Source organism: Polyodon spathula, chromosome 12, assembly GCF_017654505.1.
Source record: "Polyodon spathula isolate WHYD16114869_AA chromosome 12, ASM1765450v1, whole genome shotgun sequence".
Taxonomy (NCBI): domain Eukaryota; kingdom Metazoa; phylum Chordata; class Actinopteri; order Acipenseriformes; family Polyodontidae; genus Polyodon; species Polyodon spathula.
The window spans coordinates 41,684,080-41,748,161 of NC_054545.1; the positions used below are offsets into that span (position 1 = coordinate 41,684,080).

At 37.1% G+C, this 64,082-nt stretch overlaps 2 protein-coding genes across 2 annotated transcripts in view; both read right to left on the bottom strand.

The window, feature by feature from the left end:
• The window catches only part of si:ch211-198m17.1 (flocculation protein FLO11), a 37,970-nt gene extending 31,353 nt beyond the window's left edge, over positions 1 to 6,617 (bottom strand). The window contains exon 1 of the mRNA XM_041266004.1: positions 6,383 to 6,617. Coding sequence (XP_041121938.1) covers positions 6,383 to 6,461 — 79 coding nt within the window. The 5' untranslated portion in view covers positions 6,462 to 6,617. The remainder of the gene's footprint in view (positions 1 to 6,382) is intronic.
• Positions 6,618 to 35,849: 29,232 nt separating this feature from the next.
• On the bottom strand, positions 35,850 to 60,497 carry LOC121324769 (zinc finger protein 281-like). Its single transcript, XM_041266932.1, has 7 exons — positions 60,377 to 60,497; positions 49,881 to 50,284; positions 47,804 to 47,917; positions 47,206 to 47,329; positions 43,542 to 43,625; positions 38,117 to 38,235; positions 35,850 to 37,741 (listed from the first exon to the last, which is right to left on the bottom strand). The coding sequence occupies exons 2-7, from the start codon at positions 50,241 to 50,243 to the stop codon at positions 36,140 to 36,142; spliced, it is 2,406 nt and encodes an 801-aa protein (XP_041122866.1). The 5' UTR covers positions 50,244 to 50,284; positions 60,377 to 60,497; the 3' UTR covers positions 35,850 to 36,139.
• Positions 60,498 to 64,082: the final 3,585 nt, after the last annotated feature.

The window sequence follows — 64,082 nt, forward strand, 5'->3', positions numbered from 1 at the left end:
GACCACAAGGAAATGGGGCAATTACAAGAAGCTTTTAAATAAAGAGTTAGTGTTGCCCAACTCTAAGCTAGTGCTCCAGTGTTACCATGGAAACAACCCTGGTTGCACAAAAGGATTAGAGAACATTCCTGAAATAGTTTGTTACACATCAAGCACTGTTGTTGCCTGATTAGAAGTTGCCAAATCCATCAGTTACATAGATTGGATTGTTTTTGTGTTAATTTAACCTGAATGCAGAACAGATAATGTTTTCTAGTAAACAACACTGAGAAGCCAGTTTCAGTCAGAAACCTTGTTCCTTTGTTAATACTTGTCACGAGTCAGGGTATTTGCTTGGATTGTTGATTCAACACAAGAGAGAGAAACTATTACTCTTGAGCTGAGGGGCGTGGTTTTGTAAAATCATATTGAAATGGGGCTATTGTTATGTCTTTGTATCCTATTTCAAAAGTACAGTTTAAATACAATGAAATGCTTACTGGCTATAAGGAATAGCATGCCATCAGCACACAATCTTGGTTAGGGAAGCCCACAGTACAAATGTGCAGTTTTCCCCTCAAGTGGAATAACTGAATTGCTAAATGGATGGGTAGTTATTAGCTGGATACATCTCTTTGTCAGGCATTACTTTTCTAATGCATGTTAAACAATATACATTTTAACACCATGCCAAAGACACTCAAGATACAATTACGTGACATGAAATTAACTGGAACTAACAACCAGAACAAAAACAAAAAATTGTTTTTAGGAAATAATGTTAAACTCTCAATATGGTCTATAAAATATCAATAAAATAAAACTTAGACCATGCATATATATATTAAATCAACTCCAGCCTAACCCCTAACCCCTAACCCCAACCTCCTAAAATCACATTCATGTTTGTACAGCTGTGCTTCACAAGCAAACCCTTCTGTTGTGAAACCCCTGAAAACAAAATCTGTTGAGTTACAAGGAGTACAAAGAAGCAGGCTGCAGGTAACTTACATCACAAACAGATACTGTTAACCATACAGTACATATTCTGCTTTAGGGAACAAACGGGACACCAAAACATTTTCAGATATTTACCTTGTGTTTGTGTAGTAATGATAAAAGATCTTGGAAAATCCTTTCACAGAAGTTTTGACTAAAAGCCTTTCTCAGTGTCTTAAAACTGTTTGTCAACTTTAATGTATTACAACATATTAGTGCTGGGGTGAACACAGGACTATTCGGATATTCGCTCATAATTAAAATATCGGGATATTCGTTATTTTTTCAAAAATTAATAAAAGCCATTCTTATTGCTCAGAATGCAGGGAGAGACAGCATAGCAGTCAGTGCTGGGGGTGTGTGGCCCCCGAGTGTGCCTTTATTTTACAGCAAGATGTTACACTTAACGTTAAAGTAGAAGAATATCCCAGGAGTAAAGAATATGATGTTTTGGTTCTCGTTTATTATTCCACATAACAAAAAGTTGCAACTAAAAAATTATAATATTTCAAAAATATGTAAAATATTATTACAATATTTGCAGCTAGTTGGGCACTGTTTAAGTGAGTCATTTCAGAATGACATGCTTGCCTTTTTTCTGTCCCATGAGCAGCATATGTTCGTGTGTTCTATAGAGATCACTGTGCGTGCGCGTGCATAATCTGGTTTATTTATTTTTTGCTGTCTAAAACTTTTAAATAGGCTCAGAGCTGCTGTGAGGTTGTTTTTTTTTTTTTTTTTTTTTGTTTTGTTTTGTTTTGTTTTTTTATATACTAGTCTCACATATCAAAAAGCTATTTTTCATTTGCCATTTTTGAAACTGTTGCACAACTTCTGGTGAGGCGGTATATAAGTGCAAGGTATTTTAGTCATTTCTACCGAATACGAACATCTGGATATTTGTCCTAGCACTACAACATATCGTCTTTCATAGTTATGGATGAACTAACCACGTGTTCAAATATTACATCACAGTATTCCACACTACTGGGTAGCAACATTTAGAAACATCGATTGGGCCAAATACACAAATCTTGCATAATGAAAACGTAAAACTTTCAAAGTACTCCATTTAAAACAAAATGTTTTCTACATCGGGCCATAAACAATGTCCTTCTCTACCAGCTTGTTTTTCTTTCGCAGTTTTACCTTTGGCTTTGTTTCGTCTCCAGTCACGTAGGGAACTTTTTGGGAATTTTTGTGAACCCGTCAAGCCACAAGGCTAGATCCACCCGTGTTAATCACTAATTGATTGATTGTGTTCAGTGTTAAATAAAAGCAAACTCCTGCAAGTTATATTATACTTTTTTTGCGCTATAGGTAGGGGGCAAGCAGATTTTTAAGAAGGACAAGTAGATTTTTCTAGCATTTTTCCTTTGTGCAACAAGTCTTTTTCAAAAATTGAACACCCCTGTGGTGGAGTAAATAAACGGTACACATGGTGTGGTAAGAATGATGAAAATAGGAAAACATTAGACCAATAAGAAATGAATTTACTTCCTGCACTGTGTGCCATAAAATGTATTTAAAGAAGACCTGGCATCAGTCCAAACAAGAAAGTTCAGGGGGAGCAAGGGGCACAATGTTTAATCACTAGAAAGTGAACAGGTAGCACTGCACATCTATTTATTCCTAAGTTCCTTTATTATGTGTTCACAGTGTTTGTGTAAGATTTAAAATACTGTAGAGTGTATATGGTGAAATAACACAATAGCAGTATAAATTACAATAAGCTGCTCCCAAGAAACAAGCCACCCAGAACTTTCTAAAAACACACACACAGCAATCTGGGGGCATTTCCCCCTAACCAATCTATCCGCTGATCTTATAAAAGTTTAAATATGCACGGTAAGTTTGGAGTTTTCCCATGCCTTGCCCTTGCTTATACTTTGCATTCAGCATTGCTTACCATAGTTTACCATCTTTTTTATATGCTTTACTGTACCTCTCTCGGCTTTACAATGGTTACCTATCTACAGTATGCATTACCATGCTTTCACTGTGCTTTATTACATTATGCTATGCTTTTACTACGGTAAACTTTGATAAGGGTACCTTCTGTACTTAGAGAGAAGACATGTTTGAGAACTGAACGGAGACCATGGGATTTTTAAGAAGCCACCAGGATGTGACAGTGAATCTAAACAACTAGATAAATAAGTTAGTTCAGATAACTATAATATTTCATACCCATACTAAGAGTTCCTTTAACAGCCACAAACTTAAATGGCTGAGTAGTTTTGTAACTTGTGTTAATAATAATAATAATAATAATAATAATAATAATAATAATAATAATAATAATAATAATAATAATTTGAGTGAATTGTGCTGATAAGCAAGCCCGCTGATTGTACTAGGTGAATTCTGAAGCTTCTGGTTTCTAACAACATGTCCACCATGTGCAATCAAACAGCGGACAGGTGGTCTCTACAAACTTACTTGTGAAATGTTTTGTGTAGGTGTCTACCCAGCTTAAGGCTTTGGCAAACATCTCCTTGTTTACTATAGATGCATTTATAAATCCATTGAGTTTGTGGAGTCTGGATCATATCCCCCAGTGTCATAATACACGTTTACAGCTTTGTATTAAGCTAGCTGCAATGTCAAGATAATCTCAGTTGTGCTTAATCAACTACTGTTTACACAGCACCATTTACTGTGTAATTACATGTTATAGGTGTTGAGAGCTATAGCGTTAAATAAATGTTCTATTTAGGATTTATTCAAATCCAACAGGTGAATCGCACCATATTGCTAAACAGATGCAGAGATTGACCTAATGGAAGTTGTTAAATGTTGGTTCACTTTATTTTCCATATATTGTTACAGAAACAGTTTATTTCAGAACTACAATACTCCATGAATGTTCATGATGTATCCTCTATATCTCATCATCAATACATTGGTTTTTTTTTGTTTTTTTATCTAGTTTATTATTTATAATATCATAATGGTTCTATACTATGATGAACTAGTTTCCTCTTTGCATCATATGCTCCTACAGACCCAGTGAGGATGATTATTTTCAGAACTGTAGTCTGATTTAATTAGGTTTAATTACAGGTACCAGATGGCATCTGCTGAAATCGATTGTAAAACAGACATGCTGCATAATATCCTAATAAACCTGCTTTTCGCTAGCATGCAGCTCCCAATTACAAAATGAGATTAGAGTTCCTAAACCCCACATTAATCTTGTTGTACTGTACAGAGAGAAGCTGCTACCTTAGCTCTACATTACAGTGAAATTCAGTGAGCAACCATTTACAAAACGACAATACAACTTTGAATAAACATAAAACATCTTCATAAAACATGCAATAGAATAAATGACCACTGCTTGCTAAACAGAGAAGCTGTCATTTAAAGCTGTACTGTAGTGTTCTAACACTAGTTTTTTTTTTTTTTTTTTTTTTTTTTTTTTTTTTTACAAATTTAAGAAGGTTTTCCATTGTAAAACAACAGCTATGTAGTGGGTTCCATTACACATTGTGGAAAAAACAGTGGAACTCTTAATAGTTTTAATGTTATTTTATTACCTCATTCTGATAGTAGTTGCAGGACCTGCCAACAGTATCTGGTTCACCAAGATAGGCAGTGGCAAAGGAAGGGGGAGGGGAGCTTGTGTATGTATTCTGATAATGGCCCTGAATACAGAGTACACTGATTGTGGTACAATACAGCATGTTTCAACAGTTAGTGAAACACCAACCAACAAAACATTTGTCAGACACTGATATCTTTATCCCACAATTAACAGTGACTTTTTTTTTAAACTTGTCTGACTCCAGTATAACGCCAAAACTTTATTTTATGCCCGGTAATTTGTAAGACTTTTAATGAAAGTATTTTACTACAGAAAATATATTAGCACCCTATTAAAGCAAGTACTGAATGTGAATACTAAAGGCATTATGGTATTTTCCATGCTGTCAAAAGCTTTAAACCAGTTTTCAAACACTGAAGCAGACTTGACTGGTGTTTTAAAAAGCCAATTTGATCACATAACCCTATAAGTATTACTCGTATATGAAGACCTCATACCAATAGTGCTGAGATAAATATTTGAATACTCAGATAAACACAGCTTGAGTGTTTGTCTCTCTTTGTTTTGTCAGGTGATTTGATGCCCCCAGGGGGGTTCTATACTCCAGAGATATTTCAGATTGCATACAGTGCTATATTATACTTTTTTTTTCATCTAATATAAAATTCTAGGCTTTCTGAGCACCGCTTTCTCCTGTATGAGATGTTTTATTCATCTGCTAATTTCTGTCCTTACTAAGATTCTTCTCGGATCAGCGTTGTGTGAGTGGAGTGGGGTACTGGCTCCGTGCAATATCTAGTACCGTCAGTTTAAAAACAAAGCGTGCTGGATTACAGCCCACGGTTTTGGAACTTTTAAGAAATACTATAGAATCCCTTTGGGTCATTACATGGCGTTTTATTGATAAAAATGAAAGCAAATGTAACCCTAACTACAGATTCTTTCCCATTGCCAAATACAGCCCTCAGATTTACCACCTGTAATTAACAGTTTCTCACAAAATACTATGCCGCAAGAGAAAGTCCTCGTTTAGAAAGTTAAGTAAACTTGCTGTGTTGGTTTACTTTGACCTTTTGGGTATGCTCAGTTTAGTTAATTTGTCCTTTGATCTGCGGTTTTGCAGACTTTATGTGCCATTTAGTGAATGCGTATCGATTACCTTTTTATATCAAGTGTGGAATGCAGGTATCCCATAACTGAAGTTTCGTTGTGGGTTACGTTCTTCCCACGGTCGCAACCGACTGTATGGTATACTGCAATTTGTGGAATATAGACGCTTATGAATAACATCTTGTTTAACTGAGCATGCGCTAAGAAAAATCCAAGAAAATCCAACAAGATATTCGCGTTCTTTAACTAACTGTACTTGGGTTTGATGGATGATTTATTACTTACCACAGTAAGAAAATTTATATATATAGGGTAGTAAGTGTTATTTCCCATATTGTTATTCCCATATATATATATATATTATATATATATATATATATGATATATATATATAATATATATATTATATATATATATTCGGATAAGTTAGCTCTGGGGGCCTTACTGTAATCATACGGGATGGTGTTAAATTATTTCGTTTCATATAAGCAAAGTATATTTAGTATTTCTGGATATAAAACCTAGAAAAAAAAAAAAAAAAAAAAAATTGTTTGTTAGTTGCAGATGATCTCCATTATGTTGTTATTATTATTATTATTATTTATTATTATTATTATTATTATTATTATTATTATTATTATTATTATAACAAACTCTCAACAGATTTTGTTCACCTGATCGCTATGTTTTTAGCTTTTGTCAAAAACATAACAACACATTAGATTGCACAAAACTTAATCTTACCTTCATCTTGTGTATAAGTTACTCTTAACAAATAGAGGGACATCAAATAGAAGTAGAAAACGTTCCTTAACCCAACCATTTCCAAGGTAAATTAGTGTCCTTTACTCTTAAAACAAGTATTTCAATTGAACAGATCGCCGCTGGTTCAGGCGTGCAGTTATAACTTGTCTTACTGTTCGGTATAGCTAGTTTCACTCCAGGTGAACGAATGCTCCAGTGTTTTTGTTCTGCCAGAACGCTGTCTCAGTCTTAGCGGTTTTAAGTTAAGACCCCACCTCACTGGGCGGGCTTTATTTAAGAGAGGAGTGGCGCTTCTGTAGCCTGTTTAACAGAAGTCATTCCTGATGTAATGCTGTCACTATGTAACACAATTTTTGTTCCTGGGTAGTAAGTGTTATTTCCTAATTGCTTATGCCTCAAAAGTATAGAAAATGGCTATTATTCCCCGCAAACTTTGCTTTTGTGACCAGGACAGTGATATTTCAAAATATCACTATTTCCAATGGGAAAACGGGCAAATGTGTGTCTTTTCGTTCACATAAAGTCAGAAAAAAAACAACATATGAATCCAAATTAACATGTATTTATACTAAAGTAATACAAAAATGACTACAAAAGATTTAGAAGTGAGTAGTTTTTCGAGATTTACGATTATACTGTAAAGAGGTCACCCGTGGATAGTACAATTGATCTCCCAATCTTAGTTCAAAGCTATGCCATTTTTTCCTTTACCAATGATAAAACAATATTTCTCAAGTACAACAGAAAATGTAAAGTTTTCCAGTAATGTAATTTTCACTAGCCCTTTTAAATAATGACAGGCTTCTGAAAATGGTAAGTGATACAACAGCATCTGGCACCCTATCACAATAATGTGCATTTTAATACCATAATTTGAAACACAATGATAAAGAAAGTTATAACTGTTAGCTGTACCTCTATAGACTCAAACACAAGATCTGAAGTTATTAAATTCAAGTTCAAGTACACCCAGACAAGAAAATGTGATTATATTGTTCCAATATTGTGTAAGTAATGGGATTCTGTCTATCTAGGTTGTTCAATAAGAAATACACTGTGATTGTTTTCCATCATGTGATGTAGTAGAAACCACATATGCTGCTGTAGATTGCAAAAACTGAGCAATACTAGATTTCAGTTGGCACATCAAAGGAACACACATAGTCTAACAAATCTTAAAGGGTAGCCAAAAATAACAAAGCTCTCTTAAGTGCTCCGCATTTCCAATAAATGCTTTTTGCTGCACTGATTTGGTCAATAAGTTGGGCATTTAGTGATGATTTCAATTTCTTTGTCAACTTTCTGGGTCAAGTGCCTTTCAGGCAGCGATGTGAAGTCAAGTCGTTGATTTCCCTGATAGGCCAAAGTTGGGCCACACAGCTTCAGTTTTTTGATTGTTTTCGCATATTTGTGTTACTATTATTTTCTGTGCATATATATATATATATATATATATATATATATATATATATTTATATATATATATATATATATATATATAGATACACACACAACTAGAAGGTAAGGGACGTCTTACATGCCTTCCCAGGAGCTGCCTGTGGTGGATGTATCTAATAAACATACAATAGGCCATTAGCCTACACTGTATGAAGGGGGAAAATGTATTGTACCATTGACAAACAGTTGTTATGCAAGTAAGCCTATATTTTTGACAAAATAAAACGATTTGATAATCCTCCCTTGGTTGCAGGTCCCTTCACTTGTCTCTTGATAATTGTGTCAATGTAGACCATTCCCAGTGCGAATGAGTAGGTGTCTGGTTCAGCCTTGCATTTTAAATTTAACATCTTTAAATCATCAGCAAGCAGTTTGTATTGCTGACAACACAGACATTCCTTGTCAGTTTTCTGCAAAGCGCACTTACTGCAAGTGCGCCAAGTATTTGGATCCTTCTTGGTTCGTTTTTCTCAGATTGTGCTGGCTGCAGACTTGTCCTCTATCCTCATAGGAATATTCACTATCTCTGCCTCACAAAATTAAACTGGGGTAGTCCAACCTCAACGGTTCATATAAGTTATTTTCTATTTGACTTTTTTCATCCATAATCGGATAAATACCGTCACAAATTATTTTGTTAGCTGCAGGTATAGACTAGCAATGTTCTGAAATAGGGAAATGAACGACCCAACATCATATCCTATGCGCCAGATGAGAGACCCAATGCATAGAAGCTTAACTGTTTTAATGATATATTGTAAATTGGCTTAGCAGGGACTTTAAATTGTGTCACAAGAACAGATGGAAAAATGCAACTTTATTTTTTGGGAACAAAAAACAAAAAACAAACAAAAAATTATGTTATAAGTTAAAATATTGTGTTGGATGTCTCCAGTTATTATAAACGATCTTGTGAAGTTGGATGAGGGGATTCCATCTGTTCAAACTGTGCAAAATGATTTCTGTTATAATAAGAGGCACACATAAGCCTACTATAAATCACAATTTATTGAGAAATGAAGGTGGTTCTGTTAATATAAGATGGATCTGGACTTGTGCAAGGAAGGATCAGTGTTACTGGAAAAGGGCTATTGCATTAAATATTTCACGACAGGTAATCTGCATAAGATAAATGATCTCATTTCACTACAATGAGGAGGCAATTTTGTGATCAAAGTTACAGTAAGTGGAGTCCAAGTGCAATCACCATGACACTGCTATTGTGTGTTGATTAAAAGAGCAAACATTTCTTTCATAGTCATGCTTTGACCTGTTGCCAGGGAATTTGAATACCACAGATATTCATGGTCCTGCTAGAAAGGACATTACCAACCAGTAGAATGATCTGTTGTGGTTTGGAATAGTCTAGGATCTCGCTGACAGTGGGTGCATTAAGTAACCTAACAGTATTTTCTTCTTCGACTGCGAGTGTCTGTACGTGGGTGGTATCAGCTTTGTACTCATATCGATAGCCCCTTAATACACAGAATTTCACAGTCCTAAATCTATATTAATGTTCAACGCAATCTGCTAGGTAACTGACCGCATAAACTGTTATACCCTATTCACACTGCTTAAATGACATATGATGGTCATGTACTAAAAACGGGTTTGTGAATGGCCAGTTGTAATACTGCTGGTACTCTAAAGAGGTAGAGAAATACATTTTAAAGCCTTGGTCCTTACTTCTATAGTGGGAAAGACAAAAAGTGCCCTTTCCAGTCAGGAACCACATACAATGAAGGAGGGGCTAGTGGGGAGGAAGAGGAAGTGAAAGATGGAAAAGTCATGGTAAACTTTAAAGAGGAGAACATTTTGTGAAATGCAAGCTCTTTTTATTGACTGGTCAAAAGGGAGCCGTAGTCTCGGTCATTGAAATGATTACAAGCATCCAATGAATCTGCAGGCTATATGGTAACACATAATTTAAAATAGCATCTTATCTTTGGCTGATCATGTTCAGTGTGTTACGGACAGAATTAGACATGACTTAATTTCTCTGTATTGCATCAGTTAAAGCTTATAGTTATGACAGGTTTAAGCAGTACTTGATTGTAGGCTTCTGTTTTTGTTTTGAATTGATTCCAGCAGATACATATAACTGAAAAACCTTTGGTTAACAGAACATAGATGTTTATGTTACAATAATCATTTTCTATATATAACAGAAATTAATTAAACCTGGCAGGAAGAGATGGTAACGGAAAGCGTAGGACGTGTTAATATGTTAAGTTAGATATTAGTTTTAAATAATGATCATTGAGAAATGCTTACGATAGTGTTTCATATTAATCAACCCTAAAATTGACAAAAAGCAGAGGTGGTCTTAAAATTGCTTTAACTGGATTTTGTATGAACAATGAAGGCCAGACTTAGTTCAGTCACTATAAAACTATAACATTCTAATATGTTAACAGTGACCTGTATTTTGATATAAATAACTGGACCTTCCATTGAAAGCTTAAATTACTTCATAACAGATCAATGGAGTAAAATAATATTACAATTTCTAGAAGCAACTGTTATACTGAAGTAACTTAATGAGAAATACATCTTATAATGCCATTTAAAGTGAAACTGCTGAAAGAGCATATTCAAAGTTTATTATAACAGGAGCATGGCAGTGACTGTTAATATATTGTTAAGACACATTTGAAATAATGTTAATTTAATTTAATCAATTGAAGAATTAGTTCAGTTTCTCCAACTAAACAAAAAGTGTCTTGTAGACATTACAATATCAATTAAACCAAAGAATATACATGTTTAGTTTATATAAAGGTTTTAATGTAGTAAGAAACAAAGGTATTTAATAACACCGTGTAACAAATTTATTTATTTTTTGTTCCTGGGTAGTAAGTGTTATTTCCTAATTGCTTATGCCTCAAAAGTATAGAAAATGGCTATTATTCCCCGCAAACTTTGCTTTTGTGACCAGGACAATGATATTTCAAAATATCACTATTTCCAATGGGAAAACGGGCAAATGTGTGTCTTTTCGTTCACATAAAGTCAGAAAAAAACAACATATGAATCCAAATTAACATGTATTTATACTAAAGTAATACAAAAATGACTACAAAAGATTTAGAAGTGAGTAGTTTTTCGAGATTTAAGATTATACTGTATTTACGATTATACTGTATTTACAATATAATCTTAAATCTCGAAAAACTACTCACTTCTAAATCTTTTGAGGCATAAGCAATTAGGAAATAACACTTACTACCCAGGAACAAAAATTGTGTTACATAGTGTAATTCAATTTTTGTCTAAGACACACGGTTTAATTCTGGAAGGGCAGTAGACCTTCAAAAGATAAGGCTTGGTCTTTGGAACTTCAAAGCAGGGTTCGGTGTTGGCTCTTAAAAGCGGGATTTGCCAACCTTGAATGATAACCAACGGAAGGTGCTTTAAGAGAGACAGGAGCATGTATCTCATTATATTATAAGAAAATAATGAGAGCTGAGTTATAAAAATTTAGGTTGTAAGCTTTGTTGTATTATCTGAAAAGATACAGACCACTGTATGTTTATTCAAAGGCTTGTGATAAAGCCCTACAGTCTTTTTGTTCTACACTTTGTTAACACACATTTGTAAAAGAAGTTCAACTGACCCAGTGACAACACACTAAAAAGGTAACATAATGGAATGGAATTAAATAGATCTGGTGTTACATATTAAAAACATCTCTCATATATACACATATACTTTTATTGTATTTAGTATCAAGGTCCCTGTAAACTCCAGTTCACCTCATTTTAGGGAAGGGAGGGGTGGAAGATAGTGAACCATGAGCTCACATGAGTTGACTGGATCCTTCTAGCATATATCATCAACTCAAAGACAGGAACTGTCAAGGCAGATTGATGATCAAATTTAATTGGGACTCCTGATGTATTCAATGGAGGGAAAATCCTATAAAAACCAAGGTAAAACCCCAGTCAAGTATTGCTCAAATTGTGACATGTGATCCATGCTCTGAGGATCTCTGAAAAACAGATTGCTGTTTGGTCGAATTTAGAATTCTCAACCTTTTGAAGACAGTTCTTATTTTTCGAATATCCTACACTACACTTCCAGAATTTAGCAGTTGGAGTTTTTTTAGCTTTTTGCATTTTATATGCCTGACGAAAATGTGTTGGTGGCTGGCTAGGATTCATTTCTGTCCCTGCCATATAAATTTGTTTGGGTGTGGCTGTGTTTGCACAGTCACAGGTGTCATTTTTTATAGTTAAATTAATTGATGTCACTTGCCTGTAGCAGATAAGTATTTAAACAGCACCAAAGTGTTTGTTCCCAGTCCTATGACAAGACTGTTATATGTAAAGAGACCTATGTGGTGTCAAGAAAATAAGGAAGTGTTAAAAATCTTCTTGTTTTGTGTGTGTTTGAAAATTGTTTTGTTAAACGGATTAGCCATCCACAGTGAGTTTAGAGTAAAAAAAAGTTTAGTTAGTATTCAATGCAGGAGTTAGATTTGTTTGGTTTTGAATTTAAACTTCAATTCTTGTGTCTGAGTTTTGTCCAAGGGGCAAAACAAACCTGTAAAAATTGAAATCTTTCACTATATATATATATATACACACACATACACACACATACACATACTGTGTGTGTGTGTCTATATCAATCCAGGGCTGGTAATGGAACATGAAACAAGCAATGTTATTGGTCGAACAAGGATCCAGATGTCTGTATATTGAATGGATATGGACAGTTGGAGCCTTGTCGCATATTTTATATCACAGTGCTGCTTCACAGAATTGTAAGTATTGGACAGCAGCCATCTTGCTTTTACAGTTACAGACGTACAGCTGTAACTATGAAACTGAGCGACGAATTACCTTCAAGAAATCCCAAAGTAGTAAGCAGACATGTCGATTCGGATGAAGAACAAGTACATGAACTGAATGATAGCAAAAAACAAACAAACAAAAAAAACCCTGTCTTTATACTCAATCACCCCAACTTTGTCATTTTGCCACCTGTATTGCGACCATTGCTTTCATATTACATAGGTATTGGACAGATCATCGAAGTACAACGCTGTTCAAATCGAATTCAGGTGATTTTTTCTGCCTGCCACTTGGTACCATTGATGAATTAACCAATCACAGCCAAGTGCTAGCCACACGTGCTTGCCAGGAAAAATTAAATTAAACTGTTGTCTACGGAGGTGTTCAAGCAAGCTGAAGTGTTTGGTCCCTCCCATATTTCATAAAAGGACAGGCAAGTCAATATTTTATACATCGCCTGATAAGCATCCTTCCTGCCTTTTTTAAATTATTGCTGTAGTTCACTACTATTTTTACTAAATAACTGGCTGTAAAAAGATGTATTTTCTAACACTAGTAGTAGGCTACTTGATGTCAGCAAAGTATTGTATGTTTCTTTGCTAAGCTCAGATTGCTCATTTCATACACCTGCATATAGATGACAGAAAAACAAAATTGAAAAACAAACATTTTTTTATTTAGATAGATTAAATGGCGGGCATTACAGCTATGGCCAAAAGTTCAGCATCACGCCCTATTGAATTAATAATGTTACGTTGACATATTGAAATTAAATATCGTTTTGTAGTTTCCAAAAATTGAAAAATGTGACATTTATATATGTATATATAATAAAAAATTATGTCTGCATCGTAATATTCTACTAGGTGATGCAAAACTTTTAGCCATATATGCAAATTATATTCGAATACATTGCCTACGGTTTGGTACTGACTCTACTGTACCACGTAGTGGATCTGGGTGCAGGCTAGCGGTACTGCACCATGAAAATGTCCAGCGGTGCCGCGCCGTGCCTGTCTGTCTCAGACTTTACAGGGGAAAGGAATTAGTGGTGCACACCCATAATGGTTACTCAGGCTTGCTTAGAGACAGTCCCAATGGTAAAATTATGCTGATTTCAATAAACACAACTGCAGAAACAGTATCATGGGATTATAAAAAGATTACATATTGTGACAGGGCAAATCCCTGCCTGAAGAAAATGTGTTGGTGGCTGGCAGGGATAGGGTTAATTTCTGTCCCTGCCATACACATGTGTGTGGGTGTGGCTGTGTTTGCACAGTCACAGGTATCATTTTGTTTTGTTAAATTAATTGATGCCACCTGCCTGTAGCAGGTAAGTATTTAATCAGCACCAAAGTGTTTGTTCAGGGAGTTTCCAATACATGTGAAGAGATTGTCACATGCAAAGAGACCTATGTGGTGTCAGCTTTAGATTTTTTTGTTTTGTTTCCATTTCTTTTATTTCTATATAATAAAAATGGCACCAAAGTGCATTTAAACTTCAATTTTTGTGTCTGAGTTTGCACCCAAGGGACAAAACAAACCTTTAAAAAGTGAAATCTTTGACTATATATATATATATATATATATATATATATATATATATATATATATATATATATAGAGAGAGAGAGAGAGAGAGAGAGAGAGAGAGAGAGAGAGAGAGAGAGAGAGAGAGAGAGAGAGAGAGAGAGAGAGAGAGAGAGAGAGAGAGATAGTAGAACCTCGAGTGAAACCTTGGGAATGGAGGTTGTTAGGTTAGGTTGAAGTCTGAAATGTCTGTAACTCTGAAAACTGCATTTTCAATGGTTTTCTGGCCAATAATACACAGATACAGTACAGTAATACAATACTCCTATTGTTATGGTTCTAAAGCCTTTAAAACAGAACTAAAAATGGAAAAAGGCTACATTTAACCACTGAAATCATAATTGTAGCAAAAACAGATTTAAACATCCAGAAAAACTTGTGTTAACGTACTGCTTGTTTGAAACAAAATGTATTCGTGCAGCTTGCCTCCTTTGGCTTGAAAAAAAAAAATGCTTTGTTTGAAACTAAAATGTTCCTAGTAAAATTGCCTGGACTTGCTTTGAAAACTGCCTCACTTTTCTGGATACATTTGTTTGTACAGTAATTTTGCATTTTCTTTGACCGGCACACCACTTGTAGGAGTGCCTGTCTGGTTGCACACATGGTTGAGTGATTGCATACTTCCGGTTGACAGTGGAGTGTTCGGTAGACCTGTCAGTTTGTAACTTTGATGTTCATAACTCTGGGGTTCTACTGTATGTGTGTATGCGTGCGTGTGTATGTCTACATAAATCCAGGGCTGGCAAAGGAAGGTGAAACAAGCAATGTGATTGGTCGAGTGAGGGTCCAGCTGTCTGTATATTGGATGGATATGGACAGCTGGAGCCTTGTCACATATTCTATATCACCGTGCTGCCTCACAGAATTTATAGTATCGAACCGTAGCCATCTTGCTTTTACAGTTACAGATGTACAGCTGTAACTATGAAACTGAGCGACCAATTACCTGCAAAAAAATCAGTGTTTCTTACACCCAGAGTATTGCTGGTGTACGATGCTGGAGAGCTCTATACAGGCACAAGGGTGGTTTTTAATTTATTATTCTTTTATGAGAGTCACAGTAAAGGAACACAGTAAAGGAACAGTCAGAATGCTGGTGATTTATTAATTGTATATAACAGCATTAGCCATTCGTTACACTATGTAACACAATTTTTGTTCCTGGATAGTAAGTGTTATTTCCTAATTGCTTATGCCTCAAAAGTATAGAAAATAGCTATTATTCCCCACAAACTTTGCTTTTGTGACCAGGACAGTGATATTTCAAAATATCACTATTTCCAATGGGAAAACGGGCAAATGTGTGTCTTTTCATTCACTTAAAGTCAGAAAAAAACAACACATGAATCCAAATTAACATATAATCGTAAATCTCAAAAAACTACTCACTTCTAAATCTTTTGTAGTCATTTTTGTATTACTTTAGTATAAATACATGTTAATTTGGATTCATATGTTGTTTTTTTCTGACTTTATGTGAATGAAAATACACACATTTGCCCGTTTTCCCATTGGAAATAGTGATATTTTGAAATATCACTGTCCTGGTCACAAAAGCAAAGTTTGTGGGGAATAATAGCCATTTTCTATACTTTTGAGGCATAAGCAATTAGGAAATAACACTTACTACACAGGAACTAAAAAAAAAAAAAAAAAAAAAAAAAAAAAATTGTTACACGTGTTATTACTGCTGGGTGCTCTTTGCACAATTAAACTTTATTGTCTATATGAGGTTCTTCTGAGTTGCAGTTGTACATAGGCAGTACACTACAAATTGATTAGTTATTTACTCAGTCAACTTATAAAAAAGTAATTGAAAGTAACATGTCATTTGATAAACAGTATATAAATGGTCTAAATCAAAAATGAAAACGTCCTGCCGTAAATGGTCTGTCCTTTTGGATTCCTTTGTGTGTCCAATTACTTTACCCCTATTTTTCTGTCCAATTATGTTGCCTTACGTCAAGTATATCCCACAGTCAAGTATAATTTAGTTGAAGAGGGCAAGGCTGCACAAATTATTGTTGTTTCACTTGGTCTCAAAAGTGACAACTGTAGCCATTCTGTGGAACAGTCTTTGTAGCAGATTTCCACTCGAGCTTCCCTGAGGGAATTAGAAACAGTAATCACTGAGGAATGATCATGCCTCCCAGAACAACTGCAGCACAGATTCAGTTACCAATTGTGAGCCCTGTTTGCTTTTAGGTCCAGCCTTTTTTAGTCAATAACTGTACTACTGATAGTAAAAACAAGAATCTGGATACGTCATAAGTTACTTTGTCATCTGTTATCTGCCTTGCCTATTTTATTTATGGTGTTTACTATGTAATTAATTATAGGAAAAGCTTACACACGAAGCAAAACTTCCTTTAAAGAAATAAGACACTTTATCTTGGTAGTGAGAGTTAGCTAGTGTAATGTTTTTATTTTATTATATATTTTTTTTTTTATTTTCACCGTGGTCCAGACTTGAACTGTAGACCCTCAGCACTAAAGGGAGACCCGCTACAGTTTCGCTAAAGGGGAACTCGTTACACTAGTTTACAGCTCCATAATGTTCTAAAAACTGTATTCCAAACAGTTGGATATGGCATTTATGTTAACAGAATACACTTGGTTTACTTTACAGTGCTATCCATTTTATTCACACTGCCTATTTTTCTGTACATTTACAGATTTGTCTGATGTGTATGCAATGGGCAGCAATGTGTGATTATTGTTGTTACAGATTGATATGAGGTTAGAAGCTCTGTCACCCCAAATGCAGATGACCCCAGCTTATTTGAATAGTGTTTAAGACGTTTGCTTGTGGTGTGTGCGTGATCACGGTTTGTGCCCAGCCTCGGTCCTGTTACATGTAGAAATATTATTGCACTAACAGATGATGCATATACCTACTGTCAATCCTCAAGCAATTTTTGACATTGGGAACTGGAAAATCAACAGGAGGGTGAAATTGTTTTTCCAGAAAGCACGTCAGCATGAGCTTGATTTTACAGCACAAAGGTAAATATTAACTTCAACGCATAAATTTGCACTGTAATGTTACAGTAAATAGAGCTACTCTTCTGGGTGTCACTGTATTTTATTAGTGTGACTCAAGAGGAAATGATTCTATTTTATTAGTTTGGAAGTACAGCAGTTATTATCTTTCCTAAATAAAAAAGTAACATAAAGTAATTGTAGCTAACAAAATAATTCCATGAATCATTTTGCAGTTTCATTAGCTACATATGTCTCAAATGTACAGTTTAAAAGAAACACATTACAACAAATGATGATGTCAAGTATATTACCTGGTTATCGGTAAGGAGGAGTTGGGGTTTATAAATAACTGAGAAATCTAGTACTACAAGAAAGGTGGACTACACCTAAATAGGTCAGGGGCATGTAGATTTGATGTTAACTTTGAAAATCATTTAGTAAATTATTTAAAACTAGGAACTGGGGGGAGGTTGTTATAACCTTGATATTTTATCTTTAACTGAAACTTGGCACAGAGTTGATTTCTTTGATCGAGGCTTCTCCTCTAAATTATTCTTTTCTTCAGAGTGCTTGTCTTTCTGGTCAGGGGAGGTAGACTTGCTACTTTTTTCCGCACTGAACTTAAAATCAAGCAAGAAATTTTGAAGGGATATTCATCCTTTGAATTATAAATACATAACAAATTACCTGTTCTTATTAGTTTTATATCATCCACCCAAGTCTAATTTACTTTCTTTGACTGAATTTGGTGGGGTTTTTTTTTTTACCTATACTGTCTGTTAACTATGATTCTTTTTATTAGGTGACTTTAATATCCATGTGGACATTGATACTGATTCTGATGGTTCAGAATTTTTGAACTATTGGATTCTCTAAATTATGTACAGCATGCTAGACGTCCTACTCATTATCGTGGCCATACTTTAGATCTAGTGTTTTCTCGTGGTTTGGATGTTCAAAATATAGCAATTTCTGACCTTGCAGTTCATTTTGAGATTAAACTACCTTTAGTTGTAAAGAACCAGGCTCGTATAATTAAAACTCAGGTAATAAACTCATTAACAGCTACAAAGTTTTGTGAGGCTTTTAATTCATTGCCAGTTGCTCAGGCTGTATCATTAAATGAGTTGGTTGACACCTATAACACCTCCATGGCTAACATTTTTGATACTATAGCTCCAGTTAAAACACAGAGGGTGTTTTCCAAAAGAAGCACTCCATGGTGTAATGATTTTACTCAGAAACTGAAATGTGATGGTCATAAAATTGGAACACAAATGGAAGAATTCCAAACTGCATGTTCATTATCTTGCACGGAAAAGCCGCCAAGTGGGGGGCTTTGTCTCAGACTAGATCTTTATACTATTCTAACCGGATTGAAAAAATGCATTTATAGGTAAATTAGTAAATCCACCTTCTATTACTTCTACTGCTAATATTGGTTCAATTTTAAAAAATTCTTTCAAAATAAAATTCTTGACATTAGAGATCAATTTTTAATTAACTAGACCCGATAAAGTTATGATGAAGGCTTTCTTTTTGGTTACTTTGCAAGAGCTGACAGCGTTAGTTAGCTATATGAGACCAACCACTTGTGCCCTTGATCCTATTTCTACTAAACTATTAAAATAACTATTTAGTGTTCCTAATACAAACATTTTAACAATTATAAATGAATCAATTTCATCTGGTATAGTTCCCTCTGCACTTAAGGTTGCAGTGGTTAAACCCCTGCTTAAAAAAAGTAATTTGGATCCTCCAGTTATTAACAACTATAGGCCAATTTCCAATCTTAATTTTTTAGCCAAGGTCTTGGAGAAAGTTGTTTCCAATCAATTACTAAAATGTTTTGCTTGAATTGCTTTATTTAAGAAATTTCAGTCTTGATTTCGATCTGCACAGAGCACGGAGACGGCTCTTCTTAGGGTTGTAAATGATCTTTTGATAAGCTCTGTCTCTGGCTTTCCTTCAGTTTTAATTCTTCTTGATCTTAGTACTGCCTGACACCATGGAACATGCCATTCTATTAAATCAGCTTGGGAGTTTAGTGGGTTTGGCAGGCGGTGTCCATTCTTGGTTTAGGTCTTATCTTTAAGCTAGGTTTCAATACGTTTCTGTCGGGGAGATGAAGTCTGATTTGTCAGAGGTTGTCTGTGGTGTTCCTTAGGGTTCTATTTTTGGTCCCCTGTTGATTTCATTATATATGTTGCCATTAGGTGATATTATCCACAGGCATGGAGTGAATTTCCATTGTTACGCAGATGATATTCATCTGTACTTGTTTTTCAATCCAGACAATCCCTCTACTGGGGCACTATTAGCTGCTTGCTTTGCGGGCATAAAGTGTTGGATGTCTCAGAATTTTCTGATGTTGAATTCTGATAAACAGGGAGGTCATGCTTGTGGGTTCACAGCACCCATTAAAAAATGTTGATTTACATAAAATAGATCTTAGCAGCCTTTCCTCAGAGCTAAAACTTGAAGCAAGAATTTTGGGGGTCATTTTTGTACCCTGTTCTATCATTTGAGTCTCATATTAGGAACATTACTAAAGCATCTTTTCATCAAATATAGCTAAACTTTGTTCTGTTATTTCTGTATCTGATGCTGGGAGGCTAATGCATGCCTTTGTTTTATCGAGAATCAACTATTGTAATGCACTTTTTTACTGTGATTCCAAAGTATTTGGTGTCTCACTTGTAGCTTATTCAGAATGGTGCTGCAAGAATTCTAACTAAAACCAGAAAAGGTGAACATATTACTCCTGTCTTGGCCTCCTTACGCTGGCTTCCTGTGCAGTTTCAAATTGATTTTAAGATTTTATTTTTAACTTATAAAGCCCTTAATGGATTAGCACCTATTTATTTACAAGAGCTGTTGATCCCATACATTCCTAAGCGGAATCTTAGATCTCAGGATGCAGGGCTCTTTTCTTATAAGGCTCCTACATTATGGAACACTCTGCCTTTTTTGTTGTCAGAGAAGCTAGGAGTCTTGCTCTTTTTAAGTCAAGTTTGAAGACTTATTTAAATACACAGGCCTTTTTACTATAGTTTTTTATTATTATTGTTTTTGTTTTTTTTTAAATATTTGAATGTATTTACTTTTATTTAAAGCAGTTTTTATTATCGTTTGTTATGCTGTTTAAATGTTTTATTATGCTTTTATTTTTTCTGTAATGCACATTGGAAATGACATTTGCTTTTATTTAAATAAAATTTTATTATCTAATGTTCAACAAAGTGAGAATTTAATGTTTTATTATGCTGTGTACATTCATATTTCTGTAAACTGCACAGGAACAGTCTATTAAAACAAGGTAAAGCTAATCATCTAAAATAAAGCTGAAGCACTAACGGATAACGACACAGAATGTCTGTACAGCATTGAAACACTGTTTTTTTTTTTTTTTTTTTTTTTTTTAAAGTGTACTGCTGACGTTAAAAAAATATGATGTAAAGCTTGTACATTCATATCTTCAGTGTTACAGGAAAACAATTCCATCTTGGGTTTCTGTGACAATTTATAAACTAATCCACCTTCGGTCTCGTAATTTATGACCTCACAGATACCCTAGATTAAATTATTTCCATGTTACTCAGTGAAGCCCATCTATTTATATATAGATTGTTTTTTGTAGATTGAAGTCCCAGAGACCAATTGGCCGCACACTCAAAAGTAGAACAGGATTTACTGTAGTCTTTAAAAAAATAGATTTTCTTCATTTTATTAGTTAAAACATGTTTGTGAACCTGACAAAGACCTGTTGTGTTGGAACATTCAGTTCTACCATTTACAATGCTAAACCACAATGAGGTAGTGTTTGGTGTTACTCCAATGACTGGTATATATACTATATATATATATATATAATATATATATATGTATGTGTGTGACGACACACACACATTACGTGATATGTTGTAAATAGTTTTCGGAATCCACACAAAAGATTGACAATATTGTGTTTCTAAACTAAAAGTTTGCTTCTTCTTTTTGGTGGTAAAAAAACATTGAACAAGTGAAGAAACATAGCTCTTGCATCACTCTATTTTCAAGGTGTGGTATCCAAAACATAATCAACAAGTGCAGAGAAACATCTGTAACTGACAAAGCCAAGACTGGAAGACCCAAAAAGCTGTTCAACAAGGATGAGCAACACTTGAAAATACTATCCTTAAGGAATAGAAAGAAGACAAGCATTATTGTATTGACAACAGAACTGGCAGAAGGCGCACTTAAAGGATGTGTTGCAGTAAGAATACCTCTATTAATAAAGGGGAACAAGAACACAGAAATTGGACTATGGAACAATGGTCAAAGGTGCCTTGGACTGTTGATGGATGGACAATGACATATATATATATATATATATATATATATATATATCCCTCCTAGAGTCCAACTTCCACTGCCTCAAAAGTGGCAGGAGGGTGATAACGGGTTATCAAGACGAAGTACAGCAGGATAACCTGACTGGCAGGTTCAAACATGCCATGAAAGCTTGAGTAACATACTTGACCAAACTAGAAGGGGCACTCACCAACCCGCCTGGCCAGCATGTTGAGTTATGGCCAACAAGTAGGTGAAGAACAGACAAAAATACTGTCATGTATTTTTACATATTGTATTAAGCAAAAGAAAGTGCCAAACGACTGGAACAATGGATCAGTGATACTTTACATAACAAAGGAGATAAAGAAGACCTCAAGAACTTCAGACCTATTAGCTTACTTCCTATAGTCTACAATGTTTACCAAAATACTCACCAACAGACTTCAGGACAAATTTGACTTTGATCAGGAGTCAGGAGTGGACAAAGTCTACAATCCAAACAGAATCCTAAAACTAATATATTAGGATATATAATATAATGGTTAAGATATTAAACGTTACTAACTAACCTCAACTTCAGATTAGTCAGGTATAGGGCTATTTTGCGAAGACTTTTTGAGTTGGGGCAACTGCTTTCGATCGAGCATGATAAAATGCAGACGTGAAAGTTGGAACTTGAAGTGCTTAACAGTGCATAAATACCGACTTTTCCCCTTGACATTCTAACCTGATAACATAAAAAGCTACTTAAACATACTTTCTGACGCTGGTCTAGAGACAAAGGAAATCATGTCTGTGACAGGACACCATAATGTAATCTCAATTCATAGCTACTGGACAGCAAATCAACAGAGAAGACATGATTTTTCCACAATTCTGTCATCGGCTGAATCCAAACAAAACCCTCCCTCAAATCAAGCCAGTCAAACTCCCAACCCTGTTTCAGTTCTTTCAGCACCAATCAATCCACGCCCCGCCGACAACAACAAGTTTCGAGTCTGACTCAATACTACATGGACTATTCAACAGTTGTACATGTCCAGATAAATTATAATAAGAAAGAGTAAGACCTCAATACATAAATATGTTAGCAATAATAATAATAATAATAATAATAATAATAATAATAATAATAATAATAACGATTTCTCTACAAGTATGTAATTTTTCTTTTCTAATTATGTTAGGGACTATTTTCTTCCGTTGAATGTTACCTGATGAAATATCAAAAGTTCAAGGCAAATAAAGGTTTTAAAGTTTTTTTTTTTTTTTTAAAGAGAAAATAAATAAATAAATTGTTTTCTAAGAGCAATAGAGCCCTCTCGATGCAGGCTCTACTGTGTGGAAGTAACATTTGGTTGAATATTTTTACAGAGTGGTGTAAAAAACAGCTGTTTTTCTTTTTTAAATGATTAAAAACCTGCTGTCATAAAAAAATGATCACAGATAAGCTTTTCTTCTTTGAGACCATTCAACCAGGAGTATATGGCTAAGAAAACATTAGCCCTGAAGATAACTATGCACAACTTTTACTTACAAACAAGACCAACCTTAGCTACTGTACTGTTTTAAGTATCTTAATCATGTGGACTTTGACAAGCAGAATTTCCAGCACTGTGACCACAGTTACTATAAATAACAGAAAAATATATTTCTTTCCTGGAAGCAGAAGTAAATACATTCTAGTTTTAGTGCAACAGGGCCTAAGGGCCTATATTCACAAATCCTTAACTGACAGTTTATATATATATAAATGACGGTATAAGTAGGAGACGAAGTGACGTAATCTGTTCCTTCGTTTTGGATAGAGAAAACACCCTGGAAGGACCTGTGTTTTGTGTAACCGTATCGTGAGTGTTTGTTTGTCTCTAACTGTGTCTTGTTACTAGTAGATGGCTAACACATTCTGGAGCTGTCACCAAGGGCCAGAACAAACCTGGAACAGCAATGCACTTGTATCACAAATAACTGTATTTGCACCATGAGCACTAATTAACTCACTAACTGACTTGTGTATGTGTTTTGTGTTTCGTGTGGGTGTATAAAGAACAGGACTATTATTCTGGGACAAACCCGGGGAGTACAATTTAAGTAATACACACCGCTGTATTACTTAGCGTCTTATTGTTTACAACTTTGCACCTGGATTTATAATTGTCTGTCTGTTCATTGATCAGTTGCACCTGCACCCTGTTAACCACTTTGCCACAAACCCCTTGGACAATTGATTTATATAATGGTATGACGCCATTGGCTCACACAAAGATCTCCCACCCATTTACTCAACTTTTCCTGAAGATAGATTCTATTAATTAAATTTGTAAAGTACATATTCAAACAATTGAGATATGCATAGATATTCTCAAACTAAATATATCCAGTATCAAAACTGGAAATGAACAAGTAACAAGAGCATTTAAAGAAGTGAAAGAGTTACAAAACAAAATGGCATTTTCCTTGTCTTGTGTAGTGCAGACCAATGTTGAACACTGTATTCCAAGTGTGGTCTCACCAGGATCACTTGCATATTCAATATTCAAATTATATATAGATAAGATTAAATTATTATTGCTGGTAATGCATTCTACTCATGGTTCTGCTATGGGTTTCTTCTGTATAATACAATGGTATCATTCTGGCATGCCAATGGCATTTTTCACATTCATAGTTTGATCCCTGAAAACAGGGATCTGATGAATCAAAAGCACATCTTTGCTTCTCCAAATGGGTTTCACTGTGTAATAAACATTTGAATAATAAAACCATGAGGAAGTGGCTTGGTATTAGTTCCTTATGCAACTTCACAGAGAGGGACCATATACTGAAGATTTTACTGTGCCAATAACTGGCATGGTAATGTATTCAAATGCAATACACAATTTCCTAATTATTTCTTGTAAAGAAAAATCATTCATGACTATTTGCAACAGGCTGTCAAACAAACAGGAGTCTGATTGAATGAACAAGGCCACATTTACTTAAGAACTTGTATAGTTAAATAAATAAATAAATAATCATTCTCTTTCTGAGGGAAGGACTACATTTGGTACCAATGCAATTTTAACTGGTTTTATCATTAATATATAACATAGCTAGAAACATCAAGGTTCTTGCTTCATATATATAAAGGGTTGCTGTGGTACATAAAGGTAAAAGCATAGTAAATTGTAATAAAAAATAGTTCAAGCATGACAAACCATAGGCAAGCCAGGTATATCACAGAATACAAAATGAAAAAATGTGGTTGTTAAAATACAATAAATGCATTATAACTGTGGTAAAGGTTCATACAATTGGTAAACTTAATTATTGAACATGTCTGGTTCAAACTGAAAAGGTTGGCAGTTGCAAATCACATACTAGAAATTAACCAGTGTCAAAATTCTGGTACATATTCTCCTGCGTAAATTACTGCAGTCAAAAAACAAAAACAGGGGCTCCCGAGTGGCGCATCCGGGTGAGGGGGGCGCTTAGGTTGGCCAATGTGTCCTCGGCTCACCGCGCAACCCTGTAGACTGGTCGGGCACCTGCGGGCTTGCTTGTAAGCCGCCCAGAGCTGGGTTGTCCTCTGATGCTGTAGCTCTGGGTTTTCTGCATGGCAGGCCTGCAGAGTGAAAAAAAAACAAAAACAAAAACCACAAACCCACAGTTGACTGACGGCAAAAGCTTCAGAGGACAGCATGTGTTTGTTTTCGCCACTCCCGAGTGAGGACAGGGGTGGTAGCGGTGAGCTGAGCTTAAAATACCATTGGATGTGTCAAATTGAGAGAAAAGCGGGGTAGAATGAATTGGCGACTACTGCATAAAAAAATAATAAAAATAACACCTCTTATGTTTAACTTAATGTTGTATGTAGCTTTACAGTTCTCTCGCTCAAACTGCACAAGAATCTCTAAAACAATTAAAGACACTACACTCAAAGTATTACCTTCTAAGTCAGTCTGGTACTGAGCAGGTGGCATTCATCTGTTGACAACAGTGGCAAATGCAAATTGCAAAAGTTTGTAGATGATGTCTAGAAACTAATATATCCAAAGGACACCAACCCAAATTAATGTTAACCCTCCTGTTAGTAATACTGTATATCACTGATGCAACAGCATCTTAGGCCCCATTTCAACTGTGACGTTGCACATTAACTTTTTTTTCCATGAAGTCACAGCCGGCCACCACCCAGAACATTTGTCACATACTGTCTACTTTACTTTCACAGATCCGATAACATTAAAAAAGGCCCGTTTGTTTTCTTTATGAAAAGATATCTGACATACAATAGCGATAGGAGCGTTGGCAGCATTTAGTTACTGGGTGTGGACAGGTTTGAATGCATTGCACTCCACAATCTCTCCCCAGAGCTCAAACAATTTGGGGTTACCTCGGGTTATCTGAAACAACAATATACAGCAATCCTTCTTTACAATGGTTATCATCAACACCACCTATGATGACATCTGAGAAACAACCTTAACTTTCAATGCACAGAACAATAAACTTAAACGTGAAACATACAGAGTGCTGTATAAAACACACAAACTAAATAGCACCCATAATGGCTGACTGCAGTCTTATCAACCTGCTGTTATTCTGCCTCTGACCAACATGACTGACAAGAGGGACTGTTTTCCCACACTAACAAATATGTGGGAAGGTATTTAACTGTAAGACACACCGTCACCTGAATGTTTTGATTTCAATGTGTCTATCCTAATTAGATGCCATACTACACCCACTTGTTGCATGGGATTTGGCAGAACAGGTAAACAAAAACATCAATGCAACTACATGATGTGCCCCAAGGTGAATTAGCTGGAAAGAGAATAGTATCTCAGCGCTTTTAAATGGATATCTGGCGTTTCAGTTGCACATTAACTAAATCCCAAATTTTATTTAAAAAAAATAATTACTTGTGGAAGTTCTACACTGACAGCGGTAGGAATATACACAGCTAGCTGCATGATTAGAACCTGTTCTACCACCATTTGCTCCAAATTACAACCTTGACACAACATGAAATAGACCGTAATATGCTGGATGGTATCTCGAAGGATGTGAATTAATTCAAATCAATATTGCATGCAATTTCTCCAGAGAGGCAAGCAAAGAATCTTTGATTCATGCCTTGTTCCATTTCATCCCAAACATTCTCAACTGGATCAAGATCCAAAGATTGTGGTGACCATGGAAGACATCTTAAATCCCTGAACCTCAAACGATTCGTGCCCAATTCTGGCATGATGGATGGGTGCACTATAGTACTTTAATGTAGTCACTGTGCATTGTATCACTGTCAAGGTGCACATGTCGCATTGCTGGGTGGACGATCCACCGTGATGCTTAAGTGAACTATGGCATTCATTTAGAGTAATTACAGGACCCTGGGTATACCAGAAGAACATGCCCATCTCACTCCATCTGGGAAAACAGGTCCTACGAAAGTAGCCAGGCAGCGTATGTAACAAACCCCCCTTGTTTGTCTGTATATGCAACCTGTCATCTGATCGACCAGTGAGATGTACATAAGCTGTGTGAATTTGAACCTATTTTCGATTGAATAGGACCACTAAGGCCAGTTTTAACTGTTGTTAAAGAGCAAGACGACCATCGTGGTCACAGCACATGCAGTTTATAGTGTCACCCGACAATCGCGTCGCTGAGAGTTCAAATCAACTGAACTTGAATTGCTAGGTGATAGTGCTAAAATGGATGCTCTATATAACTAATGGCTATCACTGCCTGTATGTAGTAGATAGAGCACATAACTATCAGCAGAAAAAGAGAATATTTGGGTATCCATTGCTGAATAAATACAATCAAGTGTCCTCACAAATGAAAAGATTCATAATTGTGTCTCTTGACTGGAGCATAATGTAATCATGACGTCAAACTAGTATCAATATATGTTTATATAATATTAAAACAACCAGAGTGTAGGACTATAGACAATAAAACAATTATAAAAACAAAGCTAATAACTATTTATCTATCTATCCATTCATCCATCTAATGTAGGTACCGACCTACTCGTACTGCATACATTAAATGCATTGCAAGGACAGAAATGCACGTTTCCTCAGCTTGTCCGCATAAAACTGAGGCGGAACACCACATCAGCTTTAAAATCACACCCTTGTAAAGACTCTTTGTATGACATGTGTTGGTGCACAGCATACAGCAATCACAGTTAAATACAAATAAAGATATACCCATTGGTACTTACGAAACAGCAATAGACAATAAACCTTGTACAGCCTATGACAGCGTCCCCCCCCCCCCAAACATGAGCAATAAATAACAGAATGAGAACTTGCAAAACAGCAATATTGACTCAGCATGAGTTCATTACTAGACAGAACACCAGAGCTCAACAAACAACACCAGTCAGTCTTTCTTTTGTAATCTGGGTGGAACACTAATTTACCCCTGTATTACAGTGCTTAATCATTTCAACACATGCCTATTTTAGAACACCAGATGCCAGAATATACCTGCATACAGTGCAGGGATGGAAATAAGACATTACATAGCTCCATAGCACAGTCTGAGTTTTTGTCATTTTTGTAAGCTGCAGGCTCTGGAAAAGGAAAAAAAAAAATAGAGAATGTCGTAAACATGCTTATCTGTGAGAAATCCACGTGTTTACAATGGTGTCTTCTACTTCCTAAAAGTAAAGCAGAAGTACAAACAAACTGAAGTGCTTCATCAGGTAAATACTGCTCAGGTAAAGTGGAACTACAGCATAGCTGTGCGTTTATAGTGCGTCGATGGACAATAGCAGTGTTGATCGGGCGATAGAGCAAGAGGTAAAGTTAAATCACTTCTAATTTTATTCACAATCGGGTTATGACATATAAAGCAATCAAACATGTATATTGTATTGTGACAACAACAGGGCCGTAGCCAACCATGAAAAATCAGAGGCACTTGCCTACGCACACCCCCCCCCCCCCCCCCCACTTGAGTTTAACGGAAGAAAAAAAATTATGGGAGGTCATTATTTGTTGTTTATTTAAATACAAAAGTTTATTTAACAGGGTAGACAGGTTTTTCTGAAGATACCATTATAGAATTTTCAGTACCTTAGATTCTAAATTTGCAGGACCGGTGTGGTTTTGTACAAAAGTAGCTTTTTCTCTGCAACATTCAAATTCAATATAAAAGAAAATAAATGTAGCAATGCCAGAATATTTGTCATACACATTATATTTTGTTTTAAATCCTAATCTATCACAATTGAATTTTAACAGTGATGTCATTTTCCAAATACTGAGAAGACAACAGTGCTTGCATACATAAACTGTCTGATAAATAAAAATCACACAGCAATAAAAATGAGTTTAAGCTGGTTGAAAAGATGGGGAAAGTTTAGCTGCATGTGTTGTAAGAACATCAAAGCCAATGTGTAGTTCAGAGGGTTGCAGCTCAAGCTTTTCGGCTAACCAGTCAATTTGATAGTCTGTTTAGCTGTGACCTGATTTACTCATGAATATGCATGTGAGACTCCTTGCAAATCACAGCCTTACGCACTCCTCAGCTCAACTACCAGTGCCAGTCATGCACTGTCTGAAATAAACCTTTAAGTATCCCATTTGCTTCAAATGAAAAAAGTCAAATTCTTCTAAAGGCACTTGAACAGGGATTTAGGGTTTGTGGTTGCCTGGTTTTATTTCTGAGTGCTCTGCCTGCCATTAATGTTGTAAGTATGCCATTAACCATCTCAGTAATTAAATTATGGAAAAATGACAAACAAAATAGGCTCAACTATTTTTCTACCTATACATTCCTAAAACCACAGTAATGATCACTTTACCCTCGCTGCTTAGAGGTTGTAGCTACAACACTGAACTTTCATAAAACAAAACAAACAAACAAAAAAATTATTAAAATTAGTAAGGATTGCGATGATTAATTATGTGTTTGTATTATATGATCACTACTTAATGTAGAGCAATTCATTGCATTCCGTCGCCATCATTCTGCATGTTATTCGCTGGAAAAATAGCTGGTCCTAAATAATGGCCTAATCTTGAACGAGAACAAGAGCAAAACAGGTTTTCTACACCTTCAGGATATGGCCACACAATCTCAGGACACAATAGCTAAATGATACAAATCATGTCTTATTCAAGTACTTTGGAATAGGAGGCCCCATTGTGTCAGGGAGTCTCAATCTAGCTTGTCAGGAGTACCCTCTAGTGGTGGGAGATGGTATTTATTTATTGATTTTTATTTTTTTTTTTTTTAATGAAAATGGCCAGGAATGTACCAGTTTTGGAGAACAAAAAACTTTCACCACCTTTGATGTAAAAGGATCAAGACAACATTAAACATATTCCTAAGCTGCACTTTCACAAGCACACATATCTAGAAAAAGTTTGATTTCTAGTATAAGCACAATGTACCCTTTGAGGACAGTGATGTAGAACACTTATCTACACACAATTCCAATGGAATTTAGTTAAATATTCTAAAATGAAGTCATCATGTGCAGCCACAGTACTAGCAATACGATGCACATAACTGCTGTTTACTGCATATGAATTCGACAAATTCCAGAATCCAAAAAGAAATGGTGTTATTCACATGTAGTGATTTGAATTTATGACACCCAAAACAAAGCATTGGGTGTTATATATATTTGGGAACATCATGTCTCAACTTTCACTTTAAATAATAGTCAGGCATACTATAAAAGGCACATGTGTGAATGATTCAATGGACAAAAGCATAGGCCTACATGTGGCAATAGTGTAGTTCATTTGTGCAATTATATTCTAAGATAGTCCCATTAAAAGCAAAAGAACTTTGAGTAAATATTTCATTTTTGGCAGTCACTTGTAGGCATAATTATTGTGTGTATATTATACAGTACACCCTCGCTATAATGAACTTGTTGGGGTCCAAGCCTTTTGTTCGTTATCTTGAGGGGCTTGTTATAGTGAAAGGACAATCAAAATAAAGGATAAATTGTTGGTGTAAGTTAATGAGATGAGATTGTGAACACAAGTAGAATTACATGTACCTGTTCTTCTCATGTATACAGTATTCTGCCTTCACTTAGTTTATCCAATTCTTTAAAGAATTAATACACAGGACAGAAAGAACAAATCCCAGATTGAAGCTGAACATTTATTCAATATCAATGCGACATAAATCATTTAAAAAAATGCACCAAATCTCAATCCAACATTCAAGAATCACAAACTGGAGTTTATTCCAAATTAACCCGACATGAAAAGTTAAACAGATCCTCTTTTTGTTTTTTTGTAAATTAAATCAATTTTGCTTTGCCGCATGACTGCTGAACAAGCCAACAAACTAATGCTTTTTGACAACCTAGTCATTATGTGTGCATGTGACAGAAATAGAATGTTTCTTGGTAAATCTCCCTCCCGACCTGTGAGGGCACCAAGTAACGGGAACAGAGTACCCTGGACTGGTTGGCCTGACAATTCATTCCCACGGTTAAAAGGGAAATATGTCATCTAGAAATGAGGTGGAGCTTCAGTGCATCGACCCGGAAGGGAAATGAAGTGGCAGCTGTGGGTTGGAGGAGCGGCTACAATCGTTTACCAAGGGGTCATGCGTGACGGTACAAATAGGGGACAGAGCAACGTGATCGGGTCCTTCGTTTATGGTAAAGGAAAGACCTGTATTGGGTTTATCATACCGTGTTTTGTTTGTCACTAATTGTTTCTATTTGTAACTGTTAGTAGACGACTAATATGTTGGGGAGCACTAAGAGGCCAGCACTAACCCAGACATCACTGCACCTGTATCACGATAAACTGTATTTACACCACGAGCACTACAGCAATCACCCAGGACTGGTGACCGTGTTTGTACAATACCGGTCAAAAGTTTTAGAACACCTCAATTTTTCCAGTTTTTATTGAAATTTACGCAGTTTAATGTCTCAATGTACTCTGAAATTAAAGCATAGAACAAAAACAATTGGAGATGGAATCGTTTTGTTTACCAAAATTTTATCTAAATTTTTGACTCAAAGTAGCCACTTTTGCAGATATAACAGCCGAACACACCCGTGGCATTCTTTCTACAATGGATATCAAATACTGTTCGGAAAGTTCTTCCCAACACTGTTGCAGAAGTTCCCACAAATGTGTTGCACTTGTAGGTTGCTTTGCTTTCACCCTTCTGTCCAGTTCATCCTAAACCAACTTGATGGGGTTTAAGTCTGGAGACTGCTGGCCATTCCATGATTTGAAGCCTACCGTCTTGTTCTTTTCTTCTAAGGTAGTTCTGACGTAGCCTGGAGGGATGTTTTGGGTCATTATCTTGCAGTAGGATGAACCCCTGACCAATTAGGTGTATACCAGTGTATTCCATGGCGCTGAAAAATGCTGTGGTAGCAGTTTTGGTTCAGGGTGCCACTCAGTCTGTGCAAGTCACAGACTCTGGATCCAGCAAGAGTCCCAGACCATCACGCTTCCTCCTCCATGTTTGACATTTGGTCTCACACACCGAGGAACCATCCTATCGCCTATTCGACAGCGTACAAAAACTCTGCGTGATGAACTGAAGATTTCAAATTTTGATTCATTGGTCCATAAGACCTTCTTCCAGTCTTCAGTAGTCCACTGGTGGTGCTTCATGGCCCAGGCAATTCTTTCTTATTTTGCCATCTTAGCAATGGCTTTCTTACTGCCACTCGACCTGTCAAACCTGCAGCTCGAAGTATTCTCTTTACAGTTGAAATTGAGACTTGCTTACTTTGACCAGTGTTAAGCTGTGCTTGAAGCTGTTGTCCTGTGAGCCGCCTATCACACAAGCTGTTGACTCTCAGAAACTTCTGATTCTGTTGTGGCTTTGGGTCTGCCAGACCTCTTCCTGTCTTTCCTCCAGTTTCCTAGTGCCTTTTGATGGTGTAGGAAACTGTACTCACTGACACCTTGGCTTTCTTTGCAATTTCTCTAAAGGAAAGACCTACACTTTTAAAGGTTATAATGGTCTGTCTGTCTTCCTTTATATCAGTATAGCGAGGGTGTACTTGTAGTTAGTGTAGTAACCATGTTTGCTGTTGTGAAATATAGCTAACAATATAAAAGGTTGAAGCATAATAAAATATTGCTTCCCTCTTAAATTCCCAGAAGTAGCGACTATTTATAGCAGGAAATACTATTTCACCATGTTTTGAGTTGCTTAATTGTAAGGTGGTGCATGAAGGTAGCTGTTAAAAAAAAAAAAAAAAAAAAAAAAGTTGGATTTGCACAATGCAGCAAGTTCACGCTTTCAGCATAAATATGAACTGCACGTTTGTCATTCCGTCATGTCAAGAATTAAGCAAGGCCATGGAGATGTAATGCTTAATTCCCATGTATCCTTATAAACCACTGTCTTTTACCAAATAATTAATTTCAGTATACAAGGGTGACTTTAAAAATCAGACAAAATGAGCTTACCTGAACCATGACTCACCACTGGACAGAGACAGACAAATATATTTCCACGTTGTTTAGATTTTGTTGTGCAAGTACCACCACTCTCAATGGCTTGTAATCAGATCTGAACCCAGGTGAGTTATCACTCAAGCTCCTAACTGTACCTTAAAATGGGCATATAAAATGTTCAGAACTGTGTGAATACTACAAACTTTGTTTAATTCTCAGGTTAAAAATCTACTTTAACAGTGCAGTATATTAATAAATATTACTCCGAGTGAAGTAAATCTTATGAACCCATAGAAAAAATGTCAGCACTTACTATAAAATGTTGTTACTTAAAATTGGAAGTAATGCATTATGCAACTATATTTCCCAGTCAGTACATTGATACCAATGACGTGTGGTGTGTAACTATTACTAAAAACAGGAACAGTTCAAGCTGCTATGCAATGGCAGTGGCTGAAACTACCTTAAATGGGAAACAATAAAGGAATATATAAAACAAAATCCTGTACTGAAAATAGCAATAACACTACAGTCTATGCTAGGGAAGGGGGTTCCAATTGTACATATGTCAATCACCATGGCCTCATATCTATCGTGCATACAGGAAATAAGTGTGTCAATGAGTGCCTGTATACACTTTGGAGCAGTACATGACACACTATATTACAGTGATTAGGCAGTGCAGGAAAGCCATCGAAGAATACAGTAAACAATCACCAACCTTGGGTAAAACAGTTGTTAATCAGTTTTACCTATGAATTTATAACTGTTTAAAACAAAAAAAAAATGCCATTACCTGTAAACACACAAATATTATTCAGCTACCTCAACAGAAAATGTACTTACACCAATATTTTTTTCAAATTATATTTTTAAACCATTTAAAAAATGTTGAGATTTACAAAATGCGTGTACGCGGGTTGACTAACAGATATTTTAATTATTATTATTTTTTTTTCAAATAGTAATAAATTCATTTAACTGGTACAGCTTAATGCACAAATTTAAATGTAGACAGGAAACAAAACATTTAAGACATCTTTTAAATTTGGTATGGTGATAAAGAAAAAGAGATGTACAAAATAATTCCATCATATAGGTTTGAAAAGAAGTTTAAAAAATAAAGAATTCAACACATTTAGTGTTTTATACATACTTGTTTGTAAACAATACCTGTCAATTGCAATAAAACACATGGCAAAATAAAATTCATGGTAACAAATTCAATGTGGAACTTAGACTGCACACTGCTTGGCATTCATGCTTTACAGAGCAAAATATATATTTCTACTTATCACTTTCTTCTTTCCACAGTTGTAAACACTGTTTAATAAGATGTAATATGGTTATACAATGTTAATGCATATTATAGCATCTCAGCTACATACATGAATACATGTGTCCCTGGTTACGTTTAAACAGTGATATGAGGTATATAAAAAGGTCCATTCTAATTTAAAACTTAGCATATTTGAGTGGTCAGTTACTGTTCCATATGATATTACAGCCTTGCAGTCTAAACTTTTTAAGGGCTCAAATCGTGGATGCAGTGGGCTACACACAATCCAAAAAAAAAACATACCTTTCTGCCATTCCAGGATAGTTAATAAATAGTATGGAAGACAAAGCATTTGATTTTCAAAGTTAATCTGTAGAAATAACACTTCTGTATCAAGCAAGAATTTTTGCACTTGACGCCCAGACTGTCAGACTTGCACTATTGTTGATACAGAAAAATGTTCTGCCACCCTGTAATGTTTTGTTATATTTCCAAATGATGTACCAGTTTCATTGACCCCAGTTTCTTCTCTTTATTATATCTTATTCTGTGATCTGATTTGCACAAATCTGTCACAGTTTTGATCCATCCCACCAATTTCCCTGCAACAGCGTTGACCCCCCTCCCCTCCCTCTCAGGGTTGCCTGGCATGCAAACACATGAGTTTCAGTCAACTGATTAAATCACCTCTGTGCATTACAACAGTGCCAAAGGTCAGTTTTACCTTGTTTATATTGAAGTCAAGTGTGATCCTTATAGTTTTGGTGGAAATTAAATAAGATAGTGCTTGTCATATTCCTATGGAAACAAATTGGCCATCAGTGTATGAAAGTCATCCATTGGAAATTCTACCTAAAATTTAAGCAGTCACAGCTTACCCAAAATTCTCATTACACTACTACTGCTACAACTAACAAGGGCTACAGAAGAAATAATAAAAAAATAATAATATCCAACAGTTCTACTATCAAAAGGGTAAGCTATTACTGTTAAAACACCACTTGGGGTAATTTGTATTCTCAAAATAAAAACAATCAAAAACACACCAAAAAAAAAAAAAAAAAAAAGGACTTTACAGTTGGGAAAATTAGATCATAACATTATTGGTTTATCGGTAAAAAAATAGGGTTTTTTTTCCCAAAATATATTCCATATATATATATATAATATATATTATATATCTATATATATTATATATATATATCGTGTAAACCATTGTGTAGGACAAAAACTGGTGACCAAGATAATATTAATTAATAAACGGTAAGGTGGGTGGCCATTATAATAGTAACTGGGTGTCTAACTTGAACCACAATAGACAAAACAAGTAACTGAAGAGAGATCAGTATACAGCTACAGTATTTTTATCGAATAAAAAAAAAAAAAAGCTCCTTTTACAGTCACAAACTTGCACCTCTGTGTGCGCATGCTGCATGTCCCAAAAAATTCCCCTCATTACATTTCTTTATTTCCTGAGTAATACTTTATATCCTTGTAACAGTTTTTTTTTTTTTTTTTTTTTTTTTGTTTCTTAATTTATTTTTTATTTTAAATCTGGGCTATTCCCTGCCATTTTTTTATGTATTTTTTTTTTTTTTTTTTTTTTTTTTTTTTTTTTTACAATTGTAAAACAAGTTGATTGCTAAAACATAGGTTCATTGAATTAAGCCAGTATTCAGCTAGCCTATTTTGCTTAAAATTAACTATACGATCTGACCTAACATTATGACACTAACAATGACTATATATGAAAAAAATAATGCATTGGAAGGATGTCACATATACCATTCCTGGTATGACTTTGTAGAAACATTATAATGGCAGTGTAATTAAAAATAATCATAATTCAAAAACCTCCAACTAGGTCACGCCTAGGACCTTACCTGTAACTTTGGCTCGTTGTGGTCTTTGCTCTTGTACTAACTGGCTCATTAACATCAGACAACAAACTAGTGTACCCTGAGAATTCTGTCACTGGAGTCCTTATTCTACGGTCAACTTCACCACTAGAGTTACTGTTAAAGGCTGACGGCACTCTGCTACCTGACTTGAACTGAGAACCAAAAGCCTGAGCAAAGTTCTCAATCTGGTACGGCGCTCGCAGGTCAACGCTTTTGGAGGACAGCACCTGAGAAGGTATCTGGTAGCTGGACGGAGTGTTTTTTGATTGATCTTTCTGGCCACTCAGCTCCTGAGGTGTGATCGGGTAGTTCGATGAGGGTTCGAGGTTCTTCTGCTGTTGTTCGATCTGGTCTGTGAGCTCCTGTGAAGGGGTCAGCTGTTGATGGGTTGTCTCCATGCTGCTCAAGTGGAAGTTGGGCTGGGAAGACCCAACCAGCATTCCAAAATGGGACTTTGGCAACGGGGCAGGTAATACTGAGGTAACGGATTGGCTGAAGCCACACTCGAGAGAGGGTGTAGTGTACACGTTCTTCTCAGAAAACAAGGTATTGCTGGGGTGGGTGGATGACAGATTGGTGAAAGGTCCACCAGAACCTAAAGGGAAGGTACTGCTGTGGCTTGTTCGTTCTAAAGCTTGGAGGAGGAATTTTGAATATTCGTGCATGATGACGGCTTTGTCTCCTGACGAGGACGGCGAATCTGAGCACACATTCTCCTCCTGGCCAATCTCAGGGTTGTCCCCAGAGGAGTGCATCTCTACGTGCTGATCAGTTATATCAAAAGGAACCTCATGCTGGCCATCAGATTTTTGGGAATAGTGGTCAAGAAGACTTTGCAACACTTCATCAGGTATTCCAGACTTGTCGTGGCAAGGTTTTATGTCAACATTCATGGGAGAGGTGTCAAGAAGATTGAGAGAGGCTTCACTGTCCATAACACTGGTTACAACACCTTGAATAACCGTCTGCTGAGAGGCCATGTGCCCTACATTTACACCATAGTCCCCGCTATTATTTGCGGCCTGTAGGTACCTCCGTTTCTTTAAAAACTGCATGGCATCATCATAGTTACTGCTGGTCTGGCCCTGTTTGGAAGCAGAACTCTGAAGGAGGCTCATGCCGTCTATCCCTGTGCTGTTGTCCAAGTCTAAAGAGCTCTGCTTTTCAGACAGCACCTTCTGACCTAATATGTCAGCTTCAGTAGCCCCCAAAGGCAGTTCATTCTTATCCAAGTTTTTCCTATTGACCTTTTTGAAGACTAATTTAGGTGCCCGAGCATGCAGGTTATGCATACTAGTGCCTGCCAGACTGTTACTTGAAGATACAACAGGAATTTCTACTGCATAGTCCTGCATGTTAAGGTTACTTGACATCTGTGCTTCAATTATTTTCTTCTTTTTACGCTCACTGGGCTCGCTGGAAGTGTTTTTTGATTTGCCCTTTTTGCGTCCGGAAGCACTTGTGTTTCCCTGAGAGATTTCATAGCTGCTCTGATCCGACGGCCCGGGCTCTATTCCTTTTTTCATGGCTTCTCCGCAGGTTCTTTTGTGCTTTAACAGTCGATCTGTCCTTGAAAAATACTGCAAAAAAAAACCCAAACACACAACTGTGGTTGTACAAAAACAAACAAACACAAAAGTCCAACATACGACACTAACATAGATAGTCTCCTTTTTCAAGAATTTAATGAAACCATGCATCAGATGAACTTAAATGTTCACAGTTGTTAGAATTTTTTTAAATTATATCCACTCTAATAAGTTACTTTTTTATATCCTAACATTATTAAAGCATATTTCACAAATTTCTATATTACCTAATAAAAAATAAAACACTGACATTTCTTTAGGCCAATAATATACTGACTAATTCCATAACCCAAAAGATCAAAATAAACTTGCTAATAAAGCAGAAAAGTGGCAACATGCCCTAAAAAGCCCTTTATCCAAAATTACCTGTTGGCAGGTGTCACATTTGTATGGCTTTTCTCCACTGTGTGTCCTCTTGTGCCTCTCCATATGGTATTTCTGGATGAACCTCATATTACACTGATCACAGCAGAACGGCTTCTCTCCTTTAAAAGGAATACACAACAACATTAGAAAACAAAGTATAAAAGAACTGAAACTAAAAGTTAGTCAGACAGATGTTCTCAGGTTTTGGTGCTTTGTAAAAAGACAAGGAATTCTATTAAATAGATCAGAAGATTTGTGATACCAAAATATTTATTGGACAAGGTGTCTGAGTAGGGTAAATGGTCAATCAATGGCCCACCACCAGTCAATCTTAAAATGTTTCGAACTGAACTCCCGACTGCTGTTTAGCCAGACTATTTATAGTTTAAAAACTGCTAATTAAAATGTTGCTTTATGCATGATTAATTCATGAAAAGTTAAACTGTTGCTTCACTATATGTGCATTATAGAGAGGGAGTTATTTTATTTTGGATTTTTAGTGAGATGTGCGTTGTTGTGTCCAGCGGCGCCACCCCCCCTCCCCCCCCACGTTTATAACGATCATATTGTGCCATACCACTTTTTTCAGCACACTCTGGGAGAGCGCTAATAAAAACAGCCCTGGTGTCCTGCCTTGTCTGCATCGCCGCTGGAAACTCTCTATGGAAACAATGTCGCTACATAGTTGTCAGAAGTGGAGGCGAGGCAGGCACCCTGGCACACACTTGGAAGCTTGCAGGGGAGAGTGTAGAAATGCGAAACTAAACTTGCCCAAATAATTGGCAGAGGCAAAACTAGACTGACCCAGCATCGACGTTGAAGCTTTGGACGAAAGTAGACATGCGCACATGCACACACACTACAATATATATGTGTGTGTGTGTACAGCCGGTGCTACAAAAGTGTTTGAAAGTCTTCATATAAATCACGGGGTGCTTCATCTTGGGAACGTTGCATCAAAGGTCTCCTTCACAGGCAATACATCACAAAAAGAAATGTAGAGTGCATCTACCAGTTATGTATTATGTATACATTATTAACATTATGTATAGTCCTTTGACCTCCTACTTCCCAGAGGTACTTGTCTCTCGATGCAGAGAAAGCTTTCGATCGTGTTGAGTGGGACTCTCTCTTTGAAACCTTGCGCAGACTTGGCTTTGGTGACAATTTTATTTCCTGGGTTAGATTGCTATATTCATCCCCGCTTGCCTCTGTTCGTACAAATAACACTTATTCTAAGTCTTTCCCACTCCAGCGTGGAACTAGACAGGGCTGTCCTCTTTCTCCCCTCCTTTTCGCAGTTGTTATTGAGCCATTTGCAATAGCTCTTCAGAGTAGTCAACAAAAAAGAGGGATATTTAGAGGAGGACAAGAGCAGCGGGTCTCTTTGTATGCTGATGAGCTACTTTATATATCTGACCCTGCTGCTTCTCTCCCCCATGTCCTTTCCATTTTAGAACAATTTGGTGTAATCTCTGGTTACAAACTAAATCTACATGAGTGAATTATTTCCAATTAATGCAGCTGCTCGTCAGTATCCACTAAACACCTTCCCCTTTAAAGATTACATATGATTATTTTACCTATTTAGGGCATTTGTGTTACAAGGAAATTTACTAATCTTTTTAAATCAAATTTTACACCTCTTAGCACGCACTGAACAAGATTTTAAACGCTGGTCTATCTCCATTACTGCTTGCTGGTCGTGTCAATTCTGTTAAAATTAATACGCTTCCTAAATTCTCCTAATCTCTTTCAGTGCATTCCGGTCTTTATTCCTAAATCCTTTTTTCATAAACTTGATCAAATCATTTCAGCCTTTATTTGGAATAAAAAAAGTTCCACACATTCGTAAAATCTTTTTACAGCGACCGAAACCATTAGGAGGCCTGGCTTTGCCCAATTTTCAATTATATTACTGGGCAGCTAATATCCGCAACGTTTTACACTGGCTGCACATCCACCACCAGCAAACTACCCCAGCACGGCTACACATGGAGTCAGTCTCCTGCGCCCCTACCTCTTTACCTGCCTTGATATATTCTCCGATCCCTCTACCAGCCTCACACCACCACCAATACACTGGTGCAGTCGACCCTCAGGATCTGGAGGATCTGCGACACTTTGGTCTGCAGTCCTTCTCAGTAATGTCCCCTCTTTATGCAAACCATCTATTCCCCCCCTCCTCTTGCATCATTTCAACAGCTTTCTCATAAATTTGACCTCCCTCAAACTAATTTCTTTCGCTACTTACAAGTGCGTGACTTTGTACTTAACAGGGTGCCCCAGTTTTCCACATTACCTCCAAATTCCCCAACTGACTCAATTCTTAATTTGACTCCAATTTCTAAGGGCTTATGTAGCAGGGGAAGATCTATGCTGACTCTGCTGGCATGTTCATATTGCTGCAGGAAGAGGGCAGCAGTCGTCCAATAACCCCGTGAGTCATGGCAGTGACACAGGGAGGTGGGAAAGGGGGTGTGTGGACTTTCCCTCTCTCTGAATGGCTGGGAGGCGGGTCTTGGGGAGATTGTTAGCCCTATAAGATAATGCTCTACTGTCTCCTCAGGTCTGCCCTTAGACGCGCTGAATGTGTGGAAGCGCTAGTCGGGGATCGAAAACCAGCGGGGAGGAAGAAATAAATCAAACAGCGAGACAGTGACAGTGGGGAACCCATGGGCAGACCCTGAAATATTGTGTAGAGCAGGTTAGTGAGCCTTTAGTGCAGGTCGGTGATCCGGGTCGTATGGGTAGTGGCGATCAAGTGCAGCACCTTTTATTTGTAGTTTTATTTTTCCTTTTTTCTTTCTATTTTTGAATTATTCTTTGGAGCACCTGCGAGTGTGCCTGCACACACTGTTTACCGCTGCTTGGTATTCCCGTGGTTCTGTTTACCATAGATGGTAAACAGACCACAGACAACAGCGCCCTCTGCGGGCTAAAGAAACAAAAGCACAACTTGAAAATAAAACTGGGCACCTGTGTGGTATTTTCAAGTACATCTGTCTGTCTCCTGTGTCGTGAATTACCCACCACCCTTCCATAGCTTAATATCCCAAATCTATTAAAAAATGTTTGCCTTATATTACCCGTCACTGTCCACCTTAAAATTAATCTGGGAACAAGATTTAGGACAAGCTAGTGCAGATGAGGACTGGGAGGCAATGCTGTCCCGCATACACTCCTCTTCTATTTATGCAAGGCATGGGCTAATACAATTTAAAATTTTAGTTAGCTTAAACTTTCCAAGATTTACCCTGAAACTGACCCAACATGTGACAGATGTAAACAAGCCCCTACTACACTTTTACATATCTTTTGGTCCTCCCCCCAGCTAAACTCCTACTGGTCCTCTATTTTTGACAATTTCACAAATTTTGCAGCTGCACACTGACCCCATATCACTTACTGCTTTATTTGGTGTGGTACCCAGCACTATTTGTTTGCCCAAAGCAAAATCAAACGTCGTGGCATTCATAACTCTCCTGGCTTAATTTTGCTAAATTGGAAGCGAGCTGCCCCGTCCACTCATATTTGCTGGATTAGAGATGTGTTACATTTTCTCAAGTTGGAAAAAATTAAGTTTATTGTTTCCCCCTGCTGTTCTTTCTTGACTTCTACCTCTTTCCTTTCTCTCTCCCCTCTTCTCTTATAACTATTTGCTTATTTCTGTAATTGATTGTAAAATCTCTTGTTATTATAAAATCAATAAACAGAATTTAAAAAGAAAAAAGTTCACAACCTGTATGGTTCAGTTAAACTGTAATTTATTACATAAAAATACTAAATCGCTAACATGCTTCGACCGATCTCGGTCTTCCTCAGTGTCAAAGAATAAAGAAAGTGTATTTTATTAAAACACAATGAAAAGACCAAGGCTAGAATAATTACACAGAGCTGGTGTTATATATTAAAAACATCTCTCTACATATATAGTAGTATCTTAGTAAGTAATAAGAACTTTATGGTACTGGAAAATGTTATCGGATCAAAAGATTATAAAGCAGTTATATACTTTTTAATATAACATTCACTTAAAGAAAAGAGCTGCCAAAACAGACCAAATGTTTAGATTTAATTAAATCTTCCGACGCACGAGGCGGAGGAAGAGTTCTATAAAAGCTGAGACAAGACTACAGTCAAGTATTATTTAGCTTGGTCATTCTCTTAAAAAAGTTGGTTGTTGTTTGGTCGTATTCAGAATAGAGCTCTTGTCTATACTTATATTCTACACAAAACTTCCATGCTGGGAGGTATGCATAATCTTGAAATTTATATCTCACCTTATATTGAAGCATGGCTACAGTGACAGGAATTATGTTTTAGCTATAAAGAGTGACATATTAGGATTTTTAGCAGTGGCCGTTTATAAGCATTTCACACGTCTAGCCCAACGGCAAAATGTTATAACCATAATTGGAATGAAGTATTAACACAAGTTTGTAAAAAGGTACTGGACCTCCCAGACTGCCAATTAGATGGGATTCACCGTGGTCTGTAACCACTCGATCCATTTTTAAGCATTTAATAAATAGCTCTGAGACGACTGCTTTTAAGGGCGCTATATAAAATAAAGTTTATTATTATTAGAATAAACCGAAGGAGCACTGATAATGCTCTGAATCACTGAAACTTCAAATTGAATGGGTCTGTGTGATTATTCTTGATTAAAGGTTGTCTATGGCATCACGCCGTAAGCCAGTACACAAACTATGCACTTTAGGGTCTGAACCATCTATATATCTCCTTGTCAGCCTCCCCTGGGTTCTCTGATCAAGAACCGAAGTAGTGACAACTTTGCCACCCTCACCTCCTGACAGGCATGTATACGAAGAGGAAAAAAAAACAAAAACATGGGAAACTAACATGCGCGGGCACAGCATGGTACTGCAAGTGCTCTTCATTGCTGTACATGCACAAGTCCTGGAGCTGAAGTGGTAAAGCTTGTATGTAAAAATCCAGAGTGGTGCACTTATCATGAACATAATAAACTGCTGATTTAGTTTTTTGTTTGTGTCTGTGCATAGCTAATAATTTTGCAGTGTGAGTTATCAGGTCTGTAAATCTGTTTTATTACAGTAATAGGACGTAAAGGTAACATTTGTTACATTTATTACAATAAAAATGGTTTTAAAAACAACAAATTTCGATGGGTGTTTTTTTGTTTTTTTTGGTTAAAGATTCTATTGATTTTTTTATTATTATTATTATTATTATGCAGGACAGTCGCTATAAGATTGTTACCTTTATTAAAAATGTGCAAGAATTAACCTACCAATTAATCACCTAATGTCCATAAATTAACTGATCAATTGTTAAATCAAGTGACAGCCCCAATATGAACCTAAATGTTTTATTACTGCAACAATTCCCCCATGCAATGTACAATTCACAACCAGTCGACTTTTTTATATGGTAAACTTACCGCTATGAATCTTTTCATGCCTTTGTAGCAAGTACTTCTGGATGAAACTCATATTACACTGGCTGCACCTAAAAGGCCGCTCTCCTGGAACAAAGGAGTAAATACATCAATAGGACTGCAAATTAACTTCACAAAATTAAGATCCACAATTCTGTCAAAGACTAAACCTACTTTGTAAAGCAAGCATGAAGAAGCAGTAAATAAAATAAAAACAGCCTCTCAAGTGGGGAGTTTGCTGGCTTATTGTTTCCACCATTCAATACAAGACATCTTAATATTTAATGATATTTGTAAAACACTCTCAAACTGAATTGAATATCTTTACAACATTGACTTTGATTGACAATTGCTTCGCCATACTGTCAGACACACTGGTCTGCTGCCAGAAACGTTTAAAAGAAAATATCCTTAATATTGCCCGCTAAGCCAAATATGAGGCTATTGCTACCACCTGCAGAAATGGAGTGCACCTTAAATCAATCAATCTTTTATATAGTGCCTTTCATAGTGGCCCACCATCACAAAGCGCTTTACAAGATGCAGTAACAACAAGAAAATCCATAATTCTTTAGATTAAGAGAAATGCGTAATACATGCTATGCAGTAAAATAAATAATAGCGTCACAATGCATAATACATTAAATACAGTGGAAAGTGCATAACACATGAAATAGCAGCAACACAGCAGCTAATAGTGGATATCATGCTTAAAGAGCATGGAAAGCAAGAGAGAACAGGTGTGTCTTGAGAGATGATTTAAAGCGAGCAACAGTGGGAGCATCACACACCAAAGCTGGGAGAGCGTTCCAAAGAGTCGGAGCCATGAAGCTAAACAAGCTTTCTCCAAGTGTGCTGCACTTTTGCTTGGGGATAACAAGTAGGCCAGAGTCGGAGGACCTCAGCTTGCGGGCGGGGACAGAGCGGGTCAGCAAGTTGAGGAGGTACTCGGGACCTGTGTGAAGGGCATTGTAGGTGAGGCAGGAGTGTTTTCAAAATAATCCTGAATTTTATAGGTAGCCAGTGCAGCTGGGCAAGACAGGGGTGATGTGATCACATTTTTTACATCTGGTAAGGATCCTGGCAGCAACAATCTGAATTAGCTGCAGTCGGTTTATGGTGCTGTGAGACCACCATATAGAGTTGAAGTAGTCGAAACGAGCGGACAAACGCATGACAAAGTATCTCCGCATCCGGGAGGGAAAGGTAGGGATGGACTTGAGAGGTTTTCGAAGGTGGTAGAAGGAAGAGGTGACCCAAGGGAAGCATGTAGATATTGAAGCACCCCCCCCCCCCCCCACAAGGACAGATCCTTGGAGGACACAAGTGAGTGGGTTTGCAACGCCATTGCGTCCAACATAGATAACAGACTGCATGCGTCCAGATAGTAAGAGGACATCCAGGAGAGACAGGTTCCCGAGATTCCAGCATACCTCTGAAGGTAGTCAAGAAGAATACCATGATCTATGGTGTCAAAAGCAGCTCTTAGGTTAAGGAGGAGAAGCAGAGAGGGAGCACCAGCAATGAGCAGGAGGTCATTCACAATCCAGAGCAGAGCATTTTCAGTACTGTGATGCGGCCGGAAACCGTAGAGCTGTAGAAGAGTTCAAGCAGATTGTTATCCGCGAGATGTTTCACGAGGTGACTGGCTACAGCACTTTCGAGAGTTTTGGAGAGAAAAGGGAGACTGGAGATGGGACAGAAATTAGAGAAGGGTCAGCAGGGTCAAGGGAGGGTTTTTTTTGAGTACCGGTGTAACTCAGGCAAGCTTAAGGGCAGCAGGAACCAAGCCACAGCCCAGGGACAGGTTGAGAGTGTGTATAATGGAAGGAGCAAAATCAGAGGCACAGAGACGGACAAGGCTAGTCTGCCAGGGGTCCAGGGGGAATGTGGCAGTGGTTGATTTCAACAGTAAGCCGGAAACATCAGCAGTGGAGAGAGGAGAAAAGGAGGAGACGGCAGGAGGGGCAACCGGAGGAGTGTCAAGGTGGTCAAGTAATGCTTTTATATTCAAGAACTAGGGGTGCTAGATTCTGTTTAATTTACTGTTTAAACTTTTAAAAATATATAGTTTAAACGTTAAAATTAAAACATTCTGAAAAAACGCTGTGAAAGGGGGGTAGTATGCGTCCCCCTCGATGTGCAGTCTCAACAGCAGGAGAAAACCTTCAGCCTTCTTAAGGGAAGCGAGTAGGGCTCTGAGCATTTTGAAATAAATAGCTTTCTATAAATTACTGCATATATGTTTATAAACAAGTATTTCACATCAGCTTTTCTGCTCTCCTTAAATGCAATTGATACATTTATTTTTTTTTTCTTTCTGTGAAACCACTAAATGGGCTTTTAAATCGTAAGTCTTTTTCATTTAAATGCTGAAGTGACTCATCTATTAATTTAAATACAGTTACTTGTCATAACGACTAACAGTGTATCCAGCAAAACACTTTATTTTTCATTTTAGCTTTAATAAAGATTATTCGCTTAACATGTTACAATCTCATTTGTATGTCTATTTAAAAGACCATTAAGTTGTTTGACAGAAACAAATAACTAAATTAAATCAAATTACTAAATTAAACCCTATATAAATAATAATAAAAACAGTGAAGCAATATGAAAAATTAGCATCTGCGGTAAGACAATGGTCTGTTTTGATTTAGCAGGTGAGCATTTATTTACAGAAATGTTCTGCAGTCTAATTATTCAACACTGCTAAAATCCAAATCACTATTGTATGCTAGTTACCGTATATAAAAGAGATAGTTATGTTCACATCAAACTGACTTTATTCCAAGTACAGTATCAAGTTAATTCAAAGACTCAATATTCCGTTTAAAAAAAATAATAATATTTATGAATAGCAATAGTTTGTATTGTTGTAGATCTGACTGGCAGCAGTATTAAAAAAAAAAAAAAAAAAAAAAAAATGACATAAAAAAACCAAAACGGAAGCAATCAAAAAAAAAAAAAAATCCACCTTGTCAAGAGTATATAGCTGCAGAACAAAGGCTCCCACAGCATAGCTCTCACGGGGACTTGTAATTTACGTAGTAATTCATTGACCCTCAACACGCGAAAATTAAAAACGTTTGACACTTTACTAACGTTTAAAAGTTTAAATGATTTACACCCCTATCCAGAACAGTTTTTTTTTTTTTTTTTTTTTTTTTTTTTTTATTACTCCTCACATTCAATTGTTGTGCACGAGCTTTTACTTGTAACAGCAATGATATTAAAATAAATCATGTCAGGGGGAGAAGAATGGAACAAACGTATGTGGGTGGTGCAATCATCGATTCAATTCTGTGTACTAAATTAATCGATTGCTATTTGGAGGCTTAAGTGACAGCCCTAATGAGCACCCTTGCTGCCAAAATGAAAAATGCTTTCCTTTTAAATATGCTGACAGTATGCATTTGTAGGCGTATATAACCAAAAAGGGACCTGAAGGTTGAAGGCAGTGGATAAAATGTAATAGTTCACAATTACTATATCAAAACATAAAAGATATCCATACAAGGCCAGTTTTAAAATACATTTATGAAACAGCATAATAAAACATTAAAACCTTATTTCCCATTATGCTGTTTACTGTGCTTGAAGTACAGAATACTACTCCATCGACAAAGCGGATGGTTGAGAATGAAAAGACTGAGAGGTCTCTCACCTGTATGGATGAGCACATGCCTGCGCAAGTGATAGGAGCTTCGAAATGCAGCGCTACAGTGCTCACAGATGTGAGGTTTTGAACTTGGAGAAAGGCTCCCACCATGTCCATCCATCATCGCAGACTGAGAAAAGAAAAGTACTGGGATTAGTGGCACCCCAAGGAAATAGTTGAAAATGTAAAAAAAAAATCTAAGATTACATTTTTCACCCATAACTGACTGAAAAATGCAACCAGCAATATTAAACCTATTAGTCTATCAACTTGAATCTAAAACAGAGAAGTAATGCAATCCTCTGCAACTCTGAATCCTGAATCAAGTCTTTTTTTTTTTTAAAAACAAACAAAAAAAAACACACTATAAAAAACTGTTTAGCTGTATTTATTCCTGTGAAGATTGAGGGGCTAGGTCTTTGGGAATATGCTGAAGAGACCACAACAGAGCCAATTAAAATTTGTAAGAGTGACACGGTGCAGAAAGTTTCAGTAACTACTGTAAAACATATCTCCAAACACAACTTTAAAAAAGTACTCTGATTCAATTGAATATGAATTTGGTTAATGCTGGTGTAGACTTGGGGGGCCATGACATGCACACCTTTGTAGAATCCCCCCGTTTTCTCCTTGGTTTTGTGTCCTGGGAGTCTGGGTTAGACCTCCTTGCCTTCTTTCCAGAATACTCTTTTGATTCTTTACCTAATCTACCAGATAACTGCAAATGAAAAAAAGAAGAGTAAAATATAACCCATCTACATACACAACAATGGGATTTAGGTCATGAACACAGAGATGCCAACTTCTGAAAGGAGACAATAGCAGCTTGTGCAGAGCGAAGCAAGGCAGACTTTACATTATTATGATTTAATTTATTTATTTAAGGCCAGTAGCTGCTAGCCCCTAGAAATTAGAAGGTTCTTGTCTCTGGCAAGCCAACGTCCTCACTTTGGCAATTGGAATTGCATTTAGAAATTAACCCCCGATCCCAATAAAAATACTAGAACACTTTTTTGGGGGGGGTAAGGGGGGGGGGGATTCTATTTATTCTGGATTTAAATTAGTAATGAAGAGTGTTTAGGATCTCGTAAGTGCTATCAAACCGCAACTAATATTCAACCTCAAAACTTACTAAAAAGAACTATCAAAATAACAGCCTCAAGAAAGATGTAAATGTTTATTTAAATGTGTGCTACTCTGCAACTACCAAAACACAAAATGCTGTGTTGTATCCAAGAACTAAATTTAAAAGCAAGTCAAAACCCATTTGCACAAACATACAGTAATGGGGCGTATCACATTTTGCTTATTGTTTCTTCGTACCATGCGAGTGACAGTCACGATGCCCACCATGTTTCACAGAGAAGCCTGTCCGGCAGTATTCACAGTGAGACACTCAACTTTTAATGAATGGCCATTCTGTGATAAACTCCTCTCAATCTTTTAGATGGGTGAGAGCGACATTTGTTTGATTTGTGATTCCTATTTTAATAACCAATAACCAACGCTGGGACTTTGTCACAGAAATTTGTACTAAAAATCACGGAGAAGACACTGTAAATGTGTTAAAAATCACAGGAAATGGTGTGTGAAGTCACACTGCAAGTCAAGCTATTAGCCACTTTAGAAATGCAAAAGACCCAACAGGTATTAAAAAATGCAGCTGCAGTTGACAAATCAGGCAGTAAAGTAACACTGCATGTATGTTTAAATTTTTTCAGGGCTGTCAATTGATTTAAAGTGTGAACGACTACACTGCAAAGTAAGGCAAAAGACCTAGTTCAACATCATCAGCTAAACCGTGAAAAACGTATATTTTTCTGTTTTGGTTAAGGTGGAATTTCAAGTTGTGTTGGTAAAGTTCAAAGTTCTCTACTAAAACCACGGAATCCATGACCACGCGACATAAGCAACCAAGTAAACGTGCAGTTGGTAAGGATAACAAGGCAACATTTACGCAGCAGCAAATCGAAGCACTATACCCCCTTTGACATAGCGCCATAGCAGAAAATCCAAAATAGTAACCACTACGGCCAAATCGGAATGTTGGCATCTCTGCGAACAGCATATGAGTTTAAAGCAGAATACAGTTAAAAGCAGATTTAAAAAGTTGATCTATTGGTTATTAAGATTCTCAAATTATGAATTTTAAATAACTCCCACTGTATGCATGACAACAAAGACTCTTTATATTCAAGCAGCCCTAATGCACCAAAAAAAGTTAAAGGATTTAATTAAACAATATAACGATCTGGATCAGGGGTGGGCAATTCTGGTCCTGGAGGGTCAGTGTCCCTCTTGGTTTTTGTTCCAACTGTACCATAAATTACTTAATTGGACCAATGAAGTGCTTATTAGAAGCTTAATTGGTACAATTAATTCATTTAGAGTAGAGGAGGGACAGTGGCCCTCCACGACCAGAATTGCACACCTCTGATCTAGACAAATGATCTAGATAAGTTCAAGAGACAGTATCACTATAACCTATTGGAGATGACCAATTTGAAAATTTGTGCAAGTATTTGAATATTCTATTAGGGAAACTACCTATTAGACAAAAATTAGACATCCTAGGATAATTGTCTGAATATTTTTTTCAGTTACATTATATAGGTCTTCTTTTGGTCCCAATATGGTGTTTAAAAAAAAAAAAAAAATAGAGAGCAGTAGAAATCACTTACATCTCTACTCATACTCAGATCCTGTATTAACATATTTTGGTTTCCAAGAGACATTTCAAGAAGATCAGAATTCTTCCCACAGCTCCCATACACCGGTACTCTGTAGTCATGATCAGTCATCTTCTCCTGCTTGATACCCACTGTGTTGATGAAGTCTCCGTGTGTCTTCTCGATGGGGGAGTAGCGCTCTTTCTTGAGGACCATATCCTGAGTCATGTCTTGCATGACAGACTGGGCAGCGATGCGGGTGAAGCTGTTCACTGGCGGCAGGTGGCTGAACATGATCATACTGGGCGGGAAGTTAGGCTCCATGATGCCGTTCCGAAGGAACTCGTTGCCAAGTTTGTCTTGAATAATACTCATGATGGGAGGCAAAAAACTAACTGGAGCCAGCAGAGAATTTACTGAAATCAGAAAAAAAAGGTGAACTAAGGAGCTGCAATTTAAAGCAAATATCAACAACAACTGTAATGTTTCTTCAATACTGATAAACGGGACAAATATTTGAATATTCAAAAACAAAAGATTTGTCTATATATTAAATATAGTACAAATTTTACTTTTGTTTTATTGTTGTTAAATCAAAATTAAAGAATCTCTGTTTAAATTAAAATATATATATATATATATATATATATATATATATATATATATATATATATATATATATATATATATATATATATATAAAGAAAGACAGAACTAAACACCAATGTAACAGAGAAATTATACTTCAAGCACAAACAGTAACATTATATAGATACCATAATACCAACGGAGACTTAAGAGAAAAACGTGAAGCAATTTCTAAATTAACGACATAAGATAAGCAGTATTAATGGGTAGTAAATTTGCATACAGAAAAGGTAAGCCATAAGCTGTATTTTGTTTTCTACTTTTTCTTGTATTCCATTTTTTCTTTTGAATTTTATACAAAAAAAACAAGACACGTTACATTTCTAAAAATATTCATAGAACTAACCAGTCCTTATATTTATTTTTAGTCTTCTAAGATCGAGTATGCATACATTACCATGTCGCTGTTTCTCATTAACTACCGAGTCCAAGAATGAGTGCACTAATAAATAAATGAACAAATAAAATAAACACATTTTAAAAAATGTGCTTGCGAGAACTGCAATTTCAAATGTTGATTTTACACTTCTCGGAAGTTCTTTTCAGTTGCATTTTCTGTAAACAATATGATTTCTATAGTACATTGTATATTTTTCTTTCGTTTAATATTTTTTAAATTCTGTTAACAGTTGCTTGATTAAAATAAATACAAATAACAATAAACAATGTACTGGCATTTACCTGAACATAGCTTGAAAGTAAAAGTCCAGTACATAAATGGTTATAGGTATATGAAATGGAAAAACATGGAAACTACTTCAAATGGAAGAGAGTAATGTTGAAACGGAAAATCACTTTGGTATACAAATTACACACACACACACACAATTTTGGATATTCACTCTAATATATCTTTAGATTAGCATGAGCTATTATAGGAAATCTGCAACAGCTTCCCTTTCTGGCTGGTGCTTGCAGTCTGCCACAAACCACTGCAATACAAGGCTAACTAGCTTTAACCTGTATTAAAGTACGACTACTTACTGTAGAAATCACTATCAATGTTTATGTAGTAATCTGGAACAGGGTAAAAGTTATTACGGGGTTCTGATTTTCATAAAAAAATTCTTTCAAATAGTTTTTTTAATTTAAATTCTCTTTTTTTAAATTGGGTATCATTTGTTATGAATAAATCGTTTGAAAATCGGGTACATTTTTCTAAATATAAATCAAGAAAGAATAGAAACATTCAGGCAGAAAGCAGGTTTTGTTTAAAAAATGCTTAACCCCAACAAAACATTTACAGCTGGCTACTTTAGCAGCCTCAAAAGTGCTGGTTTTACCACAAGTCTGTATTGTCTTTTTGACTATTCAACAACAACAAAAACAACTTATACTACATTAATTAGGCTGTAGATTCCCATTAAAATAAGCAACCATTTGCTGTTGTAGTGTGCTTGCAGACATTTTATGTTCTGGTCTTTGAATGCAGTGTAATTTACTAAAGGGACGCCTTACTGCTACGTTTTCTGCCCATTATTGAATGGAGTTAATACTAGTTTAAGCTACATTAGCTGCTGTTTTCTAGCAATTTCCAGAAACATTGATTTTACCTCATGTAGTAGATGCAATTAAAAAATACCTTTCGTTAACTTGCTCCAGCTATATCAAACTGTCAAAATGAATAACGAATAAATGAATTGCCCTTGTGCTATGCTCTCTCACAGCTGCGGATTCCTCTCTTCCAGACACAACATCGTATTTTTAAGCAAGTCCATTTTAGTAGGTGGAATTAAAAACACGTTTCAGTGGGAGGGGGTAGAAATCGGATATCTACTGACAAAACAAATCAATCATTATGATAAATAAATCATTATAATACATTATAAGTAAATGGGTTTCCAAGACAAAAGCAGAGCACGCTTCTGTTACACTGCAAGGTAAAATGACATTTTATTTACTATTAAAACAGTTACTGCATTCTTTCAGTTTAGTCTTCTGCGTAATCAATTTCTTTAGAATGCAGACTGCTTACATTTGAATTTATGTTAAATATTAATAGTAGGGTGGTCACTGAATAAAACTGTGTCAAAATGGCAACATGATCATACTGAAGTGAGCGTCTAGGACCACAATCATGTAAACACGATAAAAAAAGCACTTTGTTTTGATGACTCACAGGGATACCATACATTGCAGTACAGGCTTGAAACACGTATCAATAGGGGAGGGGCTGATCACTTCCTGATAGTTTTTTGTTTGTGTGTTACCTCACTGAGGGACATTTAGCATCTAAAGGGCGGAGACAAAAGCAGAAACAAAACATCACAGGAAGTTGTTTAAAGCTAATAAAAAGGAGAAACACTGTAAATCTGATGTATTTGATGTAATTATATTAGAACACGTATTCTGTCTCATGTGTTTTAATGCAGTGGAAAATATCTGACAATCAATTAACCACCTTACTAAATAAAAAAAATAAAAATGAACATTAGGCTACGAGAGTAATGGCATTGGCAGCAAGTGCCATGTCCGCGACGGAAACAGGAAGAAAGCGTTCTAGCAATCAACCTTTTGGTGCGTTCCCCTTTAAGAGAGACGGGCTCTGTGTGTGTGTCAGTCACCTGAGTGTAGCAGCATAGGAAGAGTCAGCTACAGCGAAAAAAAGCCTGCTCCTAAGGGAGCATCCCACTGAAAAATGCTTATTCCTGAAAAGGTTAATAGACATCTCAGTCATATGCACCCAGAGGCGCAAGTAGGTTTCCAACAAATTACATATTTTATAAGCAATGCTTATGAACCGCATACTTACATTATTTATTATATATTTATACAATGTAATATTACATCATATGCTACAAGCTTTTCATTTTTATTTTTGATCACGTGATATCCCTTTTTTGAGCCGGCTCGGTTCAATCAAACTCTTGGAAAAGTGTTGATTGATATTACATTGTTTCATAGAATTTTTTTATTTTTTTTATTATTTTTTTTAAAAGCAGCTTCTTATTTAATTCAAACCAAACGCAAGTAGCGAGTAGAGTTAAAATTATTTAATTAAAATAGTAATTAAAGAAACAATTGCAAAATAGATTACATTTTTGCAAATTAGTCATTAAGATTTAATCCAGGAAAATACATTTAACAGAACCTGCTTTTTGTGATCGATTTGAATTAAAAAATAAGGAGCTGTATTTCAAGTTACAGGAGAAAAAAAAAAAAAATCTTGTTTCACAAATCAACGCTTTTCCAAGAAATGTTGTTGGCTCAATATAACTTTAAAAAGGGTATCATATGACCAAACATAAAAAGAAAACTAGAGTCCTAAGTTACACATATACTATAGTCAATAAGGATACAACAGGCACATTGTTGCTAAACCCAGTGGGTCGGTTATGAATTAATATGATAAATTGTGAACATTTAAACATAGCAAATATTGGCTTTACAGTCGTGTCTCTGTAATAGTAGGCCTACAGCTTTACATTGATTGTTGTTGCTTACAACAGTGCAATTTGATGCAGCAAACAATATGCACATTTTTTTAAATACACAGACCTCTTAATTCTTAACAGTGATGATAATGATAATATTTAATAAACCTGTTATTTAGATAGGTTGAGTTGTTCTTTACGTTTAATGCTACGCCAGGTAAATTCCAATTAACTGCTCTGTTTAGTCATTAAAAAACAGAGAAACTGTGGTGGTGACAATTTGTAAATTTGTGCTTGGAAACTTTACCAGGTAAGAAATGCCTTTCTAGATCTAAATCCCTGTGTAAAAAAATAAATAAAAATCTTACCAATGTAACATATTCACTAGTACCACTTTTCTGTATTTTATTTAAAAAAACACATACAATTAGGCAGGAAGAGTAATAAAAACAATAACCCTAAAATTAATAGCTATAATAAAAATCAGAAACCATAGTTATCATTTGTTCTATCTTCTTTTTGTTTTATTTTTTCCCCAGATATCAAGTGTACAATTCAGGCTATAATGAAGTGCATGTGAGGGACAACAAGTTTGTCTGATGTAGAGATACGCACTAGATTTAATTAAAAAAAGTAGTGGATCTTTGACAAGATAAAAACTGATCGAGCAAAGGATCTGTGTATTAGCCACAGTTATTTGGAGTGATCGAAAGATGCAAGCTTTTTTAGGTGTAAGTGCACTGACTGGATCTTGGGTTGACTTGGACTCGACATTATTGGGATGGACTCCACTCAAACTCTGGACCTTGGGACTCTGACTGGAGACTTATGGGTCTGACTTAAAGACCAGTGACTCGACTCCAGCTCTGCTATTCTGTAATGAAATTAACTGTTAAAAACAAATTAAAATGAATTCTATAACCAAACTACTACTATGGATTAGTTTCCTTCTGATCAAATAAGATACAGCAGGCAATCAGCAAATTGATGCATTTTACAGAGTTGTCACTTTGCTAAACATTGAAAGAACCAATCTGATTCTTCGCTTTTTATTGCTGATAATACTTTAGTCTATAAACTACTGAACCAGCACAGGGATCTGAAAGACATTTTCTGTTATGCTACCAAGCTGGAAGTCCTTTCAGGTTACAATTCTTTGAATTAAAAATAAAAGAGTGTGGTCAAAACTCACAGATGTCTAACTATCTTTGCATGGGAAGCCTTTGTATTAATCCCATTGTTACGGGTAGCAACCAGTTTGTCATTCGTAGCTAAACCTCTGCAGACAGAGAAGATGGAAACCATTCTCTTCACGCATTATTTCACAATCAAAAGCATTTAAACAGTGTAACAGATTTGACTTTTCAGAGTATGTTTGGGCTACTAAACCTTTCAAGAATTTAATACGCTAGAAAAAAGAAGCCACCACTAACAGCTGATAGACTACAATACATAGAGAATTGTTTAACATTGCCCAAAACTCAAAATAACTGAACTGCCAAAGTCTAGCGCCTACACACAAACATTTTGAAAAGTGTTTATGTCCCACCCCTATCACTTTTAATTGGCTAGTTGTGGGGGAAAAGCTGATCTTCTATTAGTTACAAAGAACTCAGTAATGGCTGCAAAGAAAGCCTCTGGCAATACACACTAATCTTTTAAACTTAACCCTTTGTTACAATTTTCCCTTTCCATCAAAAAAATGTCAAGCACAGGTCTCTATTAGTATTAGTTACAGTAATAAAATAATGACTTGGATCGCATTATTGAGGAGTTTGGTGATCAAACGAGTGATCAGGAGAGGATTTATCAGTATGCATGATTATAAAGAGGTATGTTAAAAATACAGCGAACAAGGGGTTGGGCTTGGCTGGAGATGCAGTACTGATTTCCTTTTGCTATGCAGGGCCTTTTAAACCTTTTAAACAGCATGTGTGAACATAAATTGGACCTGACACGCGCTGAATAAATGGACCGCTAAGAGTTAAAGGATTGCTGACACAAGTGGTTTTTTGCTTGTTTATTAGTCGACCCCCACCCCCAACTTCAGGATTGTGTTTTGGGGTTAAATTTGTCTACTTATACTCGAGCAAATATGGTAACTCTGAATTTTTCACAGTTGAATTGTGTATGTTAGCAGCATTTTCAGTAAAGCAGTTCTTTGTCAGAATGGTCTTTTTTTAATCCACTGAACTAATTTGATTAAATCTGTAAGTGGCGACTTTCAAAATATCTAACACTATAAAATTGGAAAAATGAACTGTGTTTAAAATGAAGGAATACATTGTGTATATTCTCTAATGTAACACATTACTGTGTTAGTTTAAAAACAAATGTTTTACAGTGTATATGAATCAATCAGGCTAGTTTAGCATTATACTCCATTTACTTTTTTAAATATTTGAATAGTATAGATTCATGGAGGTATTATGTTGTGACTTTTTAAGAACACACAAAATGTTACAACTAGGGCTGGGACAATGCATCGAATCACTGGAATAACCACTGATGGTTAAAAAAAAAAAACGGATCAGTTCATTAAAGACCGTTTTTTATTAAATCTACACTCTTATTCCTTGCCTTTCCTTTGGTTCCTTTAAATAATAATAAATAAATAAATAAATAAATAAATACCTCCCGCCCACTACGCAGCATGTACATTTTCAGAATAAGCGTGACAGAAAAAAAAAAAATCCTAGTGAAGAGGTAGGCTGCGCTTCAGGATCAGATTTTGCTAGTTTAATTGGCAATTTAATTTTAAATAATGCCGTCAGACGTTTGGAAGTTTTTTACAAAAGAAGAAAATGGAAAGGTAAACTGTGCTGTTTGTGGAGTTTTAATGAGCTTCTGTGTCAATACCACCAACCTGCGGCATCCTTTAGTAAGATCCTTTTAAATGCGACAGCGGGAACACAAGTAAAACAAAATGAAGCAACCCCTTCAGTGACAGCTTATTTTGGAAAGAAAAGTTGATCCAAAAAGCATCAGAGCAAAAGAAATAAACAGGCCTGACAGTTGATGCTGTCAGACAAGCTATCAGACCTGTTAGTATAGTAGAGGGAGTTGCGTTTAAAAATCTGATTATGAATCTTGCACCGGGCTACGAAATGCCCTGTCGAAAGACTATCTCCAAACGTATTACTGTGGATCACGAACGTACAAAGGAAAAGCTTAGACAGGATTTAAGTCAGGAGTGTAATTCAATGTCCACCACCAACGATGTATGGACAAGCATGGCACAAGAAGAGTTTAACAGGTCACCTGCCATTACATTAACCAAAACTGGGAACTTGAGTCAAAAGTATTAGCGACAAGAAAAGTACATGAGACACACAGCTGTGAATTTAGCAGACGCGATCAATCAGATAAACAGAATTTGAAATGGCTATAAGAGTAATAGCTTGTGTTCATGACACCGCGACCAACGTGTGCAGAGGAATGTCTTTGCTTTCTGCAAGCGAGCGTGCTGTGTTACCTGTTAAGAAATGAAGACCGAACAAGCAATATAATTGTTACTTCGTGGACGGCAACAAACACACAATACTTCCAAGGAAACCTTACTCCAACAAGAGATGACGATTTATGCTTCTGAAACTCCACTAAACACCAGCGAAGATCTCCCTATTTGTTGAAAAAATAACCAGACACGCTTTCCCAACCTAGCAGCTTTGCAAAGAGCATGTTAAGTATCCCTGCAACATCGGTCCCAAGCAAGTGTGTGTTCAGGAAAGCAGGGATGCTTGTGAACAAACTCCATTGTTCTTTGAAACCGGAGAATGTGGATGCCATAATACTTCTGAATAAAAACAGAAAATAAGCTCTGAAGAGAGCACAGACTGTGTTACGTTGGACTTGTAAAGAGTTATTCTGGTGTTTCCCATTGGAGTTTTTTTTTTTTTTTTTTTTTTTTTTACTCTAATCCAGGTGCTGTCAAGACAGTAATTTTTGTAATGCTTTATTAACTTTTTGTGGGGAACCTCGCCGACAGCATGACTAGACATAATTAGAAATGTGCAGTTTTAAGTTCAACTGGAGAAACGTTTACTTTTCGTGATTAGATTTGATGAAAACATATGTACTTATTTACACGTTTCTTTTGCGTTATGAAAAAATGATGCATCGATAGTAAAAAAAAAAAAAAAAAAAACACTATTGTCCCAGCCCTACCGAACATGAAAATCCAATTTTCGTTCCAGCACGAATACATTTAAACAAAAAGCATTCCACCATGCTGTAGCATTATTAATTGTATATCAGCCTCTTATCAGCCATTTAACATCTAATGGATATACGATCTAAAATATTACGATAGTGTTGAATATCACAATACTATGCATGGTATTGTATCGATACTCCCCAAATGAGGTACTGCACAACTTTTTTTTTTTTTTTTTTTTAAATTGCACAACCCCGCGTTATGTAGTTACAAATACATAATGCATTTAAAATCTGGAATACAGAGTCATATATTTTAATCTTAACAGTAAACTGCTACTTTAATTAAATCATCCCGTTTAAAATAGGGCACACAAAAAAATAGCATTATCACTATCTTTTTGTAATTCAAGATAAAAGTTCTTATTTTCATGTTTACTGACTGGTGCTTTACTTCTTTCTTGATGAATAAGTCCATTATATCTATTACTCCTTATTAAACAAGTTCCAGAAGTAATTCTGATGTTACTCAGCTTTCAGTTATCATCAGCAGAAAGGCCCAAAGTTAGACTTGAAAGTGTAACATACAAGACTGACAGTTCCACAAGATGTACTTTTGTTGAGGCTGGAAAAGAGCTTCATACAGAAATCCATTTAATAGGAGGGGCAGTAATTAATGCAAAAGAAAAAAAAGCATATTAAAAACTGTGGGTCACTTCTGTAAACAGATGAGCTTCCATTTGTCACTCAAAATTCTAAACAGGTAATAAACTGGCATCACACACTCACTTGAACTTGCAAGAATCAGAAAAAAGACAAAAAAAAAAAAAACATGTTTGGTGATTCCCTTAGAATATTAGCAAAGCTGTATAATATACTTCACATAATCACTGCCACCAAGCATAAAAAAAACTAATATCAAATAATTGCCTTTTATAGGCAAGTGTAAGGTTAAGTAATTAAGCCCTGATTTTTCAACTCCAGGGATTGATATGCACCCTAAGAATGAAGTTATGCATGGTAATTTCCCTGTAATAATAATAAAAGTTATGCATGGTAATTTCCCTGTAATAATAATAAAAGTTATGCATGGTAATTTCCCTGTAATAATAATAAAAGTTATGCATGCTAATTTCCCTGTAATAATCCACCACCCCACAAGAAAATAACCGATTGTTTTTCTCCCACTTAAGCTTACTACATACTTTTATTAATTAGCCAGTGATTGACAATCGGCAACAGATTCTTCTATCAAACCTTACCAGTTAGAAAGGAAACATCGCAGTAGATTACTACTGAATTAACAGTACTTACTAAATCAACCTTAATTTACATTGTCTATTGCAAGGGCGTGTGTCATACATCAATTGGTGTTAGTGTACAGTTTTTGTAAGTTATTGTATTTAACGTATGTTATCAAAAACATTGAAGACATGTACTGGGGGGGGGGGGGACCCTGAAGGTCGAAGTGTGACTTTCTTGCTCTTTCAACTGAATATAGTATCTGTCAAATTTGAATTAAAAATAAAATATAGGTAACATACTGGTTCTATTTTATTGCTAATTAAAACAAAATCATTACGTTCCTGTTATTCCTATGTTCCGAACATTAAACTCCCACAATAACCATAACCGAGTTTAGTGCCCTGCCATTTTCGCCATGGAGCTTTTAACACCAAAAACAAAATGCATCAGCCTGTATTTTTTTTCTAAAGTTGATCTACAGGAATCATACTTCAACTTGATTAAACGGAAACTAGACAATGCATTGAGGGCTTTGCGTTTAAACATAGCAATACATACGAAAAACGGATGAAAAAAATAGTCTTTAAAAACTGCGAAAATCAAGTAGCGCGGTTATCAATAACTGAATACATTTTAACGTTGGCTTTGTGAAAGATCGACGACTACCGGTGCAGTATTAACCTCTGATTATGATGTCCACATTTAATACATCGCATCGTATTACAAAGGCCTACATATATAAACCACAACACGGCGTAAATGGTGCAAATTGTTAAATTACAGCGCGGTCGAAAAAAAATAAAAACACAAACATCCATCCTAAATAAACGTACTGCTGTGAAAACGGACTTACGACAAATATTATCTGTTATTCACACCATTCAAAAACCGTGTCATCTTAAAATAACCGTAACGGTGTACGCTTGCAGCAGCCAACAAAATAAATGGCCCATGCAACGACCGAAACAATTGATGCTCGGTTTAGTAATGTGCATCCTCGCAAATTACATTTCGTTTTTAATCTTTCCTTCCTAGGCCGTTCCCTTTTGTTTTTCGGAATGTTAACCCCAACTTTTCTCCAGTTACCTGTGCATGGCCGCCAGTGGCTGCGCGTTGTTGTTGTTGTCTTTTTTTCGCTCGTTTCTTTGAATCTTTAAACCCCAAACATTGTTCTCCCGCAGCTCCTACTCTCCTCCATCTTGTTCTCAGCGCGTGGGATTGTGGGTCTGGCGGACGGGTCCTGAGAGGAGACAGTCAACAGCACAAGATGCAGAGTGGAAGTGGGAGGGGGGTGCCTTAGTTTTTTTTTTTTTTTTTTTTTTTTTTTTTTAACGCAAATTATATACATTTATATCTAATAGGAACGGTTTCCAAGTCGTAATTATATATATATATATATATATAAGACCAGAGGGGGGGGGGGGGGGGGGAGGGGGGGGGGGCGGGGGGGGGGGGGGGGGGGGGGGGGGGGGGGGGGGGGGGGGGGGGGGGGGGGGGGGGGGGGGGGGGGGGGGGGGGGGGGGGGGGGGGGGGGGGGGGGGGGGGGGGGGGGGGGGGGGGGGGGGGGGGGGGGGGGGGGGGGGGGGGGGGGGGGGGGGGGGGGGGGGGGGGGGGGGGGGGGGGGGGGGAGTGGATTTTACGATACAATTTAAATATATGGAAAAAATAAATGTTTGTTTACGCCCTCGTGTTTCTTTCTGGTAAGGTACAGTATAGCTGTGAAGGAACCAAAAACCATTGGGGGATTTTCCTGTAAATACATATTATTAAAAAATAACACTTGAAAAGTATTTGCTTTAAAGAGCCAACTTACCAACATTTCGGTATGTTTAACATACATTTGTCCAGGGAACGTGTGTTTGTAAACAAACAGTGGACATACTTCTATGATTTTGATGACATGCAACTACACTCACTTATTTCTATTCAAATCTATTAATGTGTTGTGATGTAATTTACTATAGTTAAAGATGTAACAATCTACGGCGTCTTTCTATTTAAACCTTCAGGCACTGTGGTATTGAGTCTATCCATTTATTCTCCTTTATTTTTCTGTATTGTACATTATCTAATTTTATTTTTTCTAAAACTACAAATTGTAGGCCATTTATGTTATGTTTCTTTTTGTAAAGTGTTCAACTATTGGTTAGTTTACTATATGTCGGGGAGATGGCTTCAAACGGGGTAACTGAGGAAAGCCCATGGGTTGCCCCAGTCGTCTTGCGAAAGAAGAAGGATATCAGCCTGCGCCTCTGCATGGACTTCTGCAAGGACGCGTACCCTCTCCCGAGGATTGACGTGCTGGAAGAGATCACTGGCTCCTGGTGGTTCAGCTCACTGGATCTGCAGAGTGGGTGCTGGCAGGTCAAGCTGTGCGCAGACAAAGATGGCATTTACCGCAGGACAAGGCTTCTGGCAGTTCCAGATGATGCCCTTTGGGCTATGCAATGCTTCCGCGACATTCGAGAGACTGATGGACGGTACTGCAAGGTGTGCCGCGGTCTGACTGCGTGGTCTACCTGTACGTCCTGCTGGTGCACGCCACGAGTGCAGCGAGGGCCTGGACCACCTGCGGGAAGTGCTGGACCGGATCCGGGCCGCTGGACTTAAACTGCACTTTGGGAAGTGCCACTTGATGAGGCGAGAAGTACTGTTCCTTGGTCAAGTAGTGGGGGCCGATGGGGTTGCCTTGCCTCTTATTACCGGCGGTTCGTGAAGGGGTTTGTGGACATCACTCGGCCACTTCATCAGACCACGAGAAGGGCTGTAGGTTCCGCTGGACAAAGCAGTGTGAGGGAGAATTCCGGGAGCTCTGCGACGCATTGGATAATACCCCTCTGCTGGCTTACCCCAACACCGACATGCCGTTCGTCCTGGACACTGACGCTAATGATGTGGGAATTGGGGCTGTTTTGTCCCAGAGAGGCCCCGGAGGGGAACAGGTGATTGGATACTACAGCGAGGTCCTCAACAGGACAGAGTGCAATTACTGCGCCACCCGCCGGGAGCTACTGGTCGCTATCATGGCCGTCCGCCACTTCCGACCATACCTGTACAGACGACACTTCACCAGCTGGACAGTGGCTACTGCAGTTCAAGGAGCCAGAGGGACAGACCGCCCGGTGGATCGAGGCCCTGCAAGGATACCAGTTCGAGTTTACACACTGGGCTGGGAAGCAGCATGGAAACGCGGATGCTCTATCCTGCTGCCCCTGTGAGGAGGAACAGTGTCGGCACTGCACCTGCCTCGAGGAGAGAGAGGCCATCAAGGCGACCCCGGAGCGAGCCAACGTCGTCATTGAAGTCCAGGGGCCACTACAGGAATCTAGCTGCCGATGAAGTGCGAAAGCTACAAGAGGCTGAGGGCTTTCTGCTATTGGGGCCACAGCTGGAGGGACATAGAGACGTACGTTCGGAGGTGCGATGCCTTCACTGCCTGGAAGGGCCCACCCAGACAGTCACATGTCCCCCTCCAACGCTATCAAGTGGGTGCTCCACTGGGGCGGGTAGCTATTGACATGTTGGGCCCCTTTCCCAAGTTCGTCCTGGTCGCCATGGATTACTTTTCCAAGTGGCCCGAGGCCTACACCTTGCCGGACCAGTGTGCAACCACAGCTGTCACTGCCTTGCTGGAGGGCATGTTCTGCCAATCCAGGAAGCCTGAAGAGCTGCATAACGACTAAGGCCACAACTTCGAGTCGTAGGTGTTTAGGGAACTATGCAAAAGGCTGAGGATCTACAAGACGTGCAACACCCCTATCCATCCACAGAGCATTTGTCTGATCGAGCGGTTCAACCGGACACTAGCGTCTTGCTCGCGCTGTGGACCAGTACCTAACCTTAACCCTCCTGGCCTACCGGTCGACCATGCAGGAGTCCACGGGGTGCACCATGGCTCTAGTCCTGTTGGGAAGAGAGCTGCGGACCCCAGTGGACCTCATATTTGGATGACCCCCAGGAGAGGAAGCGTGCTCGCCAGCAGGGCTAGAGTACGTCCAGCAGCTCCAGGATCAGCTCGATGGGGTTCACCAGTTTATGAGGGACCACCTCGAGGGGGCTGGTCTGCGGCAGAAGTGATTGTATGACGTCTGGAGTCAGGGATGGGACTTTGAGCCAGGGGAGCTCCTGTGGGTGCACTGCCCTAAGAGGAAGAATGGGAGGAGCCCCAAACGGGATCACCACTGGGAGGGACCATATAAGGTGTTGGCACGGTTCCCTGATGTGGTGTACTAGGTCCAGATGCGACACAGAGTGCGGCGGGTCGCACTTCATCAGGGCCGACTGGTGCCCTACTGACTTTGATTCATAATTCTAAATTGTTGTCGGCTTCATCTTTTATATGCCTTTGCTATGGCTTCAGTATGCTTTGCTACTACAGATACACTTCAGTCAATTTCTATAAGGCAACAGTACTGTACATGGAAGAGATTTATTTTAACCTTAAAAACCCTTTCCTAATTTTCACATTTATTAAAACAACCCTACAGATTTTCATAGATGTGCAGGTTTAAAGTGAAATGGCCTCCTTTGTTTTGCATGCACGTCCAGATGGTGCTGTACAAAGAGGAATAGGGCAGATAATTGTATTGTGTGGGAGGCCGGGTTTCCCCCAATGAGATGCAGTGTAGGAGTTATATTTGGTGTTTTATATTATATTTGGTGGACAGCGAAGTTTCTGATGAGACACACTGTTGTTAATGGCTTGATCCAAACTCTTTTCATTTGCAATAAAGGTCACAACCTTTGACATCCATGCAAGTCCCTTTATTGTCTGCTACGTTTAAGTATTAGC

Excerpts from the sequence above, each read along its gene's own strand:
- LOC121324769 (XM_041266932.1), bottom strand. The coding sequence starts at position 50,243 with ATGAGTATTATTCAAGACAAACTTGGCAACGAGTTCCTTCGGAACGGC. Across the intron at positions 43,626-47,205 it reads GCATGTGCTCATCCATACAG|GAGAGCGGCCTTTTAGGTGC; the intron begins GTGAGAGACCTC and ends CCTTTGTTCCAG. Across the intron at positions 38,236-43,541 it reads GCATGAAAAGATTCATAGCG|GAGAGAAGCCGTTCTGCTGT; the intron begins GTAAGTTTACCA and ends TTCCTTTTAAAG.